This window comes from Phyllobates terribilis, unplaced genomic scaffold (genome assembly GCF_046119375.1).
Source record: "Phyllobates terribilis strain yellow unplaced genomic scaffold, ASM4611937v1 Scaffold_1__5_contigs__length_1240528914, whole genome shotgun sequence".
NCBI lineage: Eukaryota > Metazoa > Chordata > Amphibia > Anura > Dendrobatidae > Phyllobates > Phyllobates terribilis.
This window is the reverse complement of record NW_027362761.1, coordinates 1,153,698,424-1,153,770,512: the sequence shown is the minus strand read 5'-3', so window position 1 is coordinate 1,153,770,512 and position 72,089 is coordinate 1,153,698,424.

The following is a 72,089-nucleotide window of genomic DNA, read 5'->3' as shown; positions in this document are numbered from 1 at the left end:
AGACATGATGTCCCAGATGTGCTCAATCGGATTCAGGTCTGGGGAACGGGAAGGCCAGTCCACAGCTTCAATGCCTTCATCTTTCAGGAACTGCTGACACACTCCAGCCACATGAGGTCTGGCATTGTCCTGCATTAGGAGGAACCCAGGGCCAACCGCACCAGCATATGGTCTCACAAGGGGTCTGAGGATCTCATCTCGGTACCTAATGGCAGTCAGGCTACCTCTGGTGATCACATGGAGGGCTGTGCGGCCCTCCAAAGAAATACCACCCCACACCATTACTGACCCACTGCCAAACCAGTCATGCTGAAGGATGTTGTAGGCAGCAGATCGCTCTCCATGGCGTCTCCAGACTCTGTCACTTCAGTCACATGTGCTCAGTGTGAACCTGTTTTCATCTGTGAAGAACACAGGGCGCCAGTGGCGACTTTGCCAATCCTGTTGTTCTGTGGCAAATGCCAAGCATCCTGCACGGTGTTGGGCTGTGAGCACAACCCCCATCTGTGGACATCGGGACCTCATACCGCCCTCATGGAGTCGGTTTCTAACCGTTTGTGCAGACACATGCACATTTTGGCCTGCTGGAGGTCAATTTGCAGGGCTCTGGCAGTGCTCTTCCTGTTCCTCCTTGCACAAAGGCGGAGGTAGCTGTCCTGCTGCTGGGTTGTTGCCCTCCTACGGCCCCCTCCACATCTCCTTGTGTATTGGCCTGTCTCCTGGTAGCGCCTCCAGCCTCTGGACACTAAGCTGACAGACACAGCAAACCTTCTTGCCACAGCTCACATTGATGTGCCATCCTGGATGAGCTGCACTACCTGAGCAACTTCTGTGGGTTGTAGAGTCCATCTCATTTCACCTCGAGTGTGAAAGCACAACCAACATTCAAAAGTTACCAAAACATCAGCCAGAAAGCAATGGTACTGAGATATGGCCTGTGATCCCCAACTGCAGAACCACTACTTTATTAAGGGTGTTTTGATAATTGCCAAAAATTTCCATCTATTGTCTATTCTATTTGCACAACAGCATGTAAAATTGATTGTCAATCAGTGTTGCTTCCTAAGTGGACAGTTTGATTTCACAGGAGTTTGATTCACTTGGAGTTATATTCTGTTGTTTAAGTGTTCCCTTTATTTTTTTGAGCAGTGTATATATACAGTACAGACCAAAAGTTTGGACACACCTTCTCATTTAAAGATTTTTCTGTATTTTCATGACTATGAAAATTGTACATTCACACTGAAGGCATCAAAACTATGAATTAACACATGTGGAATTATATACTTAACAAAAAAGTGTGAAACAACTGAAAATATGTCTTATATTCTAGGTTCTTCAAAGTAGCCACCTTTTGCTTTGATGACTGCTTTGCACACTCTTGGAATTCTCTTGATGAGCTTCAAGAGGTAGCCGCCAGAAATGGTCTTCCAAAAATCTTGAAGGAGTTCCCAGAGATGCTTAACACTTGTTGGCCCTTTTGCCTTCACTCTGCGGTCCAGCTCACCCCAAACCATCTCGATTGGGTTCAGGTCTGGTGACTGTGGAGGCCAGGTCATCTGGCATAGCACCCCATCACTCTCCTTCTTGGTCAAATAGCCCTTACACAGCCTGGAGGTGTGTTTGGGGTCATTGTCCTGTTGAAAAATAAATGATGGTCCAACTAAATGCAAACCGGATGGAATAGCATGCCGCTGCACGATTCTGTGGTAGCCATGCTGGTTCAGTATGCCTTCAATTTTGTATACATCCCGAACAGTATCACCAGCAAAGCACCCCCACACCATCACACCTCCTCCTCCATGCTTCACGGTGGGAACCAGGCATGTAGATTCCATCCGTTCACCTTTTCTGCGTCGCACAAAGACACTGTGGTTAGAACCAAAGATCTCAAATTTGGACTCATCAGACCAAAGCACAGATTTCCACTGGTCTAATGTCCATTCCTTGTGTTATTTAGCCCAAACAAGTCTCTTCTGCTTGTTGCCTGTCCTTAGCAGTGGTTTCCTAGCAGCGATTTTACCATGAAGGCCTGCTGCACAAAGTCTCCTCTTAACAGTTGTTGTAGAGATGTGTCTGCTGCTAGAACTCTGTGTGGCATTGAACTGGTCTCTAATCTGAGCTACTGTTAACCTGCGATTTCTGAGGCTGGTGACTCGGATAAACTTATCCTCAGAAGCAGAGGTGACTCTTGGTCTTCCTTTCCTGGGGCGGTCCTCATGTGTGCCAGTTTCTTTGCAGCGCTTGATGGTTTTTGCAACTGCACTTGGGGACACTTTCAAAGTTTGCCCAATTTTTCGCACTGACTGACCTACAATTCTTAAAGTAATGATGGCCACTCGTTTTTCTTTACTTAAGCTTTGTATTATGGCAAGAAAAAAGCAGCTAAGTAAAGAAAAACGAGTGGCCATCATTACTTTAAGAAATTACGGTCAGTCAGTGCGAAAAATTGGGAAAACTTTGAAAGTGTCCCCAAGTATATAAATATCCATATTACATTAAAATTATAAAAGGTTCAATTAAAGCAATATATAAAACCATGTTAAAACGTATGTATTTTATATTCTGCAAATAAAATTCAATATAATGAATAATTATTCCTATTTTTTTTCTGCTCAAATATTATAAACTTCTCTTTTTCCTCATATTACTCATCTGTGTAAACATACTGTGAGAATTTTCATCACCTGAAGTTTATGATGAAGAATTCATTGCAAATGAGTCAGTACATCTGTCACCTATAGGTAAACAATGAGAACAGTCAGGTGGAAGCTTGTCACAAGGCTTTTATTCATTCAACTTCTAATAGTTGATACTGCTATGTTCACATATTAACCAGCACTAATTATTATAGCAGTTCTTTAATCTATTCAAATTGATGCCAAATAATGACTAAACGGAGATGTGGATCCCGTGCCATAATGCAAATATAATTAGTGCCATATTTTGTAATTTGGAGATAAATGCTGTTAAAGAAATTCTATCAAAGTTCACCATTAAGAATGGTGCCAGAAAGTGGTCTTTCTTTTTTTTACAGATAGGCAGAGCAGAGCAGACGGTGGTCTAAGGTGATTCTTAGGGGGGAGGCATTATTCTGCCCCCTGGGAGCAAGGCTGGCAAAAATTTTAACAATATCAAAGTCCTCAGGATGTCGATACTGTTAGCAGCTGTAATGGAGCAAATAGCTATCCGCTCACTTGTCTGCCACTGCTACTCCAGCAGGCCTCAGGCTACTTCTGGCCTATGGCCTGTTGGAGGCTAGTGCCATGCAGAGGACATCAGATGGCGCAATTATGTCACTGCCTCACGCCACCCGCGTCCACTGCGAGACAGTATAGAAGAGGAGAAAGTGGCTGCAGAGGACTGGGAATGGGTTTAAGTGAGTATGAGTTGTTTTTTTTCTGTTTTATGTAATGCAGCTTTGGGCAGAGGGGGAATAAGTCTCTAACAAAGTTCTGGAGGGGAGGTATGTTTCACTGAGGCTATTAGCTTCAGTGATTTGAAACCCAGAAGTTTTTGCTCTAGCACACTAAGTGTTGAGAGGGGTTAAGCAGCCATTCTAAGGGCTAGGTTTTTGAGAACAACCATAGAGCGGGTGGGAGATTGTTCTGCATATTTCCACCCCAGGATGTGGTCTGGGGTTTAAATAGATGGCCTGCTGAGACATTCAGTGTTCAATGTATCTGGAGAGGCTAAGTCCAGAGAGAGGAGCTTGTGTTTTTGTGCTAACCTAAACCGTGTGTTTTGCTAACCCTGAGTGGCCAGACCCCGACCGATGTGAGGACTGTGCTGTACATTTTCTTTTGTTTTGCCATTATGCCAGAAGGGCCGTGTTTATTTTCATGAAGTCTACATTGGTTTATGCTGTCTTTTAATAAATCAATAAGAAATTTAAAAAGACAGTGTACCATGTCTAGCTCCGTATACAGCAAAGTGAGCCAGTCTACCACAATATATATTATATGCATAAATATATATGTACTGTATATGTGTATATATATATATATATATATATATATATATATCCATATTATGTTAAAATTATAAAAGGATAAATTAAAACTATATATATATATATATACAGTACAGACCAAAAGTTTGGACACACCTTCTCATTTAAAGATTTTTCTGTATTTTCATGACTATGAAAATTGTACATTCACACTGAAGGCATCAAAACTATGAATTATCACATGTGGAATTATATACTTAACAAAAAAGTGTGAAACAACTGAAAATATGTCTTATATTCTAGGTTCTTCAAAGTAGCCACCTTTTGCTTTGATGACTGCTTTGCACACTCTTGGCATTCTCTTGATGAGCTTCAAGAGGTAGTCACTGGAAATGGTTTTCACGTCACAGGTGTGCCCTGTCAGGTTTAATAAGTGGAATTTCTTGCCTTATAAATGGGGTTGGGACCATGAGTTGTGTTGTGCAGAAGTCAGGGGGATACACAGCTGATAGTCCTACTGAATAGACTGTTAGCTGCTTTTTTCTTGCCATAATACAAATTTTAAGTAAAGAAAAACGAGTGCCCATCATTACTTTAAGAAATGACGGTCAGTCAGTGCGAAAAATTGGGCAAACTTTGAATGTGTCAACAAGTGCAGTTGCAAAAACCATCAAGCGCTACAAAGAAACTGGCTCACATGAGGACCGCCCCAGGAAAGCAAGACCAAGAGTCACCTCTGCTTCTGAGGATAAGTTTATCCGAGTCACCAGCCTCAGAAATTGCAGGTTAACAGCAGCTCAGATTAGAGACCAGGTCAATGCCACACAGAGTTCTAGCAGCAGACACATCTCTACAACAACTGATAAGAGAAGACTTTGTGCAGCAGGCCTTCATGGTAAAATAGCTGCTAGGAAACCACTGCTAAGGACAGGCAACAAGCAGAAGAGACTTGTAGAGATGAGCGGTGTTCGACTAGAACTGTTCGCCAATCTCAAATTCGAGCTGTTTTGGGCGGTGTTCGAGTTGTTCGACGAACCCGAACGATTTGCAAAAAATTCGGCTGTTCGAGGTTATGTTCGATAACTGTTCATGCACCAAAAGCGTGTCCTGCATGTCTGGCGCTATTTTGAGCACCAATCATGCAGGGATTGCCTGCCACTCACTGTAATGCCACAGCCATGGTGGTTGTGGCATTACAGTGATTGCCCAAATCGATGGGAACAGTGCCAACAGTGAAACATGAAAAGCGGCAATTCAGCAGCGGCATAGACCGGTACCCGACAATTTAGAACAGAAAGAATAGAGCATCACACATAGATTAGATAGATAGAAACAAGTCAGCCACATATATACGAAGTACAGTGACAGTGTTGCTTACTGTACTTGTCATTTAGTGTAAAGGATTTATAAAAAAAAATAATAGTGTTTTCATGCACTGTCTGTTTAAAAAAGCCAGCCGGCAATTCAGCAGCGGTACCCGACAATTTAGAATAGAAGGAATAGAGAATCACACATAGATTAGATAGATAGAAACATGTCAGTCACATATATATGAAGTACAGTGACAGTGTTGCTTACTGTACTTGTCATTTAGTGTTAAAATAAAGGATTTATTTTAAAAAAAATTGGCGTGGGGGTCCCCATAATTTTAGGCTCTAGCGGAGGTTAAGCAGACGGCTGGGGCAGATGTTTGAAGCCTGGGAGGGGGGTAATACCCATGGAGCTTCCCAGGCTACTAATATCAGCCCCCAGCTGAATACCTAGCCTTTACTAGCTAATAAAATGGGGGACCCCCCCAAAAAAAATGACGTGGGGTCCCCCCTATTTTAATAGCTAGCAAAGGCTAGGCAGACAGCTGGGGGCTGATATTAATAGCCCAGGAAGGGTGCCATGAATATTGGCCCCCTCCCAGGCTAGAAACACCAGCCGTCAGCCGCCCCAGAACTGGCGCATCCATAGGATGCGCTAATTCTGGCACTTAGCCTCGCTCTTCCCACTGCCCTGTAGTGGTGGCAGTGGGGTAATAGGGCTGGGGTTGATGTCAGCTTATAATGCCAGCTGACATCAAGCCCAGGTTAGTAATGGAGAGGCGTCTATAAGACACCCCAATTACTAATCCCATAGTCAAAGTTAAAAGAAAACACAAACACCCAGAATAAACTCCTTTAATTGAAATAAAGACACATTCCTTTATTGTTCTAAATTAAAACATACTTACCACCACGCCCATTCCAGCTGAAGCCAACGATCTCCTGCAATAAAAGTAAAATAATAAAGCAACATCATCCTTACCTTTCCATGGTTCCCACGACAGCTTCAGCTCTGCTACATCGAGATGACAGGCTGGACCGCAGCAGAATGCTGCCATCCAGCTTGCCATGCCGCGGACACTGAGAAGCGCAGGCATGCTTGCGCTCCTCAGTGTCTCGCTGTGACGGCATAAAGATGAGACGAGTTCATGTCCAATGAACTCAGCTCACCTCATGCACGTCACTGACAGCGTGGGAGAATTCTCCTGCACTCAGCGCTACAGCGTGAAAATGGGTGAAGATGGGTGATTGGTCGCGGCTGATATTTAAATTTGGCGCCCAAATCGGTGATTGGTCGCGGGCAGCGCCAGCGACCAATCAGCGATTTTTAACACAAATGTCCGGACCTTTGTAACACCATGCGGATACTGTGGGGACATCAGCGGCTAGGGTGTGAAGGGAGGACCGGGGAGCGGCGCTGCGGGTCGGGATACTTCTGCTCCGAGCGCCCGCTCATGTCCCGGGTTCTCGCAGCGGAAGTATCCGCACAGGCAGTGCCGCTGACATCCATGCGGCTAGGGCGTGAAGGGAGAATCGGGGAGCGGCGCTGACATCCAATTGGTCGCGGCCGCTATTTAAATGTGCCGCACAAATCGGTGATTGGTCGCCGTCTTGACCGCGACCAATCACTGATCTTGCCGCCAAAGTTAAACACTACTGTGCTGATTGGTCGCGGACGCTGCCCGCGACCAATCACCGATTTGTGCGCCAAATTTAAATATCAGCCTCATGCACGTCACTGACAGCGTGGGAAAATTCTCCTGCACTCAGCGCTTCAGCGTGAGAATTCTCCCACGCTGTCAGTGACGTGCATGAGGTGAGCCGAGCTCATTGGACATGAACTCGGCTCATCTTTATGCCATCACAGCCAGACACTGAGGAGCGCAAGCAAGCCTGCGCTTCTCAGTGTCTGCGGGATGACAGGCTGGATGGCAGCGTTCTGCTGCGGTCCAGCCTGTCATCTCGATGTAGCAGAGCTGAAGCTGTCGTGGGAACCATGGAAAGGTAAGGATGATGTTGCTTTATTATTTTACTTTTATTGCAGGAGATCGTTGGCTTCAGCTGGAATGGGCGTGACGGTAAGTATAGTTTAATTTAGAACAATAAAGGAATGTGTCCTTATTTCAATTAAAGGACTTTATTCTGGGTGTTTGTGTTTTCTTTTAACTTTGACTATGGGGTTAGTAATGGGGGTGTCTTATAGACGCCTCTCCATTACTAACCTGGGCTTGAAGTCAGCTGGCATTATAAGCTGACATCAACCCCAGCCCTATTACCCCACTGCCACCGCTACAGGGCAGTGGGAAGAGCGAGGCTAAGTGCCAGAATTAGTGCATCCTATGGATGCGCCATTTCTGGGACAGCTGACGGCTGGTGTTTCTAGCCTGGGAGGGGGCCAATATTCATGGCACCCTTCCTGGGCTATTAATATCAGCCCCCAGCTGGCTGCTTAGCCTTTGCTAGCTATTTAAATAGGGGGGACCCCACGTCATTTTTTTGGGGGGGTCCCCATTTTAATAGCTAGTAAAGGCTAGGTATTCAGCTGGGGGCTGATATTAGTAGCCTGGGAAGCTCCGTGGGTATTACCCCCTTCCCAGGCTTCAAACATCTGCCCCAGCTGTCTGCTTAACCTCCGCTAGAGACTAAAATTACGGGGAACCCCACGCCAATTTTTTTTTTTAATAAATCCTTTATTTTAACACTAAATGACAAGTACAGTGATCAACACTATCACTGTACTTCTTATATATGTGACTGACATGTTTCTATCTATCTAATCTATGTGTGATGCTCTATCTTTCTGTTCTAAATTGTCGGGTACCGCTGCTGAATTGCCGGCCGGCTTTTTTAAAGAGACAGTGCATGAAAACACTATTATTTTTTTAAATAAATCCTTTACACTAAATGACAAGTACAGTAACCAACACTGTCACTGTACTTATTATATATGTGATTGGCATGTTTATATCTATCTATGTGTGATGCTCTATTCTTTCTGTTATAAATTGTCGGGTACCGCTGCTGAATTGCCGGCCGGCTTTTTTAAAGAGACGGTGCACGAAAACACTATTATTTTTTTTAATAAATCCTTTACACTAAATGACAAGTACAGTAAGCCACACTGTCACTGTGCTTCTTATATGTGTGACTGACATGTTTCTATCTATCTAATCTATGTGTGATGCTCTATTCCTTCTTGTCTAAATTGTCGGGTACCGGTGTATGCCGCTGCTGAATTGCCGGCCGGCTTTTTTAAAGAGAGCGTCTTCTGAGCAGTTTGTCAGCTTTTGGACACCTTTGAAGGTGTTTTCTATGTGTTTCTATGTGTTTTTGTTTGCCTGCCATTGGTTTTAACGGTGTTCGATGGTGTTCTAAGGTGTTCGACGAACAGTTCGACGAACAGTTCCTCGAACATCCCGGTGTTCGACGAACCGAACCGAACCCGAACACTACGGGGGTGGCTCAACACTAGAGACTTGTTTGAGCTAAAGAACACAAGGAATGGACATTAGACCAGTGGAAATCAGTGCTTTGGTCTAATGAGTCCAAATTTGAGATCTTTGGTTCCAACCACCGTGTCTTTGTGCGACGCAGAAAAGGTGAACGGATGGACTCTACATGCCTAGTTCCCACCGTGAAGCATGGAGGAGGAGGTGTGATGGTGTAGGGGTGCTTTGCTGGTGACACTGTTGGGGATTTATTCAAAATTCAAGGCATACTGAACCAGCATGGCTACCACAGCATCTTGCAGCGGCATGCTATTCCATCCGGTTTGCGTTTAGTTGGACCATCATTTATTTTTCAACAGGACAATGACCCCAAACACACCTCCAGGCTGTGCAAGGGCTATTTGACCAAGGAGGAGAGTGATGGGTTCTATGCCAGATGACCTGGCCTCCACAGTCACCAAACCAGAACCCAATCGAGATGGTTTGGGGTGAGCTGGACCGCAGAGTGAAGGCAAAAGGGCCAACAAGTGCTAAGCATCTCTGGGAACTCCTTCAAGATTGTTGGAAGACCATTTCCGGTGACTACCTCTTGAAGCTCATCAAGAGAATGCCAAGAGTGTGCAAAGCAGGTGGCTACTTTGAAGAACCTAGAATATAAGACATATTTTCAGTTGTTTCACACTTTTTTGTTAAGTATATAATTCCACATGTGTTAATTCATAGTTTTGATGCCTTCAGTGTGAATGTACGATTTTCAAAGTCATGAAAATGCAGAAAAATCTTTAAATGAGAAGGTGTGTCCAAACTTTTGGTCTGTACTGTATATATATATATATATATATATATACCTTGTCATATATAAAACCTTGTTAAAACGTATGTAGAAAAATTGACTATACGGCATTGTCATATTTGTACTTTCATAACACATAATTGCAGCAATGTTATTGAGTGACAGACAATTATGTATTATGAACGTATGTACCGTATTTTTCAGACTATAAGATGCACCGGAAAATAGGAAAAAAAATGTTTTTTATAAGATGGGGGTCGGTCTTATAGTCTTACCTGGGGGGGGCGGTGGAGCGGGTCACAGGAGGCAGGGCCCCTCACGAAACCGGCGGAAGTGGAGGAATGCTGTGGACCTTGGGTGAGAGAAGGCGGTGCTCCAGCAGCGGGGAGTTGCGGTGGAGGTGAAGCAGAATCGCAGGAAGCCGGGCCCTCCATTCCCTCCCTCAGCAATCTGGCACCGGCAGCAGAACAGGTGAGATGCTGCCGGGCCGATGTCTGGCTCTCGGCGGTGAGGCAGAGCGGCGTGTGTTGCTTTTCCGGTGGCCGCGGCCATCTTCCTGAAGCCATGGACCTCAGGGAAATGGCTGATGATCAGTCTGCACATGCGCCGGCTCAGGCAGCCATTTTCCTGTAGATCACGGTTTCAGGAAGATGGCCGTGGCCACCGGAAAAGCAGCGCTTGCTGCTCTTCCTCACATCCGACAGCCAGACATCGGACCCGCAGCATCTCACCTCTTTTGCTGCCGCTGCTTCCGCCAGGTTCCTGAGGGAGGGAACGGAGGGCCCTGCGATCCCGCTCCACCAACACCGCAACGCCCCGGTAAGATACGTTCAGACCATAAGACGCACCCCCCCCAATTTGGGGGAAAAAAAGTGCATTTTATGGTCCGAAAAATATGGTACTTTATATTATGCAAATAAAATCCAATCTAATTAATAATTATTCCTATTCTTTTTCTGCTCAGATATTATAAACTTCTCTTTTTCCTCATATTACTCATCTATGTTAGCGAACTGTGAGAATTTTCATCACCTGAAGTTTATGATGAAGAATTCATTTCAAATGAGTCAGTACATCTGTCACCTATAGGTAAACAATGAGAACAGTCAGGTGTAAGCTTGTCACAAGGCTTTTATTCATTCAACTTCTAATAGCCGGTACTGCTATGTTCACATATTAACCAGCACTAATTATTATAGCAGTTCTTTAATCTATTCAAATTGATGCCAAATAATGACTAAACGGAGAAGATGTGGATCCCGTGCCATAATGCAAATATAATTAGTGCCATATTTTGTAATTTGGAGATAAATACTGTTAAAGAAATGCTATCAAACTTCACCATAAAGAATAGTGGCAAAATGTATTGATTATCAGTGGTCTTTCTTTTTTTACAGATAGGCACAGCAGACGGTGGTCTGAGGTGATTCTCAGGGGGCGGCATTATGCTGCCCCCTGGGAGCAAGGCTGGCAAAAGTTTTAAGAGTATCAAAGTCCGCAGGATGCTGTAACGGAGTAAATAGCTATCGGCTCACTTGTCCGCCCCTGCTACTCCAGCAGGCCCCAGGCTACTTCTGGCCTGTGGCCTGTTGGAGACCGGTGCCATAGAGGTGATGTCAGGTGGCGCAATTATGTCACTGTATCACGCCACCCGTGTCCACTGAAAGACAGTATAGAAGAGGAGAAAGTGGCTGCAGAGTACCGGGTACGGGATTAAGTGAGTATGAGTTGTTGTTTTTTTTCTGTTTTATTATGCAATGAAGCCCAGGAGTTGGGGGAAGGGTTGGGCTGTGATGGAATCATTCTGCATATAGGTAACTTTGGGGGTCATCATAATGCATTTAAGAGGGAATTCATGGGGCTGTGGAGGTCAGACTGCATTTGTGGTGGTTATCATAATGAATTTAGAGTACTGTGGAGACCATCATAATGCACTAAAGGGGTTGTGAAGGTAATTGTTCTGCATATATGGAACTTAGATGGCCAACATACTGCATTTAGGGAGCAGTAGGGGAGGTCGTACTGCATATAGAGAGCTATGGGGAACATCATACTACATTTAGAGGGCTGTGAGGATTATACTCAATTTAGATGGATGTGGGGGCATCATAATGCATTTATAGGATTTTGAAAGTTATTCTACTGCATTTAGGGGATTGTGGAGGCCATCATACTGCATTTTAGATGTTGTGGGCACCACCATAATGCATTTATGGGGCCCTGGAGGTCATTTTACTGCATTTAGAAAGCTGTGTGGGCCATAATATTGCACATAGGAGACTGGTGGTTATCATACTGCACATAGGGGACGGTGGAGGCCATCATACTGTCTATTGGGACCTGTCGGGGCAACCATATTGTATAATGGAAGCTGTGGGGTTTGTCATAATGCAGCTAGGGACCTGTGTGGACAATACTCATGTACTATTGATGCTTCAGGTAATGGTTTCATATGTTGACAGTAGTTCTGTTGCTGTCTTCATGTACTGTTGGTAGTTTCGGTGATGTTTTTGTATAGGGATTGCAGTGTTGATGATGTATCAATGTACTGATGGTGGTTCTGGTGATGTATTCCTGTACTGATGGTGGTTCTGGTGATGTATTTCTGTACTGATGGTGGTTCTGGTGCTGTATGCCTGTGCTGATGGTGGTTTAGGTGCTGTATTCATGTGCTGATAGTGGCTCTGGTTCTATATTCCTTCATAGGAAACAATGATTTGTTCTATATACTGCAATTTCTTAGTATTGCAGTTTATATTCTAAATGATCAGATGATCACAAGTTCAAGCCTATTAAGGGAACTAAATAATAATAATTAAATGTTGTAAAAGCAAAGGACACAAAAAATGACTGAATTGCGTTTGTTCACTACAGGTTTAAACTGCACTATGCGGTGATGTGACATTTATAGTTTTGCCTCAAGTAGCAGAAAAGTTAGAATCAGCCCTACTCCACCCACATCACTGATTGTCAGCTTTCTGTGTACACTGTGCATAAGCAGAAACTGTCAATCAGTGCTGGGGGTAGGGTTATACAGAACTCATCACTCCTGGAGGATGACATCATGGAGGATGATATGACAGAACTCATAGAGAATGACATGGCACCAGGTTTACTAGTCTTCTTGTGATAATCTCTTGCTAATAAAACTGTGATTTTGTTAAAAATATAGCAAGCAGCCCAGGAAGTGAAACATTGCTGGAATCAGGATCTCTGTTGCTACATTATGCATCTTTCAGATTAGGTGGTAAATACCCAGTGAAAAATTTCGTTAAAGGCACAAGTGAGCAGGTGACCATTGCTAAGCTTAATTTTCTGTTGTCTATTTGAGCAGTTCTTCACCAGGACCAGGGATTTTGTAACCCTTAATTTGTCCATCAGAAGTGTGCCTGGAATGCCTTTGACCACCCTTAAGTGCCACTGTGATTCTTTGAGAAAGCTTTCCCTACCATCAGTCTACCCCACCTAGAAAGTGTGAATGCTCCACATTGTTCTAACCAGCACCTTAAGAGTAGTGTCCATAAAGCCACTAACTAGTACTACTATGGAATGTCTCCAACCAGACCAGCATAAAATTATAAACAGTCCAAGTTCTTGCTTGTAGAATCCACTTTCCTAAATAGACTGCTTAAAAGAGTTTGTCAACTACCATTGGCCTAACGTGGTTCTAACATAAAAAGAAACACATATTCACTTCCTGGACACACACGACTCGTTCATTTTAGGACCACAATGGTCTCACTTCTAAAGTAATGATAACTCTATAACAGCAGTATAGTAGTACAACAATATCATCACTTCATATGGGACAGTTTTTAACCTCTCTCAGGTCAATATTAAAACATTAATTTTAAATTGTTATAGGATAGAATTACATAGTAACTTAAAGTCTACCAGGGGCATCTTCACTCTATGTATGGAGATGTTTCTTCTCTGATCCACTTTCATTTGTAGGGGGTCTCTGGTTTTTGTGCTGACATTCTCTGTCAGCCCGCTGGCTTACAGGACTGGACCATGCTAAGGCCACAGAGTTCTACTGGCTGAACTTCTTTTTAGGCCACGGCCCCACTATCTGTATTTGGTCAGTATTCGGTCAGTATTTTTTCTCAGGAGTGGGAGCCAAAACCAGGTGAGGAACAATCAGAGAAAAGGTATAATAGAAACAAGGCACCAATTCTGCATTTATCACCCACTCCTGGTGTTGGCTCCCACTCCTGAGAAAAAATACTGACCAAATACTGATATTGGGGCCATAGCCTAAGGCTAAAATAGCCAAATAATCCACACAATCTATCTGAGTCGGCCTTTCTCATGGCTGACAGTCCTTGTCACAGTAGGACACAATGCACTATTTTAAGCCAGCTCACCAACTAACTATCCATGACAATATTTGGGCCTTGCTTCACCTCGCTGTTTTGGCACTCCTCCAACATTAGGTTTCAGGCTGATTTTTTGCTGACCCACCATGCATGTTATTTAGGCACACCATCAATCCTTTAACCTTCCAGGACAACCTATTGCTCTGCGGCAGACGCGCCAAAACAGACCAAAATCAACATCATGTTTCTCAGGCACCTCATGCGGTTCTACCCGATACTCATTATCCCAAACATTGCCTTTTAATAGCCTCCCTTTTGACCATTCCACTAGCATTGCAGAGCATCTCCACAGCACTCACACCTACAACAGCCTACTTCATAGACCTCCCCTACTGACATCTCCATCCCTGTTACCAAACTAATGAGGCCATGGTGTCATCATTATTTATGATGGCCCTACAGTCCACTATAATTCAGCCAATAAATTGCTCACATTTTATAGGGGCATGGAATAACACAATATAAATTATGCATAAGTCATTCCAGTATATACACACATTTGCATAGGCTTGGTTAATGTAAAATTTATAATGATTTATAAAGTAAGAATCATTGTTTGTTATCCTCTGATTTCATCATTAGGTTAAATTAAATAGTATAACTCATCATGACTAATCACCAGTTAGTACAAAAGTCATTTACACATAACACGTACATTGATAAACTACACCCAAGTCAAATATCCCATCCCTGTGTCATTTTATTCTGTATTCATCTGCCTAATTTTTGTTGATTGCATAAACTTTTTGTCATGCTCCTGGATTCGATCCCATGAGTTTTAGTTGTGGGGTCGGCTTCTCTTTCTGCCGAGCCACAGAGACACACCTTTTCTCTGGGTGTTTTGGGTTCTGCTATTCTGGCTGCAGTCTGTCTGGCTTAACACAGATGTTCTTCATTTTCTGTGTTTGTCTGTCCTATCACTTTTTGGGTGCAGCTTTAAATATCTTCTCCTACTGGTGTTTCCTGCTGGTGATAGACTTTGGTGGATTCATTCACTTGGCTGTATTTGTGTTGGTTGCAGATTTTTTGTGTGTCATCCCTTTATTCCTTAGGAAACTACTACTCTCGATATCCTAGGAGCTGTTAAGGACATTGAGGGCAAGCTGCTGTCGAGTGGGGGCACCATTGCGTTTTCTTAGGGTGCCAACCTCCACGGTCAGGCAGAGACAGACCAGGGTCAGAGAAGGGCTTTACCTAGTCTGAACAGGGACCTATAAGGTTCAAGTATTTGTCTCCATGGTTTGTACGTTACCTGTGTGAATGTGCTTTGGAAGTGATAACACTTTTTAAGGAAATTGTGTTAAAATGTATTTTATATTGACTCATATGACTAACTACTAAGGTGCTAAAAACCTTTGCAACAGTATCTCACCTAAACTTTCCAGGACTGATATATACTTACCATGGACAGAATCAAAACTAATATTTACTCCTCATGTACATTATTCCTGGAAACAGTGGCCATAGATTTCCATAGGCCTTTACCATATCTCTAATTTTATCACGAGACACACATTTATTTCTAGGTAATTAAAATGGGCTCCTGATTCTACGTGCTTCCTTTTTTAATTCTGACTGCCACTGTGACTCGAATTTCTAAAATGAAATAAAATTATTAACATACAGATAAAAGGGGAAAGGGAGGGCGCGACGAGCACCTCTAGGACACAGACAGGGAAAGAGAAGGAGACAGTCTCAGTGCAGAGTAAGGGGCTGTACTACACAACTCCGGATCCTATTGGCCACATAAGGGGGAATAAACCAACATACCAAAAAGTGAGGGGTGGGGAGGGGAGCAAGAATAATCTTCATATTGAAGGACCCAAAGTAAAAAGGGGCATTGCAGTCAGTGGCCATTTCCTTACTTAGTGCAGTGCTAACAAGACAGAAGTCTCCAATGAACAAACCTCCAGTTGCTCCAACTCCTCACTGTTACCAGTGTCGGACTGGAGTGTCTTGGGTCCACAGGGGGAATTGACCTTAGGGGCCACACCCTACAACTATATGCAAATACCTGTTAGCTGTTATCCCTGTTATAGTGGAGCATTGACTGTTAATCACAGGCGGCTCCTGCTCATCTACTGTGCACCTACTTTTACTGGGATGTACAATTATGATAGTTTGCATTAAAGGGGTTCTTTAGTTAAAACACACCATTCCATTGGCTCCAGAGGATAGGTGATAACTTATTGATCTTTTGGGTCTCACCATTGGAAACCAATCGGAAGAATGGGGAACTTTTATTCCTGACAGGGGACTTTTATCCCCATTTTAAAATGCAGCGGCAGGTGGGAAGTCTGACCACAGCTCCATTCATTCTCTTTGGGGCTTCGAGAAAAAAACAAGCACAGCGCTCGGAGCCACTGAGGAAATGAATGGATCAGTGGTAAAGTTGCACATGTCGCTCCAGTGTAATGGGGTTAAAAGCTCCACGTTCTGCCAATCGGTGCAGGTCCCAGCAGTCAATAATATCACATACAAGGGAGAACTACTGCCACACCCTGACCAGACCACATATTACCACCACATAGTGACAGAATAATACCACATACTATACAAGGGAGAAATACTGCCACACCGTGACCAGACAACATTTTATCAGGATATAGGAACCAAATAATTCCACATACAAGGGAGAAATACTGCCACACTGTGACAAGACCACATATTACCACCACATAGTGACTGAATAATATCACATGCAGGGGACAAATACCACCACACTGTGACCAGACCACATAGTGACAGAATAATACCATATACAGGGATAAATACTGCAAAACCATGATCAGACCACATATTACCACCACATAGTGACAGAATAATACCACATACTATACAACGGAGAAATACTGCCACACCGTGACCAGACAACATTTTATCAGGATATAGGAACCAATAATTCCACATACAAGGGAGAAATACTGCCACACTGTGACAAGACCACATATTACCACCACATAGTGACTGAATAATATCACATGCAGGGGACAAATACCACCACACTGTGACCAGACCACATAGTGACAGAATAATACCATATACAGGGATAAATACTGCAAAACCATGATCAGACCACATAATATCACCACATAGTGACCAAATAATACCACATACAGGGATAAATACTGCCACACCATGACCAAACCACATATTACAACATAGTGACCGAATATTACAATACTGATCTGTAGCACCCTGAGGATTCGGCTGCTACAGGAGTATTGCACCTCAACCCAGAGGTGTGATATTCCACTCCCGGGTAAGGATGGAGTGTGGAACTGAGCTCGGTAGGCTGCATGCACTACACACATCCCATTTCCGAGGAACAGGCCGACGGTACTCCCACTTAGAAATGTGCAGGTACGACCGAGTCTGTTCCTGGCTGGAGTGGGAGGGGGGTGGTACATCCCAAGTAGTGTAGGGGCAGATAGGGGGAGCAGCCTGGGTAAAGATAGGAGCTCATTGGGTGCTGGTCACCTGAGCTCACACATAGAGGGTGTATATAAGGTGGGCACCAACTAAGATCAGGGTCAGATGCAGAGGATCAGATGCAGAGAGTCAGTCAGCTGCAGAGAACAAGTCAGGAGCAGAGGAGAGAAGAAAGACAAAGACCCAGAGTGAGAGAGGAGAAAAGAGAGAGACCCAGAGCACAGAAGAGAAGGACTCTGAGATCCCAACTAAAAGCACCGGGTGAAGAGTCGGCATCAGGGTACCGGAACCCAAGCTGGTGGGGGTAAAAACATTCCCCAGCCAGAGACCGGAGACCGTGGGCAGCGTCTGCCACGGTCACCCATCACATCCACCCCGAAGGCACACCACATGAAGGGTCAGGGAACCCAGGGCCAAGGGTGTCCCAACAGAAGGCCCGAGGGAGCTGGACCTAGGTGGATTACTGGTGGGGACGGCCAGAGAACGGGACAGAAAGAGAGCTCAGGGCCACGCTCCGGACTTGTTTGGGGGTTGGCTGGATCCAGGACCTGGTGGACGCAGCACGGCTCGGGTGGTCACTAGCAGCTGGAGTGACCAGTACAACATCTGCAGTAAGTAAACACCCTTAACTGCACAACCCGACTCTGTCTTCACTGCCGTCTGCACTACACCACCACAACCCCCATCCTCTGCGCCTGTCCCCTCTGAGGCTATACCCCTCCCGTTGGGGGTTATCCCACCAAGCTGCGCACCCACCATCAGCCTCAGCGGACCCTGCTGCAGCGGCGGCCACAGTGACCGCATCACAACGGGTGGCGTAGTCGACACAAAAGAACTCTTAATAACATCTGTAGGACTGCCACATAACACTGAGCTTGACGCCCTGGGCACGGGGCCGGGTCACAGCCGCTCGGAGACTACAACCCCCCATCTGATCCGGTGCCGGGTATTCCCCTCAAAAAGGAATATGTCCCAGGGGGCGCGTCAGATCATTAATAAAAAACCACAACACTAATAACACTGTTAATACCACCTGTTACATTATACACAGGAGCTCTGTGTATAAAATACAGTGTATTGTGTAAGTGTACAGTGATTCACCAATGACAAAATACACCAGAGCTCTGCATATACTATATAGTGTGAAAAATAAGTATTCGATATACTGCTGATTTTGCAAGTTTTCCCACTTACAAAGAGTGGAGACTGGGGAGGCCTGTAATTTTATCGAAGGTACACTTCAACTGTGAGAGACAGAATCAAAAAATAAAAACCAGAAAAACACATTGTATGATTTTTAAATAATTAATTTTATCGCAGGAAGCCGGGCCCTCCATTCCCTCCCTCAGCAATCTGGCACCGGCAGCAGAACAGGTGAGATGCTGCCGGGCCGATGTCTGGCTCTCGGCGGTGAGGCAGAGCGGCGTGTGTTGCTTTTCCGGTGGCCGCGGCCATCTTCCTGAAGCCATGGACCTCAGGGAAATGGCTGATGATCAGTCTGCACATGCGCCGGCTCAGGCAGCCATTTTCCTGTAGATCACGGTTTCAGGAAGATGGCCGTGGCCACCGGAAAAGCAGCGCTTGCTGCTCTTCCTCACATCCGACAGCCAGACATCGGACCCGCAGCATCTCACCTCTTTTGCTGCCGCTGCTTCCGCCAGGTTCCTGAGGGAGGGAACGGAGGGCCCTGCGATCCCGCTCCACCAACACCGCAACGCCCCGGTAAGATACGTTCAGACCATAAGACGCACCCCCCCCAATTTGGGGGAAAAAAAGTGCATTTTATGGTCCGAAAAATATGGTACTTTATATTATGCAAATAAAATCCAATCTAATTAATAATTATTCCTATTCTTTTTCTGCTCAGATATTATAAACTTCTCTTTTTCCTCATATTACTCATCTATGTTAGCGAACTGTGAGAATTTTCATCACCTGAAGTTTATGATGAAGAATTCATTTCAAATGAGTCAGTACATCTGTCACCTATAGGTAAACAATGAGAACAGTCAGGTGTAAGCTTGTCACAAGGCTTTTATTCATTCAACTTCTAATAGCCGGTACTGCTATGTTCACATATTAACCAGCACTAATTATTATAGCAGTTCTTTAATCTATTCAAATTGATGCCAAATAATGACTAAACGGAGAAGATGTGGATCCCGTGCCATAATGCAAATATAATTAGTGCCATATTTTGTAATTTGGAGATAAATACTGTTAAAGAAATGCTATCAAACTTCACCATAAAGAATAGTGGCAAAATGTATTGATTATCAGTGGTCTTTCTTTTTTTACAGATAGGCACAGCAGACGGTGGTCTGAGGTGATTCTCAGGGGGCGGCATTATGCTGCCCCCTGGGAGCAAGGCTGGCAAAAGTTTTAAGAGTATCAAAGTCCGCAGGATGCTGTAACGGAGTAAATAGCTATCGGCTCACTTGTCCGCCCCTGCTACTCCAGCAGGCCCCAGGCTACTTCTGGCCTGTGGCCTGTTGGAGACCGGTGCCATAGAGGTGATGTCAGGTGGCGCAATTATGTCACTGTATCACGCCACCCGTGTCCACTGAAAGACAGTATAGAAGAGGAGAAAGTGGCTGCAGAGTACCGGGTACGGGATTAAGTGAGTATGAGTTGTTGTTTTTTTTCTGTTTTATTATGCAATGAAGCCCAGGAGTTGGGGGAAGGGTTGGGCTGTGATGGAATCATTCTGCATATAGGTAACTTTGGGGGTCATCATAATGCATTTAAGAGGGAATTCATGGGGCTGTGGAGGTCAGACTGCATTTGTGGTGGTTATCATAATGAATTTAGAGTACTGTGGAGACCATCATAATGCACTAAAGGGGTTGTGAAGGTAATTGTTCTGCATATATGGAACTTAGATGGCCAACATACTGCATTTAGGGAGCAGTAGGGGAGGTCGTACTGCATATAGAGAGCTATGGGGAACATCATACTACATTTAGAGGGCTGTGAGGATTATACTCAATTTAGATGGATGTGGGGGCATCATAATGCATTTATAGGATTTTGAAAGTTATTCTACTGCATTTAGGGGATTGTGGAGGCCATCATACTGCATTTTAGATGTTGTGGGCACCACCATAATGCATTTATGGGGCCCTGGAGGTCATTTTACTGCATTTAGAAAGCTGTGTGGGCCATAATATTGCACATAGGAGACTGGTGGTTATCATACTGCACATAGGGGACGGTGGAGGCCATCATACTGTCTATTGGGACCTGTCGGGGCAACCATATTGTATAATGGAAGCTGTGGGGTTTGTCATAATGCAGCTAGGGACCTGTGTGGACAATACTCATGTACTATTGATGCTTCAGGTAATGGTTTCATATGTTGACAGTAGTTCTGTTGCTGTCTTCATGTACTGTTGGTAGTTTCGGTGATGTTTTTGTATAGGGATTGCAGTGTTGATGATGTATCAATGTACTGATGGTGGTTCTGGTGATGTATTCCTGTACTGATGGTGGTTCTGGTGATGTATTTCTGTACTGATGGTGGTTCTGGTGCTGTATGCCTGTGCTGATGGTGGTTTAGGTGCTGTATTCATGTGCTGATAGTGGCTCTGGTTCTATATTCCTTCATAGGAAACAATGATTTGTTCTATATACTGCAATTTCTTAGTATTGCAGTTTATATTCTAAATGATCAGATGATCACAAGTTCAAGCCTATTAAGGGAACTAAATAATAATAATTAAATGTTGTAAAAGCAAAGGACACAAAAAATGACTGAATTGCGTTTGTTCACTACAGGTTTAAACTGCACTATGCGGTGATGTGACATTTATAGTTTTGCCTCAAGTAGCAGAAAAGTTAGAATCAGCCCTACTCCACCCACATCACTGATTGTCAGCTTTCTGTGTACACTGTGCATAAGCAGAAACTGTCAATCAGTGCTGGGGGTAGGGTTATACAGAACTCATCACTCCTGGAGGATGACATCATGGAGGATGATATGACAGAACTCATAGAGAATGACATGGCACCAGGTTTACTAGTCTTCTTGTGATAATCTCTTGCTAATAAAACTATGATTTTGTTAAAAATATAGCAAGCAGCCCAGGAAGTGAAACATTGCTGGAATCAGGATCTCTGTTGCTACATTATGCATCTTTCAGATTAGGTGGTAAATACCCAGTGAAAAATTTCGTTAAAGGCACAAGTGAGCAGGTGACCATTGCTAAGCTTAATTTTCTGTTGTCTATTTGAGCAGTTCTTCACCAGGACCAGGGATTTTGTAACCCTTAATTTGTCCATCAGAAGTGTGCCTGGAATGCCTTTGACCACCCTTAAGTGCCACTGTGATTCTTTGAGAAAGCTTTCCCTACCATCAGTCTACCCCACCTAGAAAGTGTGAATGCTCCACATTGTTCTAACCAGCACCTTAAGAGTAGTGTCCATAAAGCCACTAACTAGTACTACTATGGAATGTCTCCAACCAGACCAGCATAAAATTATAAACAGTCCAAGTTCTTGCTTGTAGAATCCACTTTCCTAAATAGACTGCTTAAAAGAGTTTGTCAACTACCATTGGCCTAACGTGGTTCTAACATAAAAAGAAACACATATTCACTTCCTGGACACACACGACTCGTTCATTTTAGGACCACAATGGTCTCACTTCTAAAGTAATGATAACTCTATAACAGCAGTATAGTAGTACAACAATATCATCACTTCATATGGGACAGTTTTTAACCTCTCTCAGGTCAATATTAAAACATTAATTTTAAATTGTTATAGGATAGAATTGCATAGTAACTTAAAGTCTACCAGGGGCATCTTCACTCTATGTATGGAGATGTTTCTTCTCTGATCCACTTTCATTTGTAGGGGGTCTCTGGTTTTTGTGCTGACATTCTCTGTCAGCCCGCTGGCTTACAGGACTGGACCATGCTAAGGCCACAGAGTTCTACTGGCTGAACTTCTTTTTAGGCCACGGCCCCACTATCTGTATTTGGTCAGTATTCGGTCAGTATTTTTTCTCAGGAGTGGGAGCCAAAACCAGGTGAGGAACAATCAGAGAAAAGGTATAATAGAAACAAGGCACCAATTCTGCATTTATCACCCACTCCTGGTGTTGGCTCCCACTCCTGAGAAAAAATACTGACCAAATACTGATATTGGGGCCATAGCCTAAGGCTAAAATAGCCAAATAATCCACACAATCTATCTGAGTCGGCCTTTCTCATGGCTGACAGTCCTTGTCACAGTAGGACACAATGCACTATTTTAAGCCAGCTCACCAACTAACTATCCATGACAATATTTGGGCCTTGCTTCACCTCGCTGTTTTGGCACTCCTCCAACATTAGGTTTCAGGCTGATTTTTTGCTGACCCACCATGCATGTTATTTAGGCACACCATCAATCCTTTAACCTTCCAGGACAACCTATTGCTCTGCGGCAGACGCGCCAAAACAGACCAAAATCAACATCATGTTTCTCAGGCACCTCATGCGGTTCTACCCGATACTCGTTATCCCAAACATTGCCTTTTAATAGCCTCCCTTTTGACCATTCCACTAGCATTGCAGAGCATCTCCACAGCACTCACACCTACAACAGCCTACTTCATAGACCTCCCCTACTGACATCTCCATCCCTGTTACCAAACTAATGAGGCCATGGTGTCATCATTATTTATGATGGCCCTACAGTCCACTATAATTCAGCCAATAAATTGCTCACATTTTATAGGGGCATGGAATAACACAATATAAATTATGCATAAGTCATTCCAGTATATACACACATTTGCATAGGCTTGGTTAATGTAAAATTTATAATGATTTATAAAGTAAGAATCATTGTTTGTTATCCTCTGATTTCATCATTAGGTTAAATTAAATAGTATAACTCATCATGACTAATCACCAGTTAGTACAAAAGTCATTTACACATAACACGTACATTGATAAACTACACCCAAGTCAAATATCCCATCCCTGTGTCATTTTATTCTGTATTCATCTGCCTAATTTTTGTTGATTGCATAAACTTTTTGTCATGCTCCTGGATTCGATCCCATGAGTTTTAGTTGTGGGGTCGGCTTCTCTTTCTGCCGAGCCACAGAAACACACCTTTTCTCTGGGTGTTTTGGGTTCTGCTATTCTGGCTGCAGTCTGTCTGGCTTAACACAGATGTTCTTCATTTTCTGTGTTTGTCTGTCCTATCACTTTTTGGGTGCAGCTTTAAATATCTTCTCCTACTGGTGTTTCCTGCTGGTGATAGACTTTGGTGGATTCATTCACTTGGCTGTATTTGTGTTGGTTGCAGATTTTTTGTGTGTCATCCCTTTATTCCTTAGGAAACTACTACTCTCGATATCCTAGGAGCTGTTAAGGACATTGAGGGCAAGCTGCTGTCGAGTGGGGGCACCATTGCGTTTTCTTAGGGTGCCAACCTCCACGGTCAGGCAGAGACAGACCAGGGTCAGAGAAGGGCTTTACCTAGTCTGAACAGGGACCTATAAGGTTCAAGTATTTGTCTCCATGGTTTGTACGTTACCTGTGTGAATGTGCTTTGGAAGTGATAACACTTTTTAAGGAAATTGTGTTAAAATGTATTTTATATTGACTCATATGACTAACTACTAAGGTGCTAAAAACCTTTGCAACAGTATCTCACCTAAACTTTCCAGGACTGATATATACTTACCATGGACAGAATCAAAACTAATATTTACTCCTCATGTACATTATTCCTGGAAACAGTGGCCATAGATTTCCATAGGCCTTTACCATATCTCTAATTTTATCACGAGACACACATTTATTTCTAGGTAATTAAAATGGGCTCCTGATTCTACGTGCTTCCTTTTTTAATTCTGACTGCCACTGTGACTCGAATTTCTAAAATGAAATAAAATTATTAACATACAGATAAAAGGGGAAAGGGAGGGCGCGACGAGCACCTCTAGGACACAGACAGGGAAAGAGAAGGAGACAGTCTCAGTGCAGAGTAAGGGGCTGTACTACACAACTCCGGATCCTATTGGCCACATAAGGGGGAATAAACCAACATACCAAAAAGTGAGGGGTGGGGAGGGGAGCAAGAATAATCTTCATATTGAAGGACCCAAAGTAAAAAGGGGCATTGCAGTCAGTGGCCATTTCCTTACTTAGTGCAGTGCTAACGAGACAGAAGTCTCCAATGAACAAACCTCCAGTTGCTCCAACTCCTCACTGTTACCAGTGTCGGACTGGAGTGTCTTGGGTCCACAGGGGGAATTGACCTTAGGGGCCACACCCTACAACTATATGCAAATACCTGTTAGCTGTTATCCCTGTTATAGTGGAGCATTGACTGTTAATCACAGGCGGCTCCTGCTCATCTACTGTGCACCTACTTTTACTGGGATGTACAATTATGATAGTTTGCATTAAAGGGGTTCTTTAGTTAAAACACACCATTCCATTGGCTCCAGAGGATAGGTGATAACTTATTGATCTTTTGGGTCTCACCATTGGAAACCAATCGGAAGAATGGGGAACTTTTATTCCTGACAGGGGACTTTTATCCCCATTTTAAAATGCAGCGGCAGGTGGGAAGTCTGACCACAGCTCCATTCATTCTCTTTGGGGCTTCGAGAAAAAAACAAGCACAGCGCTCGGAGCCACTGAGGAAATGAATGGATCAGTGGTAAAGTTGCACATGTCGCTCCAGTGTAATGGGGTTAAAAGCTCCACGTTCTGCCAATCGGTGCAGGTCCCAGCAGTCAATAATATCACATACAAGGGAGAACTACTGCCACACCCTGACCAGACCACATATTACCACCACATAGTGACAGAATAATACCACATACTATACAAGGGAGAAATACTGCCACACCGTGACCAGACAACATTTTATCAGGATATAGGAACCAAATAATTCCACATACAAGGGAGAAATACTGACACACTGTGACAAGACCACATATTACCACCACATAGTGACTGAATAATATCACATGCAGGGGACAAATACCACCACACTGTGACCAGACCACATAGTGACAGAATAATACCATATACAGGGATAAATACTGCAAAACCATGATCAGACCACATATTACCACCACATAGTGACAGAATAATACCACATACTATACAACGGAGAAATACTGCCACACCGTGACCAGACAACATTTTATCAGGATATAGGAACCAATAATTCCACATACAAGGGAGAAATACTGCCACACTGTGACAAGACCACATATTACCACCACATAGTGACTGAATAATATCACATGCAGGGGACAAATACCACCACACTGTGACCAGACCACATAGTGACAGAATAATACCATATACAGGGATAAATACTGCAAAACCATGATCAGACCACATAATATCACCACATAGTGACCAAATAATACCACATACAGGGATAAATACTGCCACACCATGACCAAACCACATATTACAACATAGTGACCGAATATTACAATACTGATCTGTAGCACCCTGAGGATTCGGCTGCTACAGGAGTATTGCACCTCAACCCAGAGGTGTGATATTCCACTCCCGGGTAAGGATGGAGTGTGGAACTGAGCTCGGTAGGCTGCATGCACTACACACATCCCATTTCCGAGGAACAGGCCGACGGTACTCCCACTTAGAAATGTGCAGGTACGACCGAGTCTGTTCCTGGCTGGAGTGGGAGGGGGGTGGTACATCCCAAGTAGTGTAGGGGCAGATAGGGGGAGCAGCCTGGGTAAAGATAGGAGCTCATTGGGTGCTGGTCACCTGAGCTCACACATAGAGGGTGTATATAAGGTGGGCACCAACTAAGATCAGGGTCAGATGCAGAGGATCAGATGCAGAGAGTCAGTCAGCTGCAGAGAACAAGTCAGGAGCAGAGGAGAGAAGAAAGACAAAGACCCAGAGTGAGAGAGGAGAAAAGAGAGAGACCCAGAGCACAGAAGAGAAGGACTCTGAGATCCCAACTAAAAGCACCGGGTGAAGAGTCGGCATCAGGGTACCGGAACCCAAGCTGGTGGGGGTAAAAACATTCCCCAGCCAGAGACCGGAGACCGTGGGCAGCGTCTGCCACGGTCACCCATCACATCCACCCCGAAGGCACACCACATGAAGGGTCAGGGAACCCAGGGCCAAGGGTGTCCCAACAGAAGGCCCGAGGGAGCTGGACCTAGGTGGATTACTGGTGGGGACGGCCAGAGAACGGGACAGAAAGAGAGCTCAGGGCCACGCTCCGGACTTGTTTGGGGGTTGGCTGGATCCAGGACCTGGTGGACGCAGCACGGCTCGGGTGGTCACTAGCAGCTGGAGTGACCAGTACAACATCTGCAGTAAGTAAACACCCTTAACTGCACAACCCGACTCTGTCTTCACTGCCGTCTGCACTACACCACCACAACCCCCATCCTCTGCGCCTGTCCCCTCTGAGGCTATACCCCTCCCGTTGGGGGTTATCCCACCAAGCTGCGCACCCACCATCAGCCTCAGCGGACCCTGCTGCAGCGGCGGCCACAGTGACCGCATCACAACGGGTGGCGTAGTCGACACAAAAGAACTCTTAATAACATCTGTAGGACTGCCACATAACACTGAGCTTGACGCCCTGGGCACGGGGCCGGGTCACAGCCGCTCGGAGACTACAACCCCCCATCTGATCCGGTGCCGGGTATTCCCCTCAAAAAGGAATATGTCCCAGGGGGCGCGTCAGATCATTAATAAAAAACCACAACACTAATAACACTGTTAATACCACCTGTTACATTATACACAGGAGCTCTGTGTATAAAATACAGTGTATTGTGTAAGTGTACAGTGATTCACCAATGACAAAATACACCAGAGCTCTGCATATACTATATAGTGTGAAAAATAAGTATTCGATATACTGCTGATTTTGCAAGTTTTCCCACTTACAAAGAGTGGAGACTGGGGAGGCCTGTAATTTTATCGAAGGTACACTTCAACTGTGAGAGACAGAATCAAAAAATAAAAACCAGAAAAACACATTGTATGATTTTTAAATAATTAATTTTATTGCATGAAATAAGAATTTGATCACCTACCAACCAGCAAGAATTTTGTCTCTCACAGACCTATTAGTTTTTCTTTAAGAACCCCTCCTACTCTGCACTCACTACCTGTATTAATTGCACCTGTTTGAACTCGTTACCTGTATAAAAGACACCTGTCCACACAGTCAATCAATCACACTCCAACCTCTCCACCATGGCCAAGAGCAAAGAGCTGTCTAAGGACACCAGGGACAAAATTGTAGACCTGCACAAGGCTGGAATGGGCTACAGGACAATAGGCAAGCAGATGGGTGAGAAGGCAACAACTGTTGGCACAATTATTAGAAAATGGAAGAAACACAAGATGACTGTCAATCTTCCTCAGTCTGTGGCTCTATGCAGGAACTCACCTCATGGGGTAAGGATCAGGATGATTCTGAGAAAGGTCAGGAATCATTCCAGAACTACGCAGGAGGACCTGGTCAATGACCCGAAGAGAGCTGGGACCACAGTCTCAAACATTACCCTTAGTAACATACTACATTGTCATGGATTAACCCCTTTCTGGCCCAGGGCGTATTAGTACATATCTGTGCCTGGGCCTTATGGGCCTGATACGTATTAATATGCCCTGGTGAGCGGTGCATTAACCCCCAAAATTCTGCAATCGAAATCGATCGCAGCATTCCGGAGGCAAGAGGAGGTAAGCGCGATACTTACCTTCTTTGCCGGCGTCCAGCGGCGTCTGAATCCGGTCCCGGATGTTGCCATGGTGACCCGACGTCATCATGACAACATCCGGGTCACCAGGAGGCAGGAAGTTGCTTTGGTCATGCGCAGTGCACGACCAAAGTAACTTCTCCCTGTGCAGCACTGACTGGCTGCATGGCATAGGGAGCTGCTGCTCTCTATGCCATGCAGGCGATCAGGCTGCAAAAAGTGAAATTCCCATAGTGGGACAATGTGAACAAGTAATAAAAATGTCAGAAAGTGAAAAAAAAAAATAATAATTGTAAAAATATTTTTTTAAAAACTGAAAAAAATAATAATAAAAAAATATATATATTGTACCAGTAAATAAATAATCTTATGAAAAAAAACAAAAAAGCAATAAAAGTACACATATTTGGTATCGCCGCGTTTGAAACGACCTGACCTATAAAACTGTCCTACTAGTTAACCCCTTTAGTGAACACGGTAAAATAAACCAAAAAACATAAAACGAAGTTTTATCACCATACCGCCAAACAAAAAATGGAATAAAGCGCGATCAAAAAGACGAATGTAAATAAAAATGGTACCGCTGAAAACATCATCTTGTCCCGCAAAAAACAAGCCACCATACGGCTCCAATAACAGAAAATTAAAAAATTTATAGCTCTCAGAATAAAGCGATGCAAAAACAATTCTTTTTTCTATAAAATTGTTTTTATTGTGTAAAAGAGCCAAAATATATAAAAATAAAAATAAAAATGCGGTACCGCTGTAAACGTACTGACCCGAAGGATAAAGATACCTTATCAATTTTACCACATGCAGAACGGCATAAAAAAAAAATTAAAAAAAATCCTCAATTGTTGGCTTTTGTTTATTCTGCCTCAAAAAAATCGGAATAGAAAGCGATCAAAAAATGTCATTTGCCCGAAAATGATACCGATAAAAACATCAACTTGTCCCGCAAAAAACAAGCCATCACATGACTCTGTCGGCCGAAATGTGGAAAAATTATAGCTCTCAAAATATGGCGATGCAAAAACAAGTCTTTGCAAAAAAATGTGTCTTTTAGTGTATGACAGCTGTCAATCATAAAAACACGATATGAATCTGGCATCGCTGTAATTGCACCGACCCGAAGAATAAAGTCATCTAATCACTTATACTGCATGAGGAATGGCGTAAAAAATAAACTTTAGGGTTAGGGCTGTGCTAGGCTTGTGCTAGGGTTTGGGTTAACGTTGGGCTAGGGTTAGGGTTGGGCTAGGGTTGGGGTTAGGGTTGGGGTTAGGGTTGGGCTAGGGTTGGGCTAGGGTTAGGGTTGGGCTAGGGTTAGGGTTGGGCTAGGGTTAGGGTTAGGCTAGGGTTAGGGTTGGGCTAAGGTTTGGGTTGGGGTTGGGATTTTTTCAGAAGTAAAGAAAAAAAAATGACGATGATATGGCGACTAGTGAGCGCAAGTGTTCGCTACTTAAGTTTGCATCGGGTTCTTGGGTATGCACCGAGTATGGCGGGTGCTCGAGTGACATGCTCGAGTCTCCTCCCCAAATGTTTTGCAGCTGTTATACAGCCAAAAAAACCTTGCAGGGATTGACTGCCATGCACAAGCGATCCCCGCATATTTTTTTTTGGATGTCTAATAAAAAAAACATGCGGGGCAGGGACTCGAGCATGTCACTTGAGTACCCGCGATACTTGGTGCATACACTAGTACCTGATGCAAACTCAAATAGCGAGCACTTGCACTCAAGACTAATGACAACTTATTCAATATGATGACCTAATGTTATCAAATTCTGTGTCGTACCTCTGGGTTCAAAATGTTCATTATACCCCTTGATAAAATCCTGGAGGGGTGTAGCTTCCAAAATGGAGTCACTGGGGGGAGGGTGGGGTGGTTTCCACTATTTAGGCACATCAGGGACTCCCCAAATGCAACCTGTTACCCTTGTGAAAATGCAAAATTGGGGGCTGAAAAACATTTTTGTTGAAAAAATGTGAAAATGTTATTTTTACGGTTCAATGTTATAAACTTCTGTGAAGCACCTGGGGGTTCAGTGTGCTCACCACACATCCAGATAAGTTCCCTAAGGGGTCTAGCTTCCAAAATGGTGTCATTTGTGGGTGGTTTCCACTGTTTAGGCACATCAGGGGCAAATCTGCTAATTATTCAAGCAAATTTTACATTCAAAAAGTCAAATGGTGCTCCTACCCTTCCGAACTCTGCCGTGCGTCCAAACAGTGGTTTTCCTCCACATATGGGGTATTGGCTTACTCAGGAGAAATTGCACAACAAACTGCATGGTGCAATTTCTCCTGTTACCCTTATAAAAATGCAAAATTGTGGGCTGAAAAACATTTTTGTTGGAGAAATGTGAAAATGTTATTTTTACGGCTCAATGTTATAAACTTCTGTGAAGCACCTGGGGGTTCAAGGTGCACACTACACATCTAGATAAGTTCCCTAAGGGGTCTATTTTCCAAAATGCCGTCACTTGTGGGGGGTTTCCACTGTTTAGGCACATCAGGGGCTCCCCAAACGCAACATGTCATCCGCTAATTATTCAAGCAAATTTTACATTCAAAAAGTCAAATGGCGCTCCTTCCCTTCCGAACCCTGCTGTGCGCCCAAACAGTGGTTTTCCCCCACATATGGGGTATCAGCTTACTCAGGAGATATTGCACAACAAATTGCATGGTGCAATTTCTCCTGATACCCTTATGAAAATGCAAAATTGGGGCTGAAAAGCATTTTTGTTGGAAAAATGTGAAAATTTTAATTTTACGGCTCAATGTTATAAACTTCTGTGAAGCACCTGGGGGTTCAAGGTGCACACCACACATCTAGATAAGTTCCCTAAGGGGTTTAGTTTTCAAAATGGTGTCACTTGTGGGGGTTTCCACTGTTTAGGCACATCAGGGGCTCCCCAAACGCATAATGGCATCCGCTAATTATTCAAGCAAATTTTACATTCAAAAAGTCAAATGGCGCTCCTTCCCTTCTGAACTCTGCCGTGTGCCTATACAGTGGTTTTCCCCCACATATGGGGTATCGGCTTACTCAGAAGAAATTGCACAACAAATTGCATGGTGCAATTTCTCCTGTTACCCTTATGAAAATGCAAAATTGGGGGCTGAAAAACATTTTTGTTGGAAAAATGTGAAAATTTTATTTTTACTACTCAATGTTAAAAACTTCTGTGAAGCACCTGGGGGTTCAAGGTGCACACCACGCATCTAGATAAGTTCCCTAAGGGGTCTAGTTTCCAAAATGGTGTCACTTTTGGGGGGTTTCCACTGTTTAGGCACATCTGGGGCTCCCCAAACGCAACATGGCATCCAGTAATTATTCAAGCAAATTTTACATTTAAAAAGTCAAATGGCGCTCCTTCCCTTCCGAACCCTGCCCTGCGCCCAAACAGTGTTTTTTCCTCACATATGGGGTATCTGCATGCTCAGGGGAAATTGCACAACAAATTTTGGGGTCCATTTGTGTGACGCTCGCAGCCCTACCCTGAGAGATGGGGGTACTCGGAGCCGGGTCAGATGTTGGGGGTTGTAGCCGTGGCCTGGACCCGTTCCGTGCCCAGGGCCGTCACATTAAAAGATGTAATGGGCTTTCAGCTTTTGGTGTTAATCGAGTGGTTATATTGACTACGCCACCTGTGGTTTCTGGTGATCCTCCACCAGTGCTGCGTTCAGTCCTCTGAGGCGGGAGGTAGTGGCAGCAGCAGAAGGTACTACTCCCCACAGGCGGAGCAGGGCCTCAGGGCAGAGGAGACAGGAGGATGGGGATTGTAGTGGGAGATGTGGTGCGGTGCGGTGCCGCGTTGCAATAAGAAGCCAGAGGCCATAGGGGTAGTCTTCCAAGCTTTACTCACAGTAGAATGCACAGCTGCAAGGCTTCTCCCTGCTCCTCATGGCGCGCTGCAGTCACCAGGACCGGGGGTCCGACAACCTCCAGGTAGCTCAGGTGCGTTGGTCAGGACCCCACACCAGAGTGTTCCTAGAGGTTCCCACTAGGTCCTCTCCTGTCCATATGTGATGCGTGTACTAAGGCCGGGTCTCCCTCTGGACTATGCACAGAAGCAGGGTACGGGTGGCAACTAAGCTCCGTCCGTTACCCGGTGGGATCCACTGAGCCTCCGGGCTTCTCCGACTAAGACGTGAAGTGACAGAGTCAGATATCGGGGGCCGGTACCCCTTTTGCAGCAGGACTCCCTCTGACTAGACCGGAATAGTGAGGACAGGTGGCGTATACCGCTCCATCTGCATCCCCCTGGGACCCTTTTGCCTGCGGAGCTTTACTCCTCTGCTCCCCTCCAGGCCTTCTTGGGTAGGGACCTTGACCGGGTAGAGACAGCCATTAACTCTAGCCCGCTCCTCGACTCAAGGCCAGAGTACGAGGATCGTATCCCCATCAACTGCAGGTTCACACAGAAAGCCACATTCAGTGATGAAGATCACAATCAAAAGATCATAAGCCCAAGATGGCTGGATATTAAATATGAATTTGTTGTGTAACCTAAATGTGCGTCCTCCACCCTCACCCACTACACCCCTGTGGCAACCGAACCCTCAGGGGCGCCACACATTTTTTCCTGTTGCCCCTGCGAAAATAAAAAAATTTAGGTCTAAAGTAACATTTTTGTGAAAAAAGTTTCTTCCATATTCCAAAAATTCCTGTGAAGCACCTGAAGGGTTAATAAACTTCTTCAATGTGGTTTTGAGCACCTTGAGGGGTGCATTTTTTAGAATGGTGTCACTTTTGGGTATTTTCTGTCATAAAGGCCCCTCAAAGTCACGTCAAATGTGATGTGATCTCTAAAAAAAAGGTTTTGTAAATTTTGTTTGTTAAAATGAAAAATCGCTGGTCAACTTTTAACCCTTATAGCTCCGTACTAAAAAAAAATTTGGGTTTCAAAATTGTGCTGATGTAAAGTAGACATGTGGGAAATGTTATTTATGAACTATTTTGTGTGACATAACTCTCTGATTTAAGGCCATAAAAATTAAAATTTTGAAAATTGCTACATTTTCAAAATCTTCGCCAAATTTCAGATTTTTTCACAAATAAACGCAAGTGATATCGAAGAAATTTTACCACTATCATGAAGTACAATATGACACGAAAAAACAGTCTCAGAATCAGGGGGACCCGTTGAAGCGTTCCAGAGTAATTACCTCATAAAGTGACAGTAGTCAGAATTGTAAAAATTGGCCTGGTCATTAACGTGCAAACCACCCTCGGGGGTAAAGGGGTTAAAATCCTGCAGGGCACGCAAGGTCCCCCTGCTGATGCCAGCACATGTCCAGGCCAGTTTGAAGTTCTCCAATGACCAATGGTATCAACTCCACTCGCCGAGTTTGGAGGAAGAAGAAGGATGAGTACAACCCCAAAACACCCAACCGTGAAGCATGGTGGGGAAACATCATACTTTGCAGGTGCTTTTTTGCAAAGGGGACAGGACGACTGCATTGTATTGAAAGGAGGATGTATGGGGTCATGAATTGCGAGATTTTGGCCAACAACCTCCTTCCCTCTGTAAGATCATTGAAGATAGGTCATGGTTGGGTCTTCCAGCATGACAATGCCCTTAAACACTCACCTAGGGCAGCTAAGGAGTGGCTCTGTAAGCAGCATTTCAAGGTCCTGGAGTGGCCTAGCCAGTCTCCAGATTTGATCCCACTAGAAAATATTTGGAGGGAGCTGAAACTCAATGTTGCCCAGCTACAGCCCCAACATTTGAAAGATCTAGAGAAGATCTGTATGGAGGAGTAGGCCAAAATCCCTGCTGCAGTGTGTGCAAACTTGGTCAAGAACTACAGGAAATGTCTGACCTCTGTAATTGTAAACAAAAGTTTCTGCACCAAATATTAAGTTCTGTTTTTCTATTGTATCAAATACTTATTTCATGCAATAAAATTAATTATGTAATAATCATACAATGTGATTTTATGGATATTTTTTAGATTCTGTCTTTCACAGTTTAAGTGTACCTACAATAAAAAATTACAGACCTCTCCATTCTTTGTAGGTGGGAAAACTTCCAAAATCGGCAGTGTATCAAATATTTATTTTCTGCACTGTAAATGGTGTACACATAATACAATGATCATCAGTGACATTATACAAAGGAGCTGTAGCATCAGCGTCTCTGCCTCCTGCCCAGCAGAGACGCCATCCCCCTTACCGCCGCGGTCCTGCTTCTGCGTCTTCTAGCCTCCCTGCAGCTGCTGCTGGTGCACGCAGCTTCCCTGGCTCTGTGCTTAGGGCGCACGCGCTCCCTCCCTCTTAAAGGGGCCATACGCGCTGTCCTAAAAAGTCCCCAGCCAATGGCCGGAGGACTTCCCCTATAAAAGGCACCTCCTCCAATATGGAGGTGCCCATGCAAGGTTGTAGCTTTGTGTGTTATACTCTGCTTCAGCCCTCAGGTCCCGCTGCTAGACTGACTACCAGTCCAGCCCACCAGCCTGACTACAAGTCCAGCCCGCCAGCCTGACTACAAGTCCAGCCCGCCAGCCTGACTACAAGTCCTGCCCGCGAGCCTGACTACTAGTCCAGTCTGCCAGCCTGACTACAAGTCCAGTCCGCCAGCTTGTCTACTCTCCAGCCCGACAGTCTGTCTACAGTCCAGTCCGCCAGTCTGTCTATGGGCTCTGTCCGCCAGCTTACCTAGAAGCACCCGCCTGTTACCTGCTGTACCTACCAGCCAGCCTACCTGGAGGCTCCTGCCCATTACCTGCCATGCCTGCCAGCTCGCTTACCTAGAAGCACCTGCCTGTTACCTGCCGTGCCTACCAGCCAGCCTACCTGGAGGCTCCTGCTGGTTACCTGCCGTGCCTGCCAGTCAGTCTGCCCGGATCACCCGTCAGCCTGCCTGCCGTGCTCATCTGCTGTACCGGTCAGTCCCTGCCTTCTGACCCGTGGGAGTCACCTGCTCTCATACAAAGTCGGTCCCCAGAGTAGCACCTGGTCCCTCTGCTCGGTCCTTCCCTGGTCACGGAGTTGATTAAGCCGCCGTACGACCCTGGTCGGTCTGAGTTGATACCTAGTTATGTGACGCCGTGCTGTGCATGGAACCACAGATCCTGGAGGGGTGCATTTCGGGTTTTCTCCACAAGAGGCCCTCAGAGCATACACACACCTCCACCTTCCACCTCAGACCACCAGAGGGAGCCCGGATAGGGATATAAATAGGGAAGGTGGAGTGAGTCAGCAGTTTCTGCTCAGACACAGAAGGAGAAAGTCTGTGAGTGAGTTCTCCTCAGGAAGAGAGTGGAGACAGAACAGTCTGGAGTCCACAGCCAGTTCCTGCAGAGTGAGACACAGAGAAACAGGTCAGTCTGCAGTGGAGCTCAGTCAGACTCAAGCAACTCGAGTTAAGTGAGCTAGGAGTGTTGCTGACGCCCAGAGAACAGCAGAAGAGGCAGCCACCTAACTGCCAGTGTGTATAGCCTAGTGAGGGCCCTAGTAGGCCGAAGGCTAGAAGAGTGAGTAGCATTGGGGGCAGAGGAGCCTTACCAGCTCACCCCAGAAACCATATCCCGGACACTGTGTCCGAGTCTGCAGGGATTCTTTATACCCAGCAGAAGACAACCAGAACCCCTGGCGAACTACAGGTCCCAGGAATACCAAACGCTGACTGTTATACCAGGGTCAGGAGTTACCGAGGCCCCATATACCAGGGAGTGTGTACTCCAACAGAAGGCCCTACCACAGGATCAGCCGGTGCAGAACAGAGACTAAGTTAGGCCTAGCTCCAGGCAGGCCAGAAACTAACACTAAGCGGCGAAGAAACAGCAGGCCCTACACCTGCTCACTGAGGAGAGTCCTGAAGTGCACCCCTCACCCTACAGTGCTCCGGACGGTACCTGCATTCCCACCAGTAAAAGGTACAGAAGCAAACCGTGTGTGTGTGTCCCCTGTTCTTCCTTGGACCCGGCTGGGTCACAGCCATATCGTGCACCTCGTCAAACATCACTGCCCTGAGGCCTAGCTCCACCTGTGGGGAGCTACACCATCAAAGCTGCCGTAACACCGGCCTCAGTGGACTGCCGCAGCGCTGGTGATCCTCACCAGACACCACAGGTGGCGTCACGAACTTTGACATTTTATTTTCCCCTTTTTTAAGAGAGACCCCAGGGTACAGGCCCGGGAGCCTACCACCGCGACGTCCCCCAAGACCAGGCATTAAGGCCCGGGTGCCGAGTAGTCCCCATCCCCTGGGCGCCACATCTTTCTAACTGGTGTCACGAACAGGATTGCGTGCCCGTTGCCACCGGGTACTGTGCGCCTTAAGAAACTGTAAAACTCACAGTGGTGAAGCTTTTCCCGCCATTTTCTGGAGTTTCCCGCCACTGGCCGCCATCTTTCTGGTCGCCGCGCGGGAAGAAGAGGGGCGTAACCGCTGGAAGCGCGCGAAGTCGAGGACACGCCCCACGCACTGGCGCAGCATCAGGTCCTGGCAGGAAGCCCCAGCGAATGCTCTGACGTGGAATGTAAGCGACGCAAGGTCCTACCAGAAGACCGTCACCTGCGGAGCGGCGGCCTACAGAAGGAAGGTAGGCCATGGTTCACTAGGGGGGTGCCAAGATGTTGCAGCAACAACCCGAACCCGCGGTCCAGGCTGACAGCCCCGATGATGCACCCGCAGCCGCCGCCGCGCAAGACGGAGCAGCCGCTCCATCACCATGGCCTGTAGCCCCTATCGTACCATTGACTTTACCATACATGCCCTTAGCATAGTGGCTTTCCCAGTACAGCGGCAAGCCAGACACCCTGTCTGGATTCAAGCGCAAAATATGCAGCATACTGGACATGTACTCTATGACGGGCAAACAAAGAGCTGCAGTATTAGTGGGACAATTGACTGGTGCTGCGGAGAGAGAAGTAGAGACTTGGTCGGCCGCAGACCAGGAATCAGTGTCCACAATTTTCAAAAAGTTACAGACTGCCTTTGAGGACCGCGCTGAAGCAGACCTCCGGATGAGGTTCTACCAATGCTCTCAGAAACCGGAGGACAGCGTTCGGGACTATGTCTGCCGTTTACAAGGGGCCCTGCGAGCTCTAAAACAGGTTAGTCCAATTAGCATAACTAATAAGAGTAAAATGCTAAAAGAACAATTTGTCAGGGGGCTGAGGTCCCAAGCGGAGAGCAGGACTGTGCGTTGGTGGTCCTTGGATCATCCAGATGCTACCTTTGACACCCTTAAGGATATGGCTATAAAGGGACTGCAACCCCTGGAGACGGCAGATACTGCAATCCAACGTTACCAGGGTGGGGCCACTCCAACGCCAGCAGCACCCACCTTTTCCCCGCTGGCTGCTGAAGCCAAAGTGCAGGCAGCGCCCCCTACTGAGCTGGACTGTCTGCTCTCAGAAGTGCGCCAGCTGACCAAAAACCTGGCCACTGTGATGATTGCCCTGCAGCTACGGACGGAGCCAGAGACGGAGGGAAAGATCCTGCTAGCCGACTGCCCTGAGGATGTCCCCTGGATGAACCGGAAGAGAAGGAGGACGTCGCCACCCCGGAGGAGGACATTGCCACCCCGGAAGAGGACCACGCCGCCCCCAGGAAGGACCAACAACCAGCGCCATCCTCACCAAGAGTTCGTCTGCCACCACTGCCAGAAGGCAGGTCACACAGTGCACCAGTGTCCTTTAAACAAGCAAACCCTGGGTCCGAGGGTCAACACCCAGGAATAGACTCAGCAGGCCCCTCAGACTGGCACCGCAGGTTCATGGGAGGAAGACCTTTCCTATCCATCATACTGGACGGCATTGCAATACCTGCCCTGCTGGACACCGGATCCCAGGTAACAATCATACCTGATATCCTCTATAACAAATACTGGTCCATGGACAGTCTCCAACCCCCAAACCCAGACTTTTCAGTATATGCCTCTAACGGCCTCCCTCTTGACCCACTTGGGGTTAAGAATGTAGCAGTAAAAGTGGGGAGAGAGGAGTTAAAGGACCAGGGACTCATTGTAGTGAAGACTGTCAATGAGGAAAATGGGCTGAATGTGGTACTAGGCACTAACATTGTTGGTAACTGTTTGGAGGAGGTTGTGTTTTTACTCCAACAGCTCGCTGATGTTGCCAGACCAGGGCAGAAGAGAGCGATCCAGAAGGAGATCCGAGCCCTGATGTACCAGCAGCAAGTGAAGCTGACCGGTAGTGAGATTGGTAGCGTGCGGGTAACAGACCCGATACCCATTGTGATTCCCCCAATGAGTGAAATGCTTATCTGGTGTAGAGCAGCAATAGGTCTTAAAGGACAGAGCTACCAGGCGGTAGTAGAACCCCTTAGCTCAGAGCACAGACCTACACTCTTAACTGCCAGGGGGGTAGTAGACGTACGCAATGGGAGGGTGCCCGTCCGTCTTCTCAACTATGGGGAAGACGAGGTCAGACTACCACGTTATGCCACTGTTGCCAAACTGTACACTGTAAATAATAACTCTATTCACACGGCGGAGTCCTTAACCTCCCCAGACCAAGTGGAGGATAATGACCCTACAACACAGGAGGAGGATTGGTGTCAACAGCTCCACGTTGGGACAGACACTACTCCTGCCCACCAGAAACAGGGAGTACACCGAGTGGTTCAGGAATACCAGCAGGTATTCAGCAAACACCCACTTGACTTTGGGAGAATTAAGGGGGTACAACATCACATCCCCACAGGCAACCATCCCCCCATCAAGGAACGGTACAGGTCTATACCTCCAGCACACTACCAGAAAGCCAAGGAGATGTTGCATGACATGAAGAAGGCAGGGGTAGTAAGGGATAGTTGTAGTCCGTGGGCAGCTTCCCTAGTGCTAGTCAGGAAAAAGGACGGGAGCATGAGAATATGTGTAGATTACAGACAAGTAAATCGAATTGCACATAAAGATGCATACCCTTTACCCCGTATTGAGGAATTCCTGGCTGCCTTAAAGTCTGCAAATTACTTTTCCACCCTTGACCTCACTAGTGGGTACTGGCAAGTAGCTGTGGCTGAGGAGGATCGGGAGAAGACGGCCTTCACCACCCCGATGGGACTCTGCGAGTTCAACAGTATGCCATTTGGACTCTGCAATGCCCCTGGAACGTTCCAGAGATTGATGGAGTGCTGCCTGGGACACCGCAACTTCGAGACTGTGTTACTATACCTGGATGACGTGATTGTGTACTTCAAAATGTATGAGGACCACTTGAAGCACCTGGAGGAGGTATTTGAGTCACTGTCCCGGTAGGCAGGATACTCCTATGCCCTGACCATGGTGGATCGCTACTCCAGGTTCCTGGTGGTCGCCCCTGTCAAAGACCTGACAGCAGAGACAGCAGCGAAGACATTCCAAGCGTACTTCTGCAGACCCCATGGATACCCTGAGCAGGTACTGACTGACCAAGGCCCGGCCTTTGAGGCTGAATTGTTCAAAGAGTTCTGCCATCTGTACGGGTGTAAAAAGATCAGGACTACACCGTACCACCCCCAAACTAACGGTCTCTGTGAAAAGATGAGCAACATCATCATCGACCTGCTGAAGACCATACCACTTGAGGAGAGAAACCAGTGGCCAGACCTACTACCTGACCTAGTGGATCTGTATAATCACATACCAGTAAGTTCCACCAATTGCACTCCGGCATATCTAATGCGGGCAAGACCTGGGAAGTTGCCCATGGACCTGGAGCTTGGTGTTGTAGAACCTGAAGCTGATGCGATCACTGAGGACTGGGACACGACCAGACAGGAGCAGTACAGAAGAGTACAAGCCTCTGTCGAAGACAGTCTCACTCGGGTGAGGGATAAACAAGAAGCACAATACAACAGAAGTGCACCAGCAGAACCCTTCACACCAGGAGAAATGGTATTGAAAAGGAAGCGGAGGAACCACAAGCTTGATGACCAGTGGGAGAGAGAACCCTACACTATGTTGAATTCAAGGTTTGACAACAGGAAGACGTGTCTGATCAGCAAAGATGGAGGAAGAACAACTGCAACAGTATCTAGGGACCACCTGAAGTTGTGTCCAGATCTGCTAAAACCCCAAGAAGAAGTGCCTCTTGTTTTCCTGGAGGAACCTGATGAAGCAGTAATACATACTGATTTAGGAGACTTCCCGGCAGATTGGCCTCAAATCGGAGGAGCAGTCATAATTCCAGTACTCCAATTCTTCCAACAGCCAGAAGACCCTCCACAGCAAGTTGAACCTGTAAGTGCTGCAGAAGAGCCTAGTGCCACAGAAGAGCCTGCTCAGGAAGAATCCCCGGAAGAAGGATCCCCGGCAGAAGCAGAGCAAGAAGGCCCAGCCAATGGTGAACTTGCCAGCCCAGTAGCGAGGTTAAGGCAGTTTTAAAATACCATCGCTAGTAGAACAAACAGGGTAGCTGAGAGAAACACTGACACTACACAGACCACCGCACTACGCAGATCTACACGTAGCACGAAAGGTCAACTCCCTGTCAGGTACACTAAGTAGAATAGTTAAACCTCGACAGATGTAGATAGTTACCCCTGGGGTATTGTATTGTATTGTATAATAATGTATATTATTGCATTATCCTGCGTATGTATCACTATGTATTTATTGCCTTTACATGCCTTTAACTTATATTTTTCCCCTCTAATGGACAATCCAAGTGAAATGGACACTTTGCTTATTTGTTTTCCATTACCCTATGGGTATCTAAAACTCTGTGGCTGAGGACTATGTGCAGCCCAAAGACTTTTATTGTACATATTTGCACTCCCTGGAGTGCCCATTTGAGCAACCTCTCTGGAAGAGACTTGGACTTTCTGGTTGCTCATTGCCTACTGTTTACTGAACTATATATGTATATTTATCCATGTTCTGGTTATGCAACGTTCAAGTGTCCTAACCTCCCATAAAGGGAAGCTTGTTATTGTTGTTGTTACAAAATGTGCTTCAGCCCGGGAGTGCTGAGTTCAACTAGGGGGGAATGTGACGCCCTGCTGTGCATGGAGCCACAGATCCTGGAGGGGTGCATTTCAGGTTTTCTCCACAAGAGGCCCTCAGAGCATACACACACCTCCACCTTCCACCTCAGACCACCAGAGGGAGCCCGGATAGGGATATAAATAGGGAAGGTGGAGTGATTCAGCAGTTTCTGCTCAGACACAGAAGGAGAGAGTCTGTGAGTGAGTTCTCCTCAGGAAGAGAGTGGAGACAGAACAGTCTGGAGTCCACAGCCAGTTCCTGCAGAGTGAGACACAGAGAAACAGGTCAGTCTGCAGTAGAGCTCAGTCAGACTCAAGCAACTCGAGTTAAGTGAGAACAGCAGAAGAGGCAGCCACCTAACTGCCAGTGTGTATAGCCTAGTGAGGGCCCTAGTAGGCCGAAGGCTAGAGGAGTGAGTAGCATTGGGGGCAGAGGAGCCTTACCAGCTCACCCCAAAAACCATATCCCGGACACTGTGTCCGAGTCTGCAGGGATTCTTTATACCCAGCAGAAGACAACCAGAACCCCTGGCGAACAGGTGGCTTCTCGAACTTTGACATTTTATTTTCCCTTTTTTTAAGAGAGACCCCAGGGTACGGGCCCGGGAGCCGACCACCGCGACGTCCCCCAAGACCAGGCATTAAGGCACGGGCGCCGAGTAGTCCCCATCCCCTGGGCGCCACAGTTACGCCCCTCTGGTCCCTCCTTGCTCCGCAGCACAGAGGTTCCACCACCCGGATCCGTAACAGGAGCTCTGTATATAGTGTCAGTATACAGGTAATACAGAGATCACCAGTGACATTTTACACTGGAGCGCTTTATATAGTGTATAGTGAACAGGTAATACAGTGTAGTGTACAGGTAATACAGTGATCACCAGTGAGATTATACATAGGAGCTATGTATATAGTGTACAGGTAATACAGGGATCACCAGTAGAGATGAGCGGTGTTCGACTAGAACTGTTCGCCAATCTCAAATTCGAGCTGTTTTGGGCGGTGTTCGAGTTGTTCGACGAACCCGAACGATTTGCAAAAAATTCGGCTGTTCGAGGTTATGTTCGATAACTGTTCGTGCACCAAAAGCGTGTCCTGCATGTCTGGTGCTATTTAGAGCACCAATCATGCAGGGATTGTCTGCCACTCACTGTAGTGCCACAGCCATGGTGGTTGTGGCATTACAGTGATTGCCCAAATCGATGGGAACTGTGCTCACAGTGAAACACGAAAAGCCGGCAATTCAGCAGCGGCATACACCGGTACCCGACAATTTAGAACCGAAAGAATAGAGCTTCACACATAGATTAGATAGATATAAACATGTCAGCCACATATATACGAAGTACAGTGAAAGTGCTGCTTACTGTACTTGTCATTTAGCGTAAAGGATTTATCAAAAAAAATAATAGTGTTTTCATGCACCGTCTCTTTAAAAAAGCCGGCCGGAAATTCAGCAGCGGTACCCGACAATTTAGAATAGAAGGAATAGAGAATCACACATAGATTAGATAGATAGAAACATGTCAGTCACATATATATGAAGTACAGTGACAGTGTTGATTACTGTACTTGTCATTTAGTGTAAAGGATTTATCAAAAAATATAATAGTGTTTTCATGCACCGTCTCTTTAAAAAAGCCGGCCGGCAATTCAGCATCTGTACCCAACAATTTAGAATAGAAGGAATAGAGAATCACACATAGATTAGATAGATAGAAACATGTCAGTCACATATATATGAAGTACAGTGACAGTGTTGCTTACTGTACTTGTCATTTAGTGTAAAGGATTTATTAAAAAAAATAATAGTGTTTTCATGCACCGTCTCTTTAAGAAAGCCGGCCGGCAATTCAGCAGCGGTACCCGACAATTTATAACAGACAGAATAGAGCTTCACACATAGATTAGATAGATAGAAACATGTCAGTCACATATATATGAAGTACAGTGATAGTGTTGGTTACTGTACTTGTCATTTAGTATTAAAATAAAGGATTTATTATTAAAAAAATTGGCGTGGGGTTCCCCTTAATTTTAGGCTCTAGCGGAGGTTAAGCAGACAGCTGGGGCAGATGTTTGAAGCCTGGGAAGGGGGTAATACCCACGGAGCTTCCCAGGCTACTAATATCAGCCCCCAGCTGAATACATAGCCTTTACTAGCTATTAAAATGGGGGACCCCCCCAAAAAAATGACGTGGGGTCCCCCCTAATTTAATAGCTAGCAAAGGCTAGGCAGACAGCTGGGGGCTGATATTAATAGCCCAGGAAGGGAGCCATGAATATTGGCCCCCTCCCAGGCTAGAAACACCAGCCGTCAGCCGCCCCAGAAATGGCGCATCCATAGGATGCGCCAATTCTGGCACTTAGCCTCGCTCTTCCACGCTGCCCTGGTGCGGTGGCAGGGGGTAATAGGGCTGGGGTTGATGTCAGCTTATAATGCCAGCTGACATCAAGCCCAGGTTAGTAATGGAGAGGCGTCTATAAGACACCCCCATTACTAACCCCATAGTCAAAGTTAAAAAAAACACAACACCCAGAATAAAGTCCTTTAATTGAAATAAAGACACAATTCTTTATTGTTCTAAATTAAACCATACTTACCGTCACGCCCATTCCAGCTGAAGCCAACGATCTCCTGTAATAAAAGAAAAATAATAAAGCAACCTCATCCTTACCTTTCCATGGTTCCCACGACAGCTTCAGCTCTGCTACATCGAGATGACAGGCTGGACCGCAGCAGAAAGCTGCCATCCAGCCTGTCATCCCGCAGACACTGAGAAGAGCAGGCTTGCTTGCGCTCCACATTGTCTCTCTGTGACGGCATAAAGATGAGCCGAGGTCATGTCCAATGAACTCGGCTCACCTCATGCACGTCACTGACAGCGTGGGAGAATTCTCACGCTGAAGCGCTGAGTGCAGGAGAATTTTCCCACGCTGTCAGTGACGTGCATGAGGTGAGCCGAGTTCATTGGACATGACCTCGGCTCATCTGGATGCCGTCACAGCGAGACACTGAGGAGCGCAAGCATGCCTGCTCTTCTCAGTGTCTGAGGGATGACAGGATGGATGGCGGCGTTCTGCTGCGGTCCAGCCTGTCATCTCGATGTAGCAGAGCTGAAGCTGTCGTTGGAACCATGGAAAGGTAAGGATGAGGTTGGTTTATTATTTTTCTTTTATTGCAGGAGATCGTTGGCTTCAGCTGGAATGGGCGTGATGGTAAGTATAGTTTAATTTAGAACAATAAAGAATTGTGTGTTTATTTCAATTAAAGGACTTTATTCTGGGTGTTGTGTTTTTTTTAAATACTTTACTAGAAATTCATGGCGGTCATGTCTAATACTGGCGTGACCCCATGAATTTTGGGCTTGGGGCCAGCTGATAATACCAAGCTGGCCCTAACCCCTTTATTACCCAGTGAGCCACCGCACCAGGGCCCTGGATGAGTTGGGTACAGCGCCAGAAGATGGCGCTTCTATGAACGCGCCATTTTCCGGGGTGGCTGCGGACTGCAATTTGCAGCGGGGGGGGCCCAGAAAGCTTGGGCCTCCCTGCGCTGCAGATTCCAGCCCCCAGCTGCCTAGTTGTACCTGGCTGGACAGAAAAATAGGGCGAAGCCCCACGTATTTTTTTTTTAATTATTTCAGGAAATTCATGAAATAATTAAAAAAAAATTGACGTGGGGCTTCGCACTATATTTGTGTCCAGTCAGGTGCAGCAGGCAGGAACGGGCTGCCCCCAACCACCAGCTGCCTATTTGTACCTGGCCGGACACAACAATATAGGGAAGCCCTTTTTTTCTTAATTATTTCATGAAATAATTCAAAGAAAATTGACGTGGGGCTTCGCCCTGTTTTTGTGTCCAGCCAGGTACAACTATGCAGCTGGGGGCTGGAATCCGCAGCGCAGGGAGGCCCAAGCTTTCTGGGCCACCCCCGCTGCAAATTGCAGTCCGCAGCCACCCCGGAAAATGGCGCGTTCATAGAAGCGCCATCTTCTGGCGCTGTACCCAACTCATCCAGGGCCCTGATGCGGTGGCTCACTGGGTAATAAAGGGGTTAGGGCCAGCTTGGCATTATCAGCTGGCCCTAAGCCCAAAATTCATGGGGTCACGCCAATATTAGACATGACCACCATGAATTTCTAGTAAAGTATTTAAAAAAAACACAACACCCAGAAAAAAGTCCTTTAATTGAAATAAACACACAATTCTTTATTGTTCTAAATTAAACCATACTTACCGTCACGCCCATTCCAGCTGAAGCCAACGATCTCCTGAAATAAAAGAAAAATAATAAAGCAACATCATCCTTACCTTTCCATGGTTCCCATGACAGCTTCAGCTCTGCTACATCGAGATGACAGGCTGGACCGCAGCAGAACGCTGCCATCCAGCCTGTCATCCCGCAGACACTGAGAAGCGCAGGCTTGCTTGCGCTCCACAGTGTCTCTCTGTGAGGGCATCCAGATGAGCCGAGTTAATGTCCAATGAACTCGGCTCACCTCATGCACGTCACTGACAGCGTGGGAAAATTCTCCTGCACTCAGCGCTTCAGCGTGGGAGAATTCTCACACTGAAGCGCTGAGAGCAGGAGAATTCTCCCACGCTGTCAGTGACGTGCAGGAGGTGAGCTGAGTTCATTGGACATGAGCTCACCTTATGCACGTCACTGTCAGCGTGGGAAAATTCTCCTGCACTCAGCGCTTCAGCATGGGAGAATTCTCACGCTGAAGCGCTGAGTGCAGGAGAATTCTCCCACGCTGTCAGTGACGTGCAGGAGGTGAGCTGAGTTCATTGGACATGAGCTCACCTTATGCATATCACTGACAGCGTGGGAGAATTCTCCTGCACTCAGCGCTTCAGCGTGAGAATTTTCCCATGCTGTCAGTGACGTGCATGAGGTGCGCCGAGTTCATTGGGCATGAACTCGTCTCATCTTTATGCCGTCACAGCCAGACACTGCAGAGCGCAAGCATGCCTGTGCTTCTCAGTGTCTGCGGGATGACAGGCTGGATGGCAGCGTTCTGCTGCGGTCCAGCCTGTCATCTCGATGTATCAGAGCTGAAGCTGTCGTGGGAACCATGGAAAGGTAAGGATGATGTTGCTTTATTATTTTTCTTTTATTGCAGGAGATCGTTGGCTTCAGCTGGAATGGGCGTGATGGTAAGTATGGTTTAATTTAGAACAATAAAGGATTGTGTCTTTATTTCAATTAAAGGACTTTATTCTGGGTGTTTGTGTTTTCTTTTAACTTTGACTATGGGGTTAGTAATGGGGGTGTCTTATAGACGCCTCTCCATTACTAACCTGGGCTTGATGTCAGCTGGCATTATAAGCTGACATCAACCCCAGCCCTATTACCCCCTGCCACCGCTACAGGGCAGCGTGGAAGAGCGAGGCTAAGTGCCAGAATTGGCGCATCCTATGAATGCGCCATTTCTGGGGCGGCTGACGGCTGGTGTTTCTAGCCTGGGAGGGGGCCAATATTCATGGCTCCCTTCCTGGGCTATTAATATCAGCCCCCAGCTGTCTGCCTAGCCTTTGCTAGCTATTAAATTAGGGGGGACCCCACGTCATTTTTTTTGGGGGGTCCCCCATTTTAATAGCTAGTAAAGGCTATGTATTCAGCTGGGGGCTCATATTAGTAGCCTGGGAAGCTCCGTGGGTATTACCCCCTTCCCAGGCTTCAAACATCTGCCCCAGCTGTCTGCTTAACCTCCGCTAGAGACTAAAATTAAGGGGAACCCCACGCCAATTTTTTTTAATAATAAATCCTTTATTTTAATACTAAATGACAAGTACAGTAACCAACACTATCACTGTACTTCATATATATGTGACTGACATGTTTCTATCTATCTAATCTATGTGTGAAGCTCTATTCTGTCTGTTATAAATTGTCGGGTACAGATGCTGAATTGCCGGCCGGCTTTTTTAAAGAGACGGTGCATGAAAACACTATTATTTTTTTTAATAAATCCTTTACACTAAATGACAAGTACAGTAAGCAACATTGTCACTGTACTTCATATATATGTGACTGACATGTTTCTATCTATCTAATCTATGTGTGAAGCTCTATTCTGTCTGTTATAAATTGTCGGGTACAGATGCTGAATTGCCGGCCGGCTTTTTTAAAGAGACAGTGCATGAAAACACTATTATGTTTTTTAAAAAATCCTTTACACTAAATGACAAGTACAGTAAGCAACACTGTCACTGTACTTCATATATATGTGACTGACATGTTTCTATCTATCTAATCTATGTGTGAGGCTCTATTCCTTCTTGTCTAAATTGTCGGGTACCGGTGTATGCCGCTGCTGAATTGCCGGCCGGCTTTTTTAAAGAAAGCGTCTTCTGAGCAGTTTGTCAGCTTTTGGACACCTTTGAAGGTGTTTTCTATGTGTTTCTATGTGTTTTTGTTTGCCTGCCATTGGTTTTAACGGTGTTCGATGGTGTTCTAAGGTGTTCGACGAACAGTTCGACGAACAGTTCCTCGAACATCCCGGTGTTCGACGAACCGAACCGAACCCGAACACTACGGGGTGGCTCAACACTAATCACCAGTGACAATATACACAGGACCTCTGTATATAGTATAGAGTGTAAATTTAGATGTAACACACTGACATACCAGTGCCGTCACTAGGTGAAGTCCTTCATCTTTGCTTTTCTTCTTCTTCTGGCACAGACTGCCATCACTTCTTCCAGCCGGGGCTCCTCTCTGCAGAAAATAACACAGAGTTATCAATAGCTGATCACTTCTAGAGCACATTCCCCGACTTATAAACTACGCCAGATGAAGAAAAAAAGCGACATAGTATTCTAAAAAGTAAATTATATTACAGTAGTAATAATGCACCCCACTTGCTACCATAAACTAATAATGCATGTTCCTCATTTTGGCCTCCATACAGTAATTAAGCCCCTCAACTTGGCCCCTTTAATTCATAATATCCTCCATCCTGGGCCATATGTCCCTGATGCTGGCCCCCATGTCCCTGATGCTGGCCCCCCATGTCCCTGGTGATGGCCCCTCATGTCTTTGGTGCTGGCCCCTCATGTCCCTGGTAATGGCCCCTCATGTCTTTGGTGCTGGCCCCTTGTGTCCCTGGTGCCGCCCCCCCGTGTCACTGGTGCTGGCCCCATGTCCTTGGTCCTGACCCCATGTCCCTTGTCCTGGCCCCATGTCCCTGGTCCTGGTCCCATATACCTGGTCCTTGAAGCCCCATGCCACTGGTTCAGGACCCATGTCCCTGGCCCCATATCATGCAGCATGCACAGAGGAAAAAAAAAATTCTTCTTACTTGCCTGTTCTCCCCGGCACCATGCGGCGTATTCTTCCTGCACTGCAGATCTGGCGCGGTTGTGTGTGGATGACGTCAGTGCGGCTGATGTCAGTGCGCCCGTCACAGGCGGCACATGACAGTGACGTCATACGCCGACGACAGGCTCACTGACATCAGCCGCCAGCCTCTCATACGTCGCCAGCCATCTGCACTGCAATTCATCTCAATTGAATGTGCATCCTCAGAAGCACATTCATTTGGCACCAGGTAGCCCCCTCTATGCCCTGCTTGGGTGCCCGCTGAAGATCCGGGGCCCACCGGAGAATCATCCGGTGTCCAGGTGCTCCAGTCAGACCCTGACTCTTACCATATATATCAAATTAACCAAGGCACACGTAATTATGGGAGAAGGTTGGTCATAGCTTTAATTATATTTTCGTAGTTAACAATAACAAGGTAGGCACTTAATTTCTATCAATAAACAAGACACGTAGCCAAATATCCTGTTGCACGTCAAGAGGCAAGTCAGACTACGCTGCCCGACCATCTTCATGATTCCTTCTTTTAACTCTGACTAGGAAGAAGGATTCCAACCCTCACCCATCAAAATTAATGCTTTCTCAATACCATATTGGAGGCCAAATAAGAAAATATCAAGGCAAATATCTGTAAGATATACACTATTAGACCTTAAAAGCATTGAGTTGTCAACTTCGAGCTGCAAATGTCTGACGACCACACTAGTGATGAGCGAGCATAATCGCAAGTACTCGGTACTCGTCCGAGCATCTCAGTACTCGAGATGCTCGGAGCTCGCTGAGTACTTGCGAGATGCTCGGGCTGATGCTCGGGTCCCCTCCCTGCATGTTTGGCACTCTATAGAGCGCCAATTAACATGCAGGGATTGCCTGCCACTCACTGTAATGCCGCAGCCATGTTGGTTGTGAAATTATAGTGATTGGCTGGCCTCACAGCGTCATCAGGTCTATATCAGACCTGGCGCCGCTGTGCTCGTCAGTCTACTCCACAATCAGGCAGTGTAGGGAGAGGTGCTGCTGAGCTAGGGAGAGATTTGGTTGTGTATTAGGTAGTGCAGGGAGAAAACAAGTACATTACACATATCCATCTCAAAAAATAGTCCTTCTGAGGACTAATCCATCTGCAGAGATATCAGGCAGGCAGTGTATATAGGCAGGCAGGCAGTGTATATAGCAGACTGCAGTGCATATAGCACAAGAGGCTCCATTCCGGTTCTGCCTTCTGCTGCTGTTAGACATTTCTAGACAAAGGCCCAGGTCTCAGGGGCCAGGAATAATTTTTTTGGGATCTTAATCCTCATTACCTCATTATTTGCTTAAAAAGCAATCCAGAGAACACCGTTTTTCTGCTCCATTTGCTTGTTGGCACTGCAGAATACAGCCAGGTCCTTTCCATATTAAAGCGCTAAAAACCCAGCTATTAAAAACTGTGGTTTGTCCGTCACATGGATCACATATACAGTGACATGTAAAAGTTTGGGCACCCCTGGTCAAAGTTAGTGTTATTGTGAACAGTTAAGCAAGTTGAAGATGAAATGATCTCTAAAAGGCCTGAAGTTAAAGATTAGAGATGAGCGTTGTTCGACTCGAACTGTTCGCCAATCTCAAATTCGAGCTGTTTTGGGCGGTGTTCGAGCCGTTCGGTGAACACGAACGATTTGAAAAAAATTCGGCTATTCGAGGTTATGTTCGATAACTGTTCGTGCACCAAAATCATAACTGGATTTTTTCTCAGTAATGATGAAAATTAATGTTAATACGCAGTTTGAGTGTACAGCGGGGCGGGGGGAGGGGCAGGGGATGGATCTCTGCAGGAATAATGAAGATCTCCATTTTCTTTTCTCTTTCCCGCATTTACAGTGGGGAGGTGCAATCTGTCAGCCTATCAGCAGCGCACACACGAAGCGAAGTGCTTTTTTTCACACAAGCAAGGGCATGTGTCATTGGCAGTGTATGTCACATGTCCTTGCCCTATAAGACCCAGCCATTTTCCCCGTCGCCACCATTTTCTCACTGCTGCAGCTGCGTGTTAGATGGCACCGCTGTTGCTGTGTGCGCTATACCTTGTTAATTTCAAGCCAATTTTCGCACAAATCTACAGATAGCTTGGGAGTAGGGAATAGTTGTGATTGCAGTCCTTTTAAGGACTAGGTTACAGCATTTCCTACGACTTTTATCAGGCTGGTCTGTGCTCTTAAATAGATAGGTTGTGGGAGTAAAGACTAATTGTAATGGCAGTCCTTTTCAGGACTAAGTTACATCAGTTCCTATCAGTTTTTGCCAGGCAGGTCTGTGCCAGTGCAGTGCAAGTTTTTTTCACAGCATTTGGCTGAATCTAGCAAAGCAAATCCTTTTTGGCCTATTGCAGAGTGTGTTAGTCAGTGGAGTAGCCTATCTGTGTTGCAAGCTACACCACCTGTGTATAGAATACCAATTTTTTTACTGCAACTAGTGAAGTAAAACCTTTTGGGCATAGCATCATTCTATTAGTCCATCTATACTGACCTCTATAAGGTTGCAAATTGAATATAATTTTTTTCTGCATCTAGCTCTGAAAAAATATTTGGCCTTCTAGCTGTGTGTGGGACTTGTTCTATTAGTCCATCTATACTGACCTCCATCAGGTTGCAAATTGAATATAATTTTTTTCTGCATCTAGCTCTGAAAAAATATTTGGCCTTCTAGCAGTGTGTGGGACTTGTTCTATTAGTCCATCTATACTGACCTCCATCAGGTTGCAAATTCAAAATAATTTTTATCTGCATCTAGCTCTGAAAAAATATTTGGCCTTCTAGCAGTGTGTGGGACTTGTTCTATTAGTCCATCTATACTGACCTCCATCAGGTTGCAAACTGAATATAATTTTTTTTTTCTGCATCTACCTCTGAAAAAATATTTGGCCTTCTAGCAGTGTGTGGGACTTGTTCTATTAGTCCATCTATACTGACCTCCATCAGGTTGCAAATTAAAAATAATTTTTATCTGCATCTAGCTCTGAAAAAATATTTGGCCTTCTAGCAGTGTGTGGGACTTGTTCTATTAGTCCATCTATACTGACCTCCATCAGGTTGCAAATTCAAAATAATTTTTATCTGCATCTAGCTCTGAAAAAATATTTGGCCTTCTAGCAGTGTGTGGGACTTGTTCTATTAGTCCATCTATACTGACCTCCATCAGGTTGCAAACTGAATATAATTTTTTTCTGCATCTACCTCTGAAAAAATATTTGGCCTTCTAGCAGTGTGTGGGACTTTTTCTTTTAGTCCATCTATACTGACCTCCATCAGGTTGCAAATTCAAAATAATTTTTATCTGCATCTAGCTCTGAAAAAATATTTGGCCTTCTAGCAGTGTGTGGGACTTGTTCTATTAGTCCATCTATACTGACCTCCATCAGGTTGCAAACTGAATATAATTTTTTTCTGCATCTAGCTCTGAAAAAATATTTGGCCTTCTAGCAGTGTGTGGGACTTGTTCTATTAGTCCATCTATACTGACCCCCATCAGGTTTCAAATTAAAAATAATTTTTATCTGCATCTAGCTCTGAAAAAATATTTGGCCTTCTAGCAGTGTGTGGGACTTGTTCTATTAGTCCATCTATACTGACCTCCATCAGGTTGCAAACTGAATATAATTTTTTTCTGCATCTACCTCTGAAAAAATATTTGGGCTTCTAGCTGTGTGTGGGACTTGTTCTATTAGTCCATCTATACTGACCTCCATCAGGTTGCAAATTGAATATAATATTTTTCTGCATCTAGCTCTGAAAAAATATTTGGCTTTCTAGCAGTGTGTGGGACTTGTTCTATTAGTCCATCTATACTGACCTCCATCAGGTTGCAAACTGAATATAATTTTTATCTGCATCTAGCTCTGAAAAAATATTTGGCCTTCTAGCAGTGTGTGGGACTTGTTCTATTAGTCCATCTATACTGACCTCCATCAGGTTGCAAACTGAATATAATTTTTTTCTGCATCTACCTCTGAAAAAATATTTGGCCTTCTAGCAGTGTGTGGGACTTTTTCTTTTAGTCCATCTATACTGACCTCCATCAGGTTGCAAATTCAAAATAATTTTTATCTGCATCTAGCTCTGAAAAAATATTTGGCCTTCTAGCAGTGTGTGGGACTTGTTCTATTAGTCCATCTATACTGACCTCCATCAGGTTGCAAACTGAATATAATTTTTTTCTGCATCTAGCTCTGAAAAAATATTTGGCCTTCTAGCAGTGTGTGGGACTTGTTCTATTAGTCCATCTATACTGACCCCCATCAGGTTTCAAATTAAAAATAATTTTTATCTGCATCTAGCTCTGAAAAAATATTTGGCCTTCTAGCAGTGTGTGGGACTTGTTCTATTAGTCCATCTATACTGACCTCCATCAGGTTGCAAACTGAATATAATTTTTTTCTGCATCTACCTCTGAAAAAATATTTGGGCTTCTAGCTGTGTGTGGGACTTGTTCTATTAGTCCATCTATACTGACCTCCATCAGGTTGCAAATTGAATATAATATTTTTCTGCATCTAGCTCTGAAAAAATATTTGGCTTTCTAGCAGTGTGTGGGACTTGTTCTATTAGTCCATCTATACTGACCTCCATCAGGTTGCAAACTGAATATAATTTTTTTCTGCATCTACCTCTGAAAAACTATTTGGCCTTCTAGCAGTGTGTGGGACTCATTGTTTTAGGCCATCTATGCCAAGCTCCACCAGCTTTTAAATGAATAATAATTTTTAGCTGCATCTAGCCCTGAAAATAATTTTTCTTCCCAATAGTGGTAGCAATAGAAATATGGGGCACGCTCCTGGCTTACAAAAATATACGCTTCATAACAAAAAACACCAGCCTAGCGCACTGCATTAATAAGATGGCATCATCGTCTCTCCCAGTGCTAGGCCTACTACCCAGGCTAGCATTCCTGCGCCTAAAACACAATGTATGGGTTCGCGCTAGCCACTATGCTGAGGGGTCTAAAGCTGCTGCTAACGCTTTATAACAATTCAATTGGCAGATTTTCACAGAGCTCTTCCACAACGCCCACCCATCGGGCAACAGTTGCCCACCTTCCCTATGGGATCTAGTGGCGAATAGTTAATGCCATTAATCAGAGCGTAAGTTGCCCCGTCGACGTGGCAAGCATACGGTAAGGCATGGGAAGAGTGGACACGACTAGTAGCAGGCAGACGGGTTGACCAATGTGAACAAGCCAGATCACAAGTCACCATAGAATTTCTCCACCAGCTAATGATGAGGGGCATATCAGGGGCGTCAGCGCAGCGGTGTCTGACCGGAGTAGCATTTCACTTCCAACTACTGAATTGGGGAGATGTGACAAAGATTTATCATCAGACAATCCATAAAAGGGTGGAAAAGGGGTCAGCCAAGTCAGGAGTGTAGACGTCCCGTCCCGTGTCACTAAAACTGATTTCTCACATCATATCCCTGACACCATTAACATGACACTCACAATTTGAAGCAACACTACTGTCTACTGCATTTGTGATCGCCTTCTTCGGGGCGCTATGCATAAGCAAATTAGTCCCTCAATCCAAAATTATCACCAGTGGAGGCTTATTACACCAGGACGTAGTCATAGCCAATAATGCAATACGTCTACGCATACACAAATTGAAAACGGTTCCAGCGGGCAGGGGCACTTGGGTACTTCTACAACCCACAAACGGTACACTGAGTCGGGTAACAATAGTAAAAACATATCTAACCATCAGATCACAAAGTAATTTCTTCCTATTACACATTTATGGAACGCCATTATCAAGATACCAGTTCCAAGCTATATTTAATAAATGCATAACATCAGCAGGGAACCACCCCAAAGATTACGGGACACACTCATTCCGCATAGGCGCGGCCACGGAAGCAGCAAGAGCAGGACTGTCAGAAACGGAAGTTCAGAGGATAGGGAGATGGCGATCCACGTGTTTGGCAAGATACATAAGACTGAACTTGTTATCCTAACGTGGTTTGTTTCTTTTACAGGTGACGCTAAGCCAACAGTGTGGGTGATAGGCCACTCGTATATATATTGGGCAGAAAAAAGGGCGAAAGTCCGCCCAGGCAGGAGGAAATTAGAGTTTCATAACACATATTTCAACTGGAGAGGAATTAGAGGCCTGCTATGGCCACAGGTACTAATGGAGGTAATCAAGGTAGGGAGAGAGGCAAGATGTCCGGTCATCTTAGTTATACAGGCTGGGGGAAACAGCCTAGGTCATCACATAACTAATGGCAATAATGAAACTAGACACTGAGCGCTTCAGAGAATTTTTCACAAAACTAGCTATAGTATGGTCAGAGATTGTGCCGATAGCTGTATGGCAAGGTGCGCGAGACATCACGGCCATCGAACGGACAAGGCGGGTAATAAATATTCGGATGGCAAAATTTAGAAGAGACAGAGGCGGTGTAGTGGTACGACACCGACAACTGGAAGGAGATAAAGCAGGCCTCATACGGCCCGACGGTGTTCACTTAATGGATATTGGACTGGACATATTCCTGTCAGGACTCCAGGACGGAGTGGAACAAGCGTTAAGAGTGATGGGTGGGGGTCAGAGTCCTGCATACGAGTACGCAGGATCCTCCGTGGCCTGGAAATAGAAAGGACATGTTGGAGAGTTACACTTGTTGGCCAAGTTGCCGGAGTGGAAACCCAGGGCATGCTGCAACAAGCTGAATTATTTTAGAAATAAAATACCTTTCTAATGGAATGAGTATAAAGAGTTAATAAAGCTGTGACCGATCCTCACCCATCCAGTTGTAAGAGTTACATTATTGTATTGTCAAGGAAAGGGGGGCGGTAGGGGGGCTGAGCGTCTGGGTTTGGTTGGGGGTCCCCACAGTCTGCCTAGGCTAGATGCATTTAAAAATTCTTATTAGATACACAGGCGGTGCAGCTTGCTTTGCAGCTGGGCTACTACGCCCAAAGTATTGCCTAGGCTAGATGCAGTTAAAAATTCTACGCTGACTAGCAGACACTGAAGATTTGGAGCAGACCTCTGAGTAAACAGCTCTTCAGACTCAACCATCTGTGTTACCCCAAGCCATAGTGTATGTAGTTTCTTACAGTTAAAAGGGGGGGGAGCGACCCAACCCACCTGGAATTGACGATGCCAACGTCACGTAAGACACAGCAAGGGGACTCCAAAAAGAGTCTCCATTTTTTCCCAAAAATTGTGGCACAGACACCACTTAACCCTGGAATGCATTCCTGGGGCCTCGCAGTCCCGCCCTGTTAATTGTTTTCTATTTTCTGCAAGATTACTTTAGTTAGAATTTTGAAACTCTAGGTATTCTTCATGTATATAGTTGTTTGTCATTTGAGTTTGAGTTATTCCATGTTATTTGCACACGGGCCTAAAAGGCCCCAGGTATATGAAAGTGTAGATTTTTATGGTCATGCGTTCTAGGGTTAAGTGGCATCAATTGCCCCACAGTTGCTTAAAACGGTTGGTGAGGTGATATTACCAAATCCTCAAGCTTTTAGTCTCCCAAGAATAACACAGGGTTAGAAAAGTCCTTGCAAATCCATGATTTGTTCATCTTTATGAACGTGAGTCTGTCTACATTCTCAGTGGACAGCCGCGTGCGCTTATCTGTCAGCACACCATCAGCAGCGCTGAACACACGTTCAGAGAGAACACTGGCTGCAGGGCATGACAAGATCTCCAAGGCGTGAGTGGCGAGCTCCGGACATTTTTCCAGATTGGAATACCAAAATGAGCAAGGGTCCAGTGACACAGTCATGGCTTCGATGTTCACTTGGAGATACTCCTGCACCATCCTCTCTAGGCATTGACTATGTGTCAGACTTCTTGTCTCCTGTGGCCTTGCAAAGGATGGTCTAAAAAAGTGGTGAAACGATTCCACAAAATTGCTGTTACCAGCAGATACTGTGTTACTGTTACGGTTTGAGTGATGAAGACTCGACAGTCCCACGGTTGGCAAGTTAGAACTGTGAGATTCACTTCGTGCACCACTGGTGTTTTGTGGAAAAGCCCATGTAAGATTCTGCAACAGCGTCTGCAGATACTCCTGCATGCGTCAATCCCTTTTTATGGCAGGAATTATTTCGGCAAATTTACTTTTGTACCGGGGATCTAAGAGTGTGGCAACCCAGAATTCTCCAATCTGAGGGTCATTTTGCAGGTAGTGCAGCAAGAAGGCACTCATGTGTCTTGCGCATCCAGGAGGACCAAGTCCTTCTTGTGTTGGTAGCGAGGTAAGAATCATGCTTCCTTCCTCTGCCCTCTCCCCCCAACCTCGCACAACAGAAATGTGATCAAGGTCTCCCTCATCTGATGAGTCTTCCATGCCCATCGCCAGTTCATCCTCCACTTCTTCCTTGGCTCCTGCACCTTCCTCAACAGTTTGGCTGCTACCATTCGCCCTGGTTAATCCCTCTCCCCCACCCTCTCCTGCCTGCCGCCTTGGTGCTGTCAACCGTCTGGACCTTGGAGATGTTATCCCTTCCGCATACGACTCCTCCTCTACTTCCTCCACCTCCTCTTGTCCCACGACCTGACTCTGAATTCTGTTTAATGTGTGCTCCAGCATGTAAATCACCGGAATAGTCATGCTGATAATGGCATCGTCGTCAGCACTAAACATCTTCGTCGCCATTTCAAAACTGTGCAGAAGGGTGTGTGGCGCCCCTGAGGGTTCAGTCGTCACAGAGTTACTGCATCTCACCCAGAGGTGTGGTATCTCACCCTCAGGTAAGGAAGGCATATGGCTCGGGACCCTAACACCTGCATCCAACACATACCCGCAGTGGGGGTAGGGCGAGATTGCTCCTAAGGGAGAGCACAGTCCCAGGTCCCTAGCTGGTGGGAGGATCCTATGTAGTGGGTGCTTAGGTGAGCAGCTTAGGGGAGCACATGACAGGGAGAGTATAAATAGGAAGCCATCTTAGAAAGAGCAAGCCAGTCAGAGGAGGAAAAGTGACAGGAGCAGAGGCTCGGCATGAGCTCTGCTCCGGAGGCGGGCCTAGCCTGGGAGGCCCAGGACTGAAGGAGAGAAGAGAGGAGTGGGAGCAGGAAGGCTCCAGGAACCGAAGGGACCCTAGGGCTACGGGCCGTGCAGAAGGCCACCCGCACTCCCGCTGCTACCAGGAAGTAGAGGGGTCAGGCCAGATAAGGGGAACCGGTCCCTCAACTAGAGGAGAAACAGCAAGGCTCAACTAAAAACCAGAGGCTGCAGCATTTCATGTACTGCAGGCAAAAGTCCACACCAGTCTCACTAAGAAGGTAGCCACATAGGACCCAGGGGACGGAACACAAGTCGCCCGCCAAGGCCCGAGGATACCGGATAGAAGTGTCACTGAGTGTGAGGTGCAGGGAGAAGGCCAGAGAAAGGACACACAGAAGGGGGTCCTGCTAAGTACTCCGGAGCTATCTGGGGGTGGACTGAGCCCCTCACTGAGTACACACAGCACGACGGGTGAGATTGCTCTGGTACCTGTAATCTGGACTGCAACAACTGTGAGTAAAGATCTTGGGACTGCTTCACACGGACTCTGTGTTCATTACTGACTCCCTGCACTACAACCACCATCATCCACCCACACTGCCCTGAAGCTACACTCTTCCTGTGGTGAGTAATAATACCATTGCTGCAAAACCACCAGCTTCAGAGGACTGTTCCGCAGCGGCGGCCCCTTTGGCCGCACTCCACAGATGGCGTAGTCGGACATTATAAAATCCATATATACAAATTACCGTTGGATTGACTGCCCTGGGTCAAGGACCGGGTCACCGCCACAGTGACTACAACCCCCAGCGTCTACCGGCACAGCTCAGGGTACCCCACGGCCCAGGGGGCGCGTCAACTTCATAGGTCCCTTATCTGAGACCACTCCTGCAGCGTGATTTGCCCCACCTCTGGATCTCGTTGGCCCAGGGTATACGTCAGAACGTATTGCACCAGGGCTTGTCGGTGCTGCCACAGTAGCTGCAACATGTGCAGAGTTGAATTCCACCATGTCGGCACATCGCATTTCAGCCGGTGAACTGGCAGGCCCAACGACTTCTGTAGAGATGTAAGTCGTTGAGCTGCGGGATGCGAACGGCGGAAGTGAGCACACAGTGACCGTGCCCTCTGCAGAAGGCCATCTAGTCCGGGATAGTGGGCTAAAAATTTATGGACAACCAGGTTCAACACGTGAGCCATACAAGGCACGTGTGTGACATTGCCCCGGCGAAGGGCCGCACCCAGGTTTGCAGCATTGTCGCACACGGCCTTCCCTGGTTGCAGGTCCAGTGGAGACAACCATTCATGAAACTGGGTCTCCAGAGCTGACCACAAGTCCTCAGCTGTGTGACTCACATTTCCCAGACATTTCAAAGTAAACACTGATGCCGTTGAGCCCTGCTGCCAGCATAGTAAGGAGGTGTGCAGGATTCCTTCTGCGCAGTTAGAAAGCAGGAGGCATTACCAGACAGGCTTTGGGTGCAGGTGGAGGACCGAGAGGAAGTTGAGGAGGCAGAAGCAGTGGAGGAACTTCGAGATAAAGAGGATTGACGCAAAACTCGTTGGGACGGTAAGACTTGGACAGCAGCCCCTTGTCCTGCTGTCACCATAGGTACCCAGTGCCCAGTCAGCGACATGTAACGCCCCTGTCCATGCCTACTCATCCAAGTGTCTGTGGTGAAATGCACCCTGTCACACACAGAGTTTCTCAAAAAAGCGGTGATGTTGTGTGCGACATGCTGGTGGAGCGAAGGCACACCTTTCTTTGAGAAGTAGTGCCGACTGGGCATCTGGTACTGGGGCACTGCGACGGACATAAGGTCTCGAAAATCCACTGTGTCCTCCAGGCGGAAAGGCAGCATTTCTGTAGCCAACAGCTTGCAGATGGTGAAATTCAACCTCTTAGCTTTCTCATGGCTAGGAGGAAATGGTCTTTTACTTTTCCACATCTGAGGGACCGAGGGCTGGCTGTTGTGCTTTGACGGGGTTGAGCATTGTGTCCCCGGCAAACTGCCGGTCTGTGAGGAAGATGCAGGCGGACATGTTAGGTTGCCTTGATCCAAAGGTGGTGCTCTCGATGTCAGAGAGCGCTCAACACCAGCAGGTGTTTCCACTTCCCAATGAACTGACGACCTGCCAATCACACTGGCTGTTGCAGGTAAAGAGGTGGCAGGTCTGTATCCAAAAACATGTGTGACTGCTGTCCCCCCAGTCACAGAGGATGAAGAGGCCGCGGATGCACAAGATGGGGCAGACGGTGGTTGGCCCAGCCTGCTAGGCCGCATTGTAGCACAGTGAGCTTCCCACTGCAACTTATGCTTCATATCCATGTGACGGTACATGCATGAAGTACTCAAACTATGGATTTTTTGGCCTCTACTTAGCTTTTGGTGACAAATATTACAGATAACATGAGTTGGGTCATCCTTATCGATCTGAATAAATGCCCAGGCTATGCAAGGCTTAGAGCCCATGCGACCTGAAGAGCCACTACGACTTGTGGTCAGAGGCAGAGTTGTGGTTGAGGATGCAGTTGTTGACATGCTTCCAGTACTCCGTCTCTGTCCAGGAAGGCGCAACCTAACCTCGTCGTCAATAGCATCTGTGACGCCCCGCTGCCCTTGGTATCACAGATCCTAGAAGAGTGTATTGATGGAATCCTCCACAAGAGGCCCCCATAAACATTCACACATCTCCACCTTCCACCTCAGACCAGCAGAGGGAGCCCGTTAGGGATATAAATAGGGAAGGTGGAGCTAGGCAGTTCAGTTCCTCTGAAGAGTTCCTGCAGTAGAGAAGCCTAAGAGAGGTCAGTCTGCAGTGGAGCTCAGTCTAGTCTAGAGAACTCAGTTAATAGTTCAGCAGTGGAGCACGAGGCTCCTGCTAGCTAGATTCAGGGAGCCCAGATAGAGCTTAAGGTGTGCCGGCGCCATAAGATCGGTGAAGCGCTGCAAGCTGCCGTTAGTGTGTATAGCCTAGTGAGGGCCCGAGTAGGCCGAAGGCGAATGATGAGTTAGTACATAAGGGGCAGAGGAGCTTAACCAGCTCACCCCGAAGCATTTACCGGACACCGGATCCGAGCTTACCGGGATCTCTATGACCCAGTAAGGCATAACCGGAATCCCTGGAGAACTGCAAGTCCCAGGATCGCTAAGGTGCTGATACGTAACAGAGCCAGGAGACGCTTAGGCCCCGCATACTGGGAGCGTGAACTCCAAGAGAAGGCCCTACCACAATGTCAGCCAGCGCAGGACAGAGACAAAGTTAGGCCTAGCTCCAGGCAGGTCAGAAACTTACTACGCAGAGGCAAGAAACAGGAAGCCCTACACCCGCTCATTGGGGAGGATCCTGATATGCACCCTTCACCCTACAGTGCTCCGGGATGTGCCTGAATTTCCTCCAGTAAAAGGTACTGAAGTGACTACCGTGTCCGTTCCCGTTCTTGCTCTGACCCAGCTGGGTCTCGCCTGTCCTGCATTCCCCCTGCATACGCTGCCCTGAGACCTAGCTCCACCTGTGCGGAGCTATACCATCGAGCTGCCTTATCACGGGCCTCAGTGGACTGCTGCAGCACTGGTGCTTCTCACCAGATACCACAGGTGGCATCACGAACTCTTATAAAATTAACAATTATCCACCCTTTTAAAAAGTGACCCCAGGATACGGGCCAGGGAGCCGTCCACCGCGACATCACCAAGGCCAGGCAAAGGCCCGGGTGACCTCATCGACTGGCTGACTGTGGGTTGACAGTAAGTGGGATCTCCAACCTTGTCATCATCACCCTGTGTGTTATCACACCCGTCGTCCTCAAAGCCAACCTCTTCCTGCCCTGACCGAAAAGTCAAGTTGTCGCTCCAATCAGGTATTTGAGTCTCATCATCGTCTTCATCATTGTCTCCACCAACAGGAGTTATAGTTTGGGAACGAGGGTCTACATTATGCTCAGAACCTTCTTCATCTGGTCCTGGATCCGACTTATAAAGATTCTGGGCATCAGTGCAGATCATTTCCTCATCTGGATTAACAGAAGCTCTGGAGCAGACCTCCGTTTCCCAGGCTATAGTATGAGTAAACAGCTCTGCAGACTCAACCATCTGTGTTACCCCATACTCAGACGGGCAGCTGGAGACTTGGGAGCTGTGAGGAAGCAAGTGCGATTGGGGTGACACCTCTGAGGACTGGAGTATTTGTGATGTTGAAATTGAGGTGGAGGAGAGCCCACTTGAAGTAGCACTTGATATCCGCTGAAGCACCTGCTGTTTTTGTGCCTCATCTGGAATTTGTAGCGATGGGCGTGTCCGTAACAAAGGGATCGTATCACATTGTCCACGAAAAGAAGTCGACATGTTAGTTTGGCTGGAAGATGGTCTTTCTTCTGCAGATGTTACTCCCCCCCCCACCGCGGGGGGGCTCGACCCACCAGCGGACAGGCACCAGTATTGGGAGAGGGGGGCTGGCCATCAGGGTCCACCGCGGCTCTGGCACAAACCCGGCGACACGGAGGTGGCACGGGCAGGAACGAACTGGCCGTGTCGGCTTCTCACTTTTTGGATTTTAGAAGGGCATGACATGCCTATATCTGTGTCTCCCCCTCATTTTACTCCTCCACCTCTTTTCTTTTCGCATGACTATATGTACTTGTCACTTTTCCATGTGTTAGTTATGTCTTCTGAGCAGTTTGTCAGCTTTTGGACTCCTTTGAAGGTGTTTTATATGTGTTTCTATGTGTTTTTGTTTGCCTGCCATTGGTTTTAACGGTGTTCGAAGGTGTTCGACGAACAGTTCGGCGAACACAAGGGTGTTTGACGAACCGAACCAAACTCGAACACTACGGGGGTGGCTCAACACTATTAAAGATAACAGATTTCCTTTGTATTTTAGGCAAAAAATATATATTTTTTAATCTTTTACATTTTAAAAATGATGAAAAAGGAAAATGGACCAATGCAAAAGTTTGGGCATCCTGCAAGGTTAGTACCTAGTAGCACCCCCTTTTGAAAGTATCACAGCTTGTAAAAGCTTTTTGTAGCAAGGCAAGAGTCTTTCAATTCTTCTTTGCGGGATTTTCATCCATTCTTCCTTGGAAAATCCTTCCAGTTCTGTGAGATTCATTGGTCATCTTGCATGCACTGCTATTTTGAGGTCTAGCCACAGATTTTCATTGATGTTCAGAAGAGGGGACTGCGAGGGCCATTGTAAAACCTTCAGCTTGCACCTTTTGAGGTAGCCTATTGTGGATTTTGATGTTTGTTTAGGATCATTAACCATTTGTAGAAGCCATCCTCTTTTCAACTTCAGTTTTTTTACAGATGGTGTTATGTTTGCATCAAGAATTTGTTGAAATTTCATTGAATCCATTGTTCCCTCTACCCGTGAAATGTCCCCTGTACCATTGGCTGCAACATAACCCCCAAGAATGACTGATCCACCCCCATGCTTAATAGTTGGCGAGATATTATTTTCCTGAAATTTAGTGGCCTTTTTTCTCCACACATACCTTTGATCATTGTGGCCAAAGACTCATATTTTAACCTTTTCGGTCGACAGAACTTGTTTCCAAAATGTATCAGGCTTGTTTAGATGTTCTTCTGCATACTTCTGATGCTGAATTTTATGGTGAGGCTGCAGGAGAGGTTTTCTTCTGATGACTCTTCCATGAAGGTCATATTTGTGCAGGTGTCTCTGAACAGTAGAACAATGAACCACAAAGCTAGAGTCTGCTAAATCTTTCTGTAGGTCTTTTGAGGTCAAGCGGGGGTTCTGATTTGCCTCTCTAGCAATCGTACGAACAGCTCTCACTGAAATTTTGCTTGGTCTTCTGGACCTTATCTTGACCTTCACTGTTCCTGTTAACTGCCATTTCTTAATTACATTTCAAACTGAGGTAAGGGCAACTTGAAAACACTTTGCTATCTTCTTATAGCCTTCTCCTGCTTTATGGGCCTCCACCATTTTCATTTTCAGAGTGCTAGGCAGCTGCTTAGAAGAACCCATGGCTGCTGTTTTTTTGGCATAAAGTTAGAGGAGGCTTGGTTTTTACAAAGCTGGGAAATTTTCATCACCTGGCATTTCCTAACGATGGTAGTGAACAAGCCATAACCCTAATGGGCTAATTAAGGTCTGAAACCTTGGTCAAAATTATCAAAGCACACAAATCTCCAAGGGTGCCTAAACTTTTGCATAGGCCCATTTCCCTTATTGTAATTTTTTAACATGAAAAAAAGAGACAATATATATATATTTATTTGCCTAAAAATACAACTAAAATATGTCATCTTTAACAATATGCCTTTTAGAGATCATTTCATCTTCAACTTGGTTAACTGTTCACAATAACAGTGATTTTGACCAGGGGTGCCCAAACTTTTACATGCCACTGTAATTGCGCTGAAAATACTGCCATTTTTGGCATCCATTCAAATTTTTTTCAGTGTGTAAGCAAACTTTTTGACATCGGTTTGCTGTTTAAAATAGTTACCTACAGGCCAGGTATTTAAAACTGTGGTTTCTCGGTCACACGGATCACATATAATTGCGCTGAAAATACTGCCATTTTTGGCCTTCATTCAAATTTTTTTTCAGTGTGTCAGCAAAGTTTTTGGCACTGGTTTGCTGTTCAAAATAGTTACCTACAGGCCAGGTATTTAAAACTGTGGTTTGTCCGTCACACGAATCACATATACGTTTTCTGAAAATTCTGCCATTTCTGGCCTCCATTCTAATTTTTTTTCAGTGTGTCAGCAAAGTTTTTGACACCAGTTTGCTGTTCAAAATAGTTACCTACAGTCCAGGTATTTAAAACTGTGGTTTGTCCGTCACACGGATCACATATACGTTTTCTGAAAATTCTGCCATATCTGGCCTCAATTCTAATTTTATTTCAGTGTGTCAGCAAAGTTGTTGGCACCGGTTTGCTGTTCAAAATAGTTACCTACAGGCCAGGTATTTAAAACTGTGGTTTCTCCATCACACAGATTACATATAACTTTGCTCCAAATTCAGCCATTTGTAGAGAGCATGGAAGATATTGTCCTCCATTTAAAATGGGTAAGGCACGTGGCAAGGGACAGGGAACTGGACGTGATGGTGATGGTACATGTAAAGGCCGAAGCCGTGGGCAAGCTGAAATTGTGCCACAAGAAACACCCACATCTTCTCGCCCGACGTTCCTGTCCCAATTCCTAGGGGACCACAGCACACCACTATTGAACCCAGATCAGTGTCAAAAGGTTGTTGGTTGGATAGCGGATAATACTTCCAGTCACTTTGCCACCACCACCACCATCCTGTCTTCCACACGGTCAAGTCTCAGAAGCCGTGAGTCTGGACTGCATATTCCTCACCCTGATCCTCCTTCCTCCCACCATGCCGAGTGCCCCAAGACAATTGATCCCACACTTGGACACTCTGAAGAGCTGTTCACTTTCCCATTTAAAGATTCGGGCCTCTCACCCGGTCTACTTGAAGAGGGTCAAGAGGAGATCGCATGTAGCGATGCCCAAATATTTGAGCAGCCACGGTCACACAAAGGCGAAGGTGGGAAAGAGTCACAAGAGGTGGACAACTATGAGACACAATTGTCAGAAAGTCAGGAGGAGAACCAGGGTGCAGAAGTGGAAGACAAGGTGGTGGATGATATAGTAAAAGTCCTTTTTTTCTCTCCCCCGCACACCCTTCGGGGTCTCAGTCCGATGCCACAGGTTTTTATGTACAGCATACCACAATAAAGGAACGTATTAAGAAGACTGGGTGAGTGCTACTTTTCGTTCTACCTTGTGCTGAAGTTGAAAATGCTGACAGGCTGACTCTTATAAAAATGAACAAGGGCTGGATTGGGCCACACTTCTCACCAACACCAATTGATAGCAGCGTAACATAAACTCAAATTCAGTGTCTTTTTTTTTTAGGTATATTCCCATGCACCTCTTCACACCCACACATGGGTATACGCTTCCTGGTTTTGGCTATTTGCTCTTGTTCCTCCTTCTCCTCATCCTCATCCTCCACCACCATATCACCAGGGTGACCATGGTCCGTGATGCAACACCCACATAATTTTTTTAAAGGGTGTTTATGATGCCCGTAAAAAAAAAATGTTATACTGTATGTTCATGTATACCCCACAGGGGTAAATGTTTGTCAGCCCATACACTTAGTGCATGTGCATTACAAGTATAGGAGACCCGCTCCTTTCAAATGGGAACATTTTTTATGAGGCACTCCTCCACGTCTCTTCCAAGGGGCATTGGAGTGCCTCCAAATTTTTGGCAACCCTTGCATTCACTGCATAGGCAAACACAATGGGAGACCTACTTCCTAATAATGGGAACATTGTTTTCAGGAGGCCATCTGACCTCCACGTCTCTTCCAAGGGGCACTGGAGTGCTTCCAAATTTTTGGCAACCCTTGCATTCACTGCATAGGAAAACACAATGGGAGACCTACTTCCTAATAATGGGAACATTGTTTTCAGGAGACCCTCCTCTAAGTCTCTTCAAAGGGTTATTGGGGTGCATCCAAATTTTCAAAGTGGTATTGGGGTGCGTCCAAATTTTGGGCAGCCCTGCCACTCACTGCATACGCAATAACTGTATAGGAGACCCACTCTTTAGTAATGGGAACAATAAAACATAGCCGGCTGATGGCTCTCTAAGAATAGTGAGGGCAGTCTGCTGGCCCTTTAAGAATAGTAAAGGCAACCTGATGGCCCTATAAAAATAGGATTTGTGACTTTCAGAGTCGCTCCTTCATTAATGAAACACAATGTGTCTGATGATATCTCACACACCACATTGCCAGATAAGGTTGTAAAATGTTAAAATGACATTTCCCAGTGAATGCATTTGTCACGGTTGAAAGCAATGCAAAAGTGCAAAAACGCATCAAAAACGCTACGTGTGAACATAGCCCAAGGTGTGGAGAAGTATTTTTGTTTTTGGTTATTTATTTTGCTTTATATACAAGTCATTACCCTGGAAAGGATGTTCCTTAACATATTTCCCAGGAAAATCCATTAGGGTTTCGTTTTTGTATGTTTTATTGTGAGCCTGTAAAAGTGGCGTAATACCTCTGACAACGTTGTTGAGAGAAGTGACCTGGGAGCCATAAATGCTTCCAGGGGTCTTTCCCATGCTGTTCCCAAGTCATTTGAGCACTGTTCCCATCGATTTGGGCAATTTTTATGCCCTCTGCAGACCGCCGGGGGGAGCCGCCTGAAAAATGCTCGAGTTCCCCATAGACTTACATTGGGCTCGTTGCTCAGGTCGAGCACCCAAGTATTCCAATGTGCTCAACCCGAGCATTGAGCACCCGAGCATTTTAGTGCTCGCCCATCACTAGACCACACCAAATTTATCATGAACAAATTTTGACATATGGACATTTATCATATTCCGAGTCTGGTCCACATCAATCCCATTTTAGGCTACCTGCCATACAGCTATGGGAACAATTTCTAACCAAATCAGATGGAGCCCAGGAAAGAAACTGGGAAAATGTTTTATGTCCAATTGAATCACAGTGATGAGTTTAGCTACTTTATAAAAGCAAAGGTCGTTCCCAACCTTGTAAAGGACTGCGAACATCTGATGCCCCTTCAACTGAAATCAATGATTCGGATACCCAGGTTTTTCCCTCCTGGGTGGCTTTCAGTCCAGGATATGAAAGTGTCTCAGACTAGAGTGAATAGGCCGGGAAATGCTGCTCAAGGCAGGGGGAAAGAAGATGTGGCTTTGATCCGACAGTGAGCAGCAAAGGGGCTGGCATGTGAGTTGTGAGTAGAGATGAGCGTTGTTCTACTCGAACTGTTCGCCAATCTCAAATTCGAGCTGTTTTGGGCGGTGTTCGAGCCGGTCGGCGAACACGAACAATTTGAGAAAAATTCGGCTGTTCGAGGTTATGTTCGATAACTGTTCGTGCACCAAAATCATAACTGGATTTTTTCTCAGTAATGATGAAAATTAATGTTAATACGCAGTTTGAGTGTACAGCGGGGCGGGGGGAGGGGCAGGGGATGGATCTCTGCAGGAACAATGAAGATCTCCATTTTTTTTTCTCTTTCCCGCATTTGCAGTGGGGAGGTGCAATCTGTCAGCCTATCAGCAGCGCACACACGGAGCGAAGTGCTTTTTTTCACACAAGCAAGGGCATGTGTGATTGGCAGTGTATGTCACATGTCCTTGCCCTATAAGACCAAGCCATTTTCCCCGTCGCCACCATTTTCTCACTGCTGCAGCTGCGTGTTAGACGGCACCGCTGTTGCTGTGTGTGCTATACCTTGTTAATTTCAAGCCAATTTTCGCACAAATATACAGATAGCTTGGGAGTAGGGAATAGTTGTGATTGCAGTCCTTTTAAGGACTAGGTTACAGCATTTCCTACGACTTTTATCAGGGAGGTCTGTGCTCTTAAATAGATAGGTTGTGGGAGTAAAGACTAATTGTAATTGGAGTCCTTTTCAGGACTAGGTTACATGAGTTCCCATCAGTTTTTGCCAGGCAGGTCTGTGCAAGTGCTGTGCAAGTTTTTTTCACAGCATTTGGCTGAATCTAGCAAAGCTAATCCTTTTTGGCCTATTGCAGAGTGTGTTAGTCAGTGGCGTAGCCTATCTGTGTTGCAAGATATAACACCTGTGTATAGAATACCAATTTTTTTACTGCACCTAGTGAAGTAAAATCTTTTGGGCATAGCATCATTCTATTAGTCCATCTATACTGACCTCCATCAGGTTGCAAACTGAATATAATTTTTTTCTGCATCTAGCTCTGAAAAAATATTTGGGCTTCTAGCGGTGTGTGGGACTTGGTCTATTAGTCCATCTATACTGACCTCCATCAGGTTGCAAATTAAAAATAATTTTTTTCTGCATCTAGCTCTGAAAAAATATTTGGGCTTCTAGCGGTGTGTGGGACTTGGTCTATTAGTCCATCTATACTGACCTCCATCAGGTTGCAAATTAAAAATAATTTTTTTCTGCATCTAGCTCTGAAAAAATATTTGGGCTTCTAGCAGTGTGTGGGACTTGGTCTATTAGTCCATCTATACTGACCTCCATCAGGTTGCAAATTAAAAATAATTTTTTTCTGCATCTAGCTCTGAAAAAATATTTGGGCTTCTAGCGGTGTGTGGGACTTGGTCTATTAGTCCATCTATACTGACCTCCATCAGGTTGCAAATTAAAAATAATTTTTTTCTGCATCTAGCTCTGAAAAAATATTTGGGCTTCTAGCAGTGTGTGGGACTTGGTCTATTAGTCCATCTATACTGACCTCCATCAGGTTGCAAATTAAAAATAATTTTTTTCTGCATCTAGCTCTGAAAAAATATTTGGGCTTCTAGCAGTGTGTGGGACTTGGTCTATTAGTCCATCTATACTGACCTCCATCAGGTTGCAAATTAAAAATATTTTTTTTCTGCATCTAGCTCTGAAAAAATATTTGGGCTTCTAGCGGTGTGTGGGACTTGGTCTATTAGTCCATCTATACTGACCTCCATCAGGTTGCAAATTAAAAATAATTTTTTTCTGCATCTAGCTCTGAAAAAATATTTGGGCTTCTAGCAGTGTGTGGGACTTGGTCTATTAGTCCATCTATACTGACCTACATCAGGTTGCAAATTAAAAATAATTTTTTTCTGCATCTAGCTCTGAAAAAATATTTGGGCTTCTAGCGGTGTGTGGGACTTGGTCTATTAGTCCATCTATACTGACCTCCATCAGGTTGCAAATTAAAAATATTTTTTTTCTGCATCTAGCTCTGAAAAAATATTTGGGCTTCTAGCAGTGTGTGGGACTTGGTCTATTAGTCCATCTATACTGACCTCCATCAGGTTGCAAATTAAAAATATTTTTTTTCTGCATCTAGCTCTGAAAAAATATTTGGGCTTCTAGCGGTGTGTGGGACTTGGTCTATTAGTCCATCTATACTGACCTCCATCAGGTTGCAAATTAAAAATAATTTTTTTCTGCATCTAGCTCTGAAAAAATATTTGGGCTTCTAGCGGTGTGTGGGACTTGGTCTATTAGTCCATCTATACTGACCTCCATCAGGTTGCAAATTAAAAATAATTTTTTTCTGCATCTAGCTCTGAAAAAATATTTGGGCTTCTAGCAGTGTGTGGGACTTGGTCTATTAGTCCATCTATACTGACCTACATCAGGTTGCAAATTAAAAATAATTTTTTTCTGCATCTAGCTATGAAAAAATATTTGGGCTTCTAGCGGTGTGTGGGACTTGGTCTATTAGTCCATCTATACTGACCTCCATCAGGTTGCAAATTAAAAATAATTTTTTTCTGCATCTAGCTCTGAAAAAATATTTGGGCTTCTAGCAGTGTGTGGGACTTGGTCTATTAGTCCATCTATACTGACCTCCATCAGGTTGCAAATTAAAAATAATTTTTTTCTGCATCTAGCTCTGAAAAAATATTTGGGCTTCTAGCGGTGTGTGGGACTTGGTCTATTAGTCCATCTATACTGACCTCCATCAGGTTGCAAATTAAAAATAATTTTTTTCTGCATCTAGCTCTGAAAAAATATTTGGGCTTCTAGCAGTGTGTGGGACTTGGTCTATTAGTCCATCTATACTGACCTCCATCAGGTTGCAAATTAAAAATAATTTTTTTCTGCATCTAGCTCTGAAAAAATATTTGGGCTTCTAGCGGTGTGTGGGACTTGGTCTATTAGTCCATCTATACTGACCTCCATCAGGTTGCAAATTAAAAATAATTTTTTTCTGCATCTAGCTCTGAAAAAATATTTGGGCTTCTAGCAGTGTGTGGGACTTGGTCTATTAGTCCATCTATACTGACCTCCATCAGGTTGCAAATTAAAAATAATTTTTTTCTTCATTTAGCTCTGAAAAAATATTTGGGCTTCTAGCAGTGTGTGGGACTTGTTCTATTAGTCCTTCTATACTGACCTCCAGCAGGTTGCAAATTGAATATAATTTTTTTCTGCATCTAGCTCTGAAAAAATAGTTGGGCTTCTAGCGATGTGTGGGACTTGGTCTATTAGTCCATCTATACTGACCTCCATCAGGTTGCAAATTAAAAATAATTTTTTTCTGCATCTAGCTCTGAAAAAATATTTGGGCTTCTAGCAGTGTGTGGGACTTGGTCTATTAGTCCATCTATACTGACCTCCATCAGGTTGCAAATTAAAAATAATTTTTTTCTGCATCTAGCTCTGAAAAAATATTTGGGCTTCTAGCGGTGTGTGGGACTTGGTCTATTAGTCCATCTATACTGACCTCCATCAGGTTGCAAATTAAAAATAATTTTTTTCTGCATCTAGCTCTGAAAAAATATTTGGGCTTCTAGCAGTGTGTGGGACTTGGTCTATTAGTCCATCTATACTGACCTCCATCAGGTTGCAAATTAAAAATAATTTTTTTCTGCATCTAGCTCTGAAAAAATATTTGGGCTTCTAGCGGTGTGTGGGACTTGGTCTATTAGTCCATCTATACTGACCTCCATCAGGTTGCAAATTAAAAATAATTTTTTTCTGCATCTAGCTCTGAAAAAATATTTGGGCTTCTAGCAGTGTGTGGGACTTGGTCTATTAGTCCATCTATACTGACCTCCATCAGGTTGCAAATTAAAAATAATTTTTTTCTTCATTTAGCTCTGAAAAAATATTTGGGCTTCTAGCAGTGTGTGGGACTTGTTCTATTAGTCCTTCTATACTGACCTCCAGCAGGTTGCAAATTGAATATAATTTTTTTCTGCATCTAGCTCTGAAAAAATAGTTGGGCTTCTAGCGATGTGTGGGACTTGGTCTATTAGTCCATCTATACTGACCTCCATCAGGTTGCAAATTAAAAATAATTTTTTTCTGCATCTAGCTCTGAAAAAATATTTGGGCTTCTAGCAGTGTGTGGGACTTGGTCTATTAGTCCATCTATACTGACCTCCATCAGGTTGCAAATTAAAAATAATTTTTATCTGCATCTACAGTACCTCTGAAAAAATATTTGGGCTTCTAGCAGTGTGTGGGACTATTTGTGTTAGTCCATCTATACTGACCTCCATCAGGTTGCAAATTCAAAATAATTTTTTTCTGCATCTAACCCAGCCAATAGTTTTGGCCTAATACCACAGTTTGGCCACTCAGCTCTGCTCGGTTACCATCCATTGTTTTTTTGTGCAAACAACTCCAGAGTTGTGAATTAGTTAACCACCAAAATGAGTGGAAAAAGGCCTGCTGCTGGTGGAAAGGGGAATAGGCGTGTTGGGAAGGGGAAAAAAGGTTGTGTCCGTGGGGTAGGTGTTAAAGCAACAGTAACATCTGCAGAAGAAAGACCATCTTCCAGCCAAACTAAAATGTCTACTTCTTTTAGCGGACAATGTGATAAGATCCCTTTCTTACGGCCACGCCAATCGCTACAAATTCCAGATGAGGCACAAAAACAGCAGGTGCTTCAACGGATATCAAGTGCTCCTTTAAGTGGTCTCTCCTCCACATCAACTTCAACATCACAAATACTCCAGTCCTCAAAGGTGTCACCCAAATCGCACTTGCTTCCTCACAGCTCCCAAATCTCCAGCTGCCCGTCTGAGTATGAGGTAGAACACATGGTTGAGTCTGCAGAGCTGTTTACTCATACTATAGCCTGGGAATCAGAGGTCGACTCCAGCGCTTCTGTGAATCCAGACGAGGAAATGATCTGCACTGATGCCCAGAATCTTTATGAGTCGGATCCAGGACCAGACGCAGAAGGTTCTGACCATAATGTAGACCCTCATTCCCAAACTGTAACTCCTGTTGGTGGAGACAATGA